At 46.6% G+C, this 66,013-nt stretch overlaps 4 protein-coding genes across 4 annotated transcripts; 2 read left to right on the top strand and 2 right to left on the bottom strand.

Moving 5' to 3' along the window:
* Positions 1–6,300: 6,300 nt before the first annotated feature.
* On the top strand, positions 6,301–7,314 carry LOC123141494 (uncharacterized). The gene is made up of 2 exons (XM_044560618.1): positions 6,301–6,801; positions 6,898–7,314. The coding sequence occupies exons 1-2, from the start codon at positions 6,439–6,441 to the stop codon at positions 7,093–7,095; spliced, it is 561 nt and encodes a 186-aa protein (XP_044416553.1). The 5' UTR covers positions 6,301–6,438; the 3' UTR covers positions 7,096–7,314.
* A 3,597-nt stretch (positions 7,315–10,911) lies between these two features.
* On the top strand, positions 10,912–26,058 carry LOC123144691 (uncharacterized). Its single transcript, XM_044563901.1, has 4 exons — positions 10,912–11,139; positions 12,801–12,897; positions 13,295–14,235; positions 25,308–26,058. The coding sequence occupies exons 3-4, from the start codon at positions 13,884–13,886 to the stop codon at positions 25,790–25,792; spliced, it is 837 nt and encodes a 278-aa protein (XP_044419836.1). The 5' UTR covers positions 10,912–11,139; positions 12,801–12,897; positions 13,295–13,883; the 3' UTR covers positions 25,793–26,058.
* A 63-nt stretch (positions 26,059–26,121) lies between these two features.
* Positions 26,122–27,444, bottom strand: LOC123144692 (uncharacterized). The gene has a single exon (XM_044563902.1). It carries the CDS (start codon positions 26,694–26,696, stop codon positions 26,235–26,237), a length of 462 nt encoding a protein of 153 aa, XP_044419837.1. The 5' UTR covers positions 26,697–27,444; the 3' UTR covers positions 26,122–26,234.
* Positions 27,445–29,172: 1,728 nt separating this feature from the next.
* Positions 29,173–31,602, bottom strand: LOC123141493 (putative serine/threonine-protein kinase). Its single transcript, XM_044560617.1, has 7 exons — positions 31,524–31,602; positions 31,412–31,435; positions 30,838–31,305; positions 30,639–30,754; positions 30,257–30,517; positions 29,889–30,086; positions 29,173–29,563 (listed from the first exon to the last, which is right to left on the bottom strand). Exons 1-7 carry the CDS (start codon positions 31,600–31,602, stop codon positions 29,495–29,497), a joined length of 1,215 nt encoding a protein of 404 aa, XP_044416552.1. The 3' UTR covers positions 29,173–29,494.
* Positions 31,603–66,013: the final 34,411 nt, after the last annotated feature.

Below are 66,013 nucleotides of genomic sequence, written 5' to 3'. Positions count from 1 at the left end.
GCCCGAGTCCTCGACGCCCGTGCCCGCGACCGCCGCCTCCGGCGACCGCGCCCCTCCCTCCGGCCTCCTCCATCGAAGATCCGGCGACCCCGCGCCCGGATCCAGCGCTTCCCCTCCTCCGGCGAGCTCCCCACGCCTCTCCGGCAAGTCCTCCGGCGAGCTCGCGCCGTGCCTCGACGTCCGTGCCCCGAACCCTAGATCTGTTTCGGGAGGTGATATTTCTGCCAAGTCCCGTAATTATCACATTATGTTGCTATGTTCATCACATTGTATCTCATTGCATACTACTTTGTTTCATGCACATGATATATCGTAATGTTCGTCATGATATGCTCTTCATTTTGTTCCATTGTGCCATGCTTGTTTAAGACCATCTTGATGCCCAAATCTCTGGTGCAAGAGTGCTATATGATGTTTACTGCTGTTACTTATCAGAACTTGATGTTTTGTTATTTTTGTTGCATTTGATGTGTGCATCTTATGTGCATGAGCTCTACAGATGTTTTGATCTATGCCATGCCATCTTTACAGAGGTGTATGCCATATATTTTTGTGATCTATGTGGTGACTAGCACAAGCATACAAACTAGGCTTCGTGATGTTTCTGTTTTCAGAGACTAGGTTTTTGCAGTCTTTTACCTACTGTTATTTTGTTGCCATGTATCCATGTGTCTACGGTGAGATCCATGCTTCTTTTGAGTATGTTCAGTAAGGATGTTTTGTAGATATGGTTATGCTCTATCCATCCATGCCTCTTTTTACAATTATGGAGTACCCTAGCATGTCTCAATCTTTCTCTACTTTTGCTATAAATATTCCTGACAGATTGTTAACATGATATTCAATTTTGCCAAGGTTGTTGTAATTGATCCATACATGCTATGAACTTGTTCTTACCATGGTTAGCTTCATGAACATGCCATCTTGCTGTAGGTATGCTTGTTTTGTCATAAATTGCTCTGTGATGAGTGAATCGAGCTCACAAAGATGCCTTCATAATTCTGTTAATGCCATGCTCTGTTTTCTGGTAAGTCTGAAACCTGTTAACGAAACTTGCTATGTTTACATGGGTGCCATCATATCTTCTGTGCCTTTTTGGCTCATGATCATTAAGGGACTTTTGTTCTATGCATTTATTAGATTCATGACGTGCCTTGTTTTTCTATGTTAAGTTCCTGTAGCATGTGTTTGTCTTGCTCTGAACATTGCTACCTGATGCTGTTTCAGCCATGTTCAGTATTTTCACCAAGTCTGTGAAACTGATATCTTTTGCACTTTTGCCATGCTTGTTTGAACCTGTTATGGTGTGATCTAGCCGTAGCTCAGTGTTCATCTTTTGTCAAGCATCTCCTGTAGATCACTGCCATATGATTTGTTGCTATGTTGGGGTGCTGTAGCATAGTTACTTGATGTATTCTAAGTGCTATCATGCTGTTAATCACAGAATCGTGTCATTCTTATTTTGCTTGCCATTTGCAAACCGTGCATCCGTTTCCGGTGATCTTTATATCGATTTCGACCAAAATCATCTCATCTTTCCAGTGGCATATTTGGTTTGCCAAGTTGCTACCTTGTTCATCCTTTTTCTTCCGGAGCACGCATACGCATCGCATATCATATCTCCCATATCATGCATGTAGTGCATCATGTTGCTTGTGCATTTCCCGTGATTGATTGTGGTTCCTTTGCTTGTGTTCCTGCTGTGGGTAGAGCCGGGAGACGAGTTCGTGAACGAGGAACCTGTTGAGTACGCTTACGAGGATCAAGCTTTCGACAACTCTGAGAACCTTGCAGGCAAGATGACCATACCCTCGAAATCACTTCTATCTTTGCTTTGCTAGTTGTTCGTTCTATTGCTATGCTGCGCTACCTACCACTTGCTATATTATACCTCCCATGTTGCCATGTCAAGCCTCTAACCATCCTTTCCTAGCAAACCGTTGTTTGGCTAAGTTACCGCTTTTGCTCAGCCCTTCTTATAGCGTTGCTAGTTGCAGGTGAAGTTGAAGTTGGTTCCATGTTGGAACATGGATTTTTTGGCATATCACAATATCTCTTATTCAATTAATGCATCTATATATTTGGTAAAGGGTGGAAGGCTCGGCCTTATGCCTGGTGTTTTGTTCCACTCTTGCCGCCCTAGTTTCCGTCATACCGGTGTTATGTTCCTTGATTTTGCGTTCCTTACGCGGTTGGGTGATTTATGGGACCCCCTTCACAGTTCGCCTTGAATAAAACTCCTCTGGCAAGGCCCAACCTTGGTTTTACATTTGCCTACCTAAGCCTTTTTCCCTTGGGTTTTCGCAAGCCCGAGGCTCATCTTTATTTTAAACCCCCGGACCAGTGCTCCTTCGAGTGCTGGCCCAAACCGAGCGATGTCCGGCGCCCCCTGGGCAACCAGGGTCTATGCCAACCCGATGTCTGGCTCATCCGGTGTGCCCCTGAGAACGAGATATGTGCAGCTCCTATCGGGATTTGTCGGCACATTCGGGCGGCTTTGCTGGTCTTGTTTTTACCATTGTCGAAATGTCTTGTAAACCGGGATTCCGAGACTGATCGGGTCTTTCCGGAAGAAGGTTTATCCTTCGTTGACCGTGAGAGCTTATAATGGGCTAAGTTGGGACACCCCTGCAGAGTATTATCTTTCGAAAGCCGTGCCCGCGGTTATGAGGCAGATGGGAATTTGTTAATGTCCGGTTGTAGAGAACTTGACACTTGACTTAATTAAAATACATCAACCGTGTGTGTAGCCGTGATGGTCTCTTTTCGGCGGAGTCCGGGAAGTGAACACGGTTGGAGTTATGCATGAACGTAAGTAGTTTCAGGATCACTTCTTGATCATTTCTAGCTTCGCGACCGTTGCGTTGCTTCTCTTCTTGCTCTCTTTTGCGTATGTTAGCCACAATATATGCTTAGTGCTTGCTGCAGCTCCACCTCATTACACCATCCTTTCCTATAAGCTTAAATAGTCTTGATCTTGCGGGTGTGAGATTGCTGAGTCCTCGTGACTCACAGATTCTACCAAAACAGTTGCAGGTACTGACGATACCAGTGCAGATGACGCAACCGAGCTCAAGTGGGAGTTCGACGAGAAACGTGGTCGTTACTATGTTTCGTTTCCTGATGATCAGTAGTGGAGCCCAGTTGGGACGATCGGGGATCTAGAATTTGGGGTTATCTTATTTTTCATTTGGATTTGACCGTAGTCGGTCTATGTGTGGATTTTGGATGATGTATGAATTAATTTATGTATTGTGTGAAGTGGTGATTGTAAGCCAACTCTCGTTATCCCATTCTTGTTCATTACATGGGATTGTGTGAAGATGACCCTTCTTGCGACAATACCTACAATGCGGTTATGCCTCTAAGTCGTGCCTCGACACGTGGGAGATATAGCCGCATCGTGGGCATTACACCAAGCCTCTGCCTTCAGGCGCTCCGATTCAGCATTAACCTGAGCCTGCAACGTGGCCATCCGGGCACGTTCAACATTGATATCCTCCCGGGCCTTGGTCATCTACTCCCGAAGTTTCGCAATTTCCGCATTACGCTCCGCTTGGTTTTCCGCCGTGACCTCAGTCCCCATTAAGGTTGTCAAAGCATCCATAAACTCAAATAAGACTTGAGCCGGAGGCCTGACTAAGACGAACCCTGAGGGGCCAGTTGCTGCTGTTGCTCCGGCCGTCATGTTGTTGAGAGCCGGTGTCGTGCCTGCCATGAAGATGGCGGCTCGGCACAGCGGCTCGCAGGGGTCCGGAATACTGTCACCATTGGAACAGCCCCCAAGCCCGCCGTTTGAAGCTGGTAGATTGATTCCGTCTCTCCGGTCGAGGACTCATCACCTGAGTAGATGAGAGTCTCTCCTCCAGATGCGGAATTTTCCGTAAGTTCCACACCTTGCGTGAAGCCCACGAAGATGTGTTTCCGACCGGCTTGGATCCGGGCGGGTTGCATGCGCCGAGCCGGCTCGACGAGTTCGGTGCAGATGTCTGCCTCAGGCTCAGATCCGCCGATCTTGCCGATGAAGACGTGGATTCCGCCAAAGGGGACCCGGTACCCGTACTCGATTGAGTCGGCCTCGGGGCCCCAACCAGCGTTGTCGATGTAGAGCTTGCCGCGGCGACTCTTAGCCAACCTGCCAATGGTGTATCCCTCGATCCCTGGGAAAGAGCCCTTCAAGAACTCGAAACCATCATGCACTGGCCCCACGGTAGGCGCCAACTGTCGTGGTTTTGTCACGGCAGATGTCCTAATCCGAGGACTTGGACGTGAGGCCATCGCAAACGGCGATTAGCTTGCTGGGGTTGAGCTGGTCGAAGGAGAGGAGTTTACCCAGGTTTGCCCCCTCACGGTGGAGATAAAAGCCTACTCCTGCTTTTCTGCTTATTGCTCGAGTATCGATTACAAGGGAGCAGATTCGCTTGACCTAGCTATCGATTGATTGTCACCTGCCCTATTCTGTGCCGGGGAGTTGCCTTTATATACAGGTCGAGGCCTCTAGCTTACAAGAGTCCGGGTCGGGTCATGACCCGTGACCGAGCCTAACTCTAAGTCGCCTTGCCTTTTATGACAAGACACCGTATGGCGGCTTACACCACCGGGCCGCCTGCCGCCTTCTGGCTCCGGGCCCTAAGTCGGCCCATCTTGTGAGCCGCCCTTCTGATCCTGCGTCTGGGTCGTTCTGGCCCATCCAAAGTCTAGCTCCAAGAGTCGCCAGCAATTTAACCCGGCCTTCACAGGGCGGGTTATACCGTGGGGTTATATCCCCAACACACACCGTCCATCGAAGCACGCTAGTGACCCCGCACCACTGCCAAATCCACCAACAAAGAGACTGAGGGGCCTCCACCAACTCTCGACGTCACACCCCACCCCTGCACCAAATCTGCCCGGATTTGGCCAAAACCGACGCAAACACCGCCGCTCCATCTCCAGCAGTCGCTAGCCACCGGGGCACAGGCGACAGCGAGCAGCACCGAGCATCCATGCCCGAGCCCCCAGCCACCAAGGCCACCCACGCCGTCCCGCTCACGTCAAATCTAAAGGGGATTGACACCTCGCCAAACATGCCATCCGCCTTGTCCCGCGCCACCCAACAACTCTCCACGCTGCCTCCACCAGCCCCATCGTCGTTGAAGCCGTTGCCGGCGCCACACCTTGCAAAGCGCCACACATCCACCCAAGTTCGCTACCCCGCGCTACCCAGTTCCGAGGAAAGGGAGAACATGGCCCCGCTGCCGCTTGCACCGACCGGGCTTGGCTCGACGACGATGAGGGGGGGTGAAGGCAAGGATGGAGAAGGTGGGGACGCAAGAGGGTACCCTGGGAGCGAGAGCGGACCGGGTGAGGTGTTTTTCTTTTCCATGTGTCTCCTGGCAGCCAGGGTGCTTCGTACTTATGGTAAACTTTTTATAATAAATCCCGGTCTTTCTTTGAAAAAGGAAAAAGAAAACAAAATAATTGGACAACGCTCACGCCCACACGTGTGGTGGGAACCAAACCCTCCCACACGCCCTATAGCACACAGACTACGCCATGTCACCACATGCATGCATGTGGAAATCTTTTTGGATTTTTTGTTTTTAAAATGTTTTATCTCTTGAATGAAAAATCCGATCGAAGATCCGTTTTCACCATGAAATCCCTCACGACGAGATCTTCGAAACTAGATCTCATATCAATATATTTCGACGAATTTTTTTGGGTTAAAAGTTGCCATGTCTATTGCACATGAATTGCCATGATGTTTACACTGAAGTTGCCATGATATGTTTCAGCTATTTTCTTCTACATTTAGAAGTAAATTTTGACATATTATAAAACAGGGAATTAAGAAACTAGACTTGCCATGCATCATAAATTAAAATTGCCATGATACATTCACTTGAAATTGCCATTGTTCATACAAAAAAATATTTTCATAGTCAAAGTACTTGAATTGCCATCATCGAAAAACTAAAATTGTCATGATCTACAAACTAAAATTGCCACATGGCAACTTTAGTTTAAGCACTATAGCAACTACAGTGTAAACAACATGGCAACTTTTGGGTAAAAAAAATTTGTCGAAACATATCAACATAGGGTCTAGTTTTGAAGATCTCGTCGAGACGAATTTAATGGTGAAAATGGATTTTTAATTCGCTTTTTTAATTAGGAGATAAAATATTTTTAAGCCAAAAATTAAAAATATTTCTGCTGATGTTATCTGTCCATACGTAGCAAAATGAGCGGTGATGGAGACGTGTGGGCGATGTGCAAACTGACGAAAAAAAAGGGGCTCACGATCTCTCGGCCGCCGCATTTTCGAATTGCCGCTCGGCAAGCCCCAATTTTCGAAATTCCAAGCCCCAAGCCCAGACCCCGCTCCTCACCCCGCATCTACGCACCACCACCGGATCCCCTCCTCGCGCTGCCGCGCCCATAGCGCCCCAGCCGATGGCGGCCACCTCCGTCGGCGGCGAGTGGGAGATCGAATACGATGAAGGCTTCGTCTTCAAGCGCCCCCGCGTCCTCTACCCGGATGGCGCCGAAGATACCGGCACGGCGGCGCCCTCTACGCCGGCCCCGGACCTCGAGTCCGCCCGCCTCCAGCGCCGCCGCCGCGCGCTCCTCCACCTCCGCGCCAAATACCAACCGGAGCTCTCCCGCTGGGAGTCCCTCTCCTCCGACATCCTCGCTCCGCCCACCGCCCCCACCGCAGCTACCTCTGGAGCTTCGTCCGCTTCCCCTCTTCCCCTCACCCCCTCGGGCGCCACAATCTCCTCGGACCACACTATCCTCGATGACTATCTTGCGGAGGTAAGATCCTAAACCACCTGCTTCGCTCCATCGGCTCACATAGTCCTCTCCCCGCTGCCTAGCTGCTAATGCGTTCTTTTGGGGGTGGTTGTGCAGGTGGAGGCGCAGGAGGAAATGCTCAAAAGAGCATCGCAGATGTGTGATGAGATTGTCGAGTTCTGCAATGAGTACGAGGCAGCCGTCGTGGATGCCGTTGCCGCGCTGCCGGTATGGGGGGATCCACGCGACCTTGTGAACTCCCTGTGCAGTGGAGATGAGCAGGCTGCCGGGCAGCCTGTCCCTGGTATTAATTAGGCACTGTGCAATTTAATTGGGGCCATTTGTATTTAACTAGATAGTTTGCTTTGTTGTGTTTGGTGAATTGCAGTTCGATTGGAGGCAGAAACTAGGCTCAATAGTTGTAGGATTGGCAGAGATTTCCTCCTGATGTACCTGAGGGGGTTGTGGACATTGCAACTGTGTAACTAATTTAGGGTATGTTGGGCTAAAATATTTTAGATTTATTTTTTATCAGGTGCTGTCTTAAGTATTGGAGTTGTACTTGTGTATGGAAGTCTTTTTGTGCCTGATTTGCACACGACTTAATATGTTTCTTGCCTTCCAAACCGGATGAATTGTGTTGGAGTTAAGCACATTTTGGCATAATTTTCGTTATTACTTTCTTATTTTGTACTTCTGAAGTACGACTTCGCTTTTTATGCCAAAATGTGTCTACTTGTAACAAACTGAACTTGTATTAAGAGGGTATTGAGCATTGACATAGGCACTGAGTGATGTCTCAGTTTGATGTATCTATGGTCTCTTTGCTTATGTACTGTATTAATGGCAGACCTGTATAGCAGCTTAAAACAGAGCTCATGCGCTCCAGATTACTGGTTGCCCAGAAGACCCTTTACACTGCAACTGCCTCAACTTAGTATTTGTTCCATCAAATCTTCTACTGGTCCTTGGAGAATGTGAAGATCTCAAACTGACCCTTTAACAACATAACACCATTGTATGCTTGGTTATCTTCAATACCAAGGTACGTGTCCTTTTTTAGTATAGTATCGGCCTTCTTTGTAAATGGCGCTCAGTTACTTGTGTTGTAACCAATGATTTTCTTGACTTATAGATAATTTCAACTTGATGACAACATATATTCCAAGCAACCATTTAATGTATGGTTAGCCTGTAATAACTCACGCCTCATGCAAATTTCATGATATCTTTTACTGCAATTTACAGTGACATTTGTGATATAGTTGTGGAATATACACTATCGGCTTAGTTATGTGATATGCCGAACTATGTTTTCTGCGTTATTTAAGAATGTTTGGTAGTGAAAGAGCATGAATTGTTTAGGTTGTCATATTGACAATTTTGAGAATGTTCTTTTTTGTGTAGTTGGAGCTTATAGGTGACAGCAATTTTGTTCATCTTAAATCACATAATTACATTACTGCGAAAAAGTTTTTATCGGTTGTAGTTGAAAAAGCATCCTTCCACCTTTTATTTCCCTAGACGATTCCTTGCCCAGAAAGGAAAAGTAGAAGGCAAAAATTGGATGCAAAAGAGGGCACGATAGTCAAAAATGAAAACTAATGACAGTTCAAAGGAAAAAAATGCTGGCAGAAAAATGGCGCAAAAAGTCAAAGGGAAACAGTGACAAAAGTGAGAAGTGACGAATTGGATTGAGTGCTCCTCGCTGTCCAATTTCTGGTGATGAAAATGATAGCCGCAGAGTCATTGCTTTTGGTGGTTGCGACTTGCTACATGCAAAGAAGGTGGAACTTTATTTGTCACACAACTATGATTTGCAATACTGGATTTCAACCAGATCAGAGCTACACTTACATAATGACATACCATGCTTTAATATGTGCAGTTGTGGTGTTTATTACGTACTAGATAATATATTTCACTGTCTTGCATCTCAAATTGTTAACTGATTTGTCATCATAGTCCCTTACAGTGATGGATCTCAAAGAGAGCAACGACACCATATTTAAGTTTGTGTTGAATAGGGCAATCAATATAAGTACATGAATTATGGCAAGCTATGACATTTGCCATACCTTAATCTAGCCACACATCATAGATGGAGTTTAGTCTGATAATCCTGATTCACCGGACATTGCTGTAACTGGATGCTTGTTAGTAAACAACGGAGTGTATTCCTTGTTACTACTTTTTTGGTCTATGGTGCTGACTTTGGCATACCAAAATTTCAATCCGTAGGCTGCCACTGCATGAATCATATTCGGCATTTGCTAGATGTTGGCCTGTGTATCAGGAAAGGTTTTAAGACTTGTGGTGTGCCAGAGTATTCATGTTCCCAAAGAAAGTCTATTCCCCATCTGTTTATGGACTGTACTATACCTTAACATTGCTCGTACTATTTTGTTGCATGTGCACTGCTGCTGATGAATTTGTTATCTCATGATTTTATCTTCATTTTTGTTGACATGTTTTTCCATGGTCAGTTTATTTGTTTATACTCTGTTTCATCAGTGAACTACATAGATGTTGTTTGGTCTCGATAGTACAAATTACTCATAAACTATTATTGTTGCTAAGCTAAGCACATCCCAATGATACCGGTTCTTGTAAATCAATTTCTGTAATAAATCTGCCATGCTAAGTGTATCTTCATATGTATGCCCAAATTGAGAGCCGTTATACACAGTGGCGCGTAATTCCCCTGCTGCTTTCATTATATTTCTTCTCTGTTTCCCAATGAAGAATCATAGTGTACCAATTTCTAAGTTGATACTTATTTCACTTCCTTTGCACCGAACATGCCTTTAATTCACCGTAGTCAGATGTTTCAGTTGCTATAAGCAAATATATGGTGCCAGCAGTTAAATGTTGAACTTGCTCTAGTCATATTTTTGCTCACTACAGTTAGATGTTTGGTTCTACCGACGGTCCCAACACAATCCAGTTTGCTCATGGATCAGTTCACCGCAAGTCCGAACCATGCTTCGCCAAGAGTGCACTCCGGAATAGATCAGGGGTGGTGGGTTTCTGCTACCAAACTCACACGGATGATAGTATTAACATAATGCCCGTGAAATGTAATTGAGGAAACATAGAATAGATTCCGCAATTCTAGCCCCGTCGATACATCATTTCTGGTACACAAGCAAGTACTTACAGAGGGAGCAGCAAACAACACACAGGCTGCTATGCTTGTTTGGAAACCACTGACATTCATTCAGGCATCCTCTGAAACGTACATGCCAAGTTAGATAGTCACTCGCTGATACCCCAGGGTCCGATTTGACCGTCCCCATCCTGGTCACGCTCTTGTAAAACACCACAATTGCCGCATGGTAACAGTAGAACTATTTTCCATTCTTCTTTCTAAGGAAATATTTTCCATTCTTATTGTCCTGGTCACGCTGTTGCCGCATGGTACGGTACACCAATATCAGCTCTCCGTCATTGTCCACCAGGTGCGCAGTGGACGACATCCGGCGGAAGAACGGTGGCTCCTTCTCAGTTCTCACTAGTCTCCGCCACCATGAGACCCCTTTTTTTTTTGCGGAGAGAGACCCTTGTTGTTAGTGCAATAGAAGCGGCCGACATAGACATATATATAGCTGGCCAGAGTGAATAAGTACCAACTCCGTCCGAAAATACTTGTCATCAAAATGAATAAAAAGAGATGTATCTAAAACTAAAATATGTCTAGATACATCTCTTTTATCCATTTTGATGACAAAAATTTCCGGACGGAGAGAGTATTCATTATCGACCAGCGTCCTAACCCTTGTCGAGGTGTATTTCATCTATAGTGTGTTAAAAACAAACACTCGTCGGCAGGCTGCCCCAGAATATGGAACCCGTAGAAAAAGAAAAGGACGGCAAATGTGGAGTCACCCGGAGCATAATTCATTTGCGTGCGTGGAAGCTGCGGTCCATTTTTCCTTTGTGATTTTGCTTCCCGGCGCCGGCTCTTGTCTCGTGCCCATCAACTGCAAAGGAGGCCCCACGTATGAAAAATATCGAATGTGGTGGGCTGGGCATCCAGTCCAGCTCAATTTCCTCAGCAGCCCGCTCCGGCGCGAGCCCCCCCCCCCCCCCCCCCCCCCTCCGATTTACGTGGTTGCCGCCCCTCTCCAGACCCGCTCGCCGTCGCTGACATCCAACCCATGCCTGCCTGGCGAGGGCACGCTACCACAGCACGTCCGACGCCTTCAAGCTGTTCGACAAAATGCCGCAACCGTACGACAATCTGCCAAGTGCTTGTTGTCCGCTACTACCGGTGAGCTGTTGTACCGAGCGAGCCCATGGATCACGGTGCTTGCTCGAGAAAAGGGGCGCGTCTGCAAGGCGAGCTGGTGATCCACGGTACAGTACACATGTCTCACGCCTCGTGCTACTTCGGCATTGATAATTGCTGAATTGACATGACATGCTGTTTCCGTTTCTAGCCATTCCACAAGCATTGTTTATACGGTCCAACTGTATTGCCAAGTTTAGTAACAAAATATCATGTTAACTCCCAAATAATCACGTTTTACAATCACAACACACAACTAGACGATCAATAGGCGTAGGTGAGTCGATCATCAACGCTCAAGAACCTGCAGCCAAGTTTGGTAAAGGAATAGCCTTTGGTACTTCGTTCGTGGTCTTGTAGCAACTTCTATGGAAAGCGAATAATTTCTAGGCAGAGATATTATAAATCGCTCCCCCTGTAACTCTACTCTCTGTAATAACTTTGATTTTGGCAATATAAGTTCAGGCCGGCGTAAGCCCCCCGTTGACGCGTCAAAAAAATAAATACTATAAATTGCTTATTAGCAGTACAAATTATGGGGCCTAAGGAGCAAGTTCTTTGCTTGGCACAACTCGTTATTGTTTATGGGCCTGTCCTTTCTGTCCATTCAAATATGTATTAACTGACCAATATTGTAAGTCTTTTTGTTTGTGCACAATAGATACAAGCTCTACGATTTCATTCTATCAGTGTTAGCCTTATTCACCGTTATTAAAAATATTGCTTTGAATGCCATTTTTTGCCATCTAAGTTTTCTCTCTAATTAGTCGCCATGCAGCTGATGCATAGGAATGTTCCTTTTTGCATATCTAGCTGAGGGTCCACGACTGTTGACATGGGAAAATGAAAACTGTTCCCCCAAATTTCCAAATTAAGTTCTTGTTACTTGCATTTTTGTATGGCAAACTTCTGTGCAATTCTAGAGAGTACTAATTCTCTTAGAAGACTATATGGGGTAATGGCATTCATTTTGGCCTCGCTTACATGTCTAAAAAGTCCGAGGAGTCAAGAATGTTTAAGTATTTCTTAAACTTTAACTGAAAGGAAATGCTTGATTTTTTGCAACAATATAAGAAGAATGGTATACATTAGTATGTAAAATAATATTCCATTATTATTATCTTTCGATATGGATTTCATGCATAGTTACACAAGCTTTATGCTTGTATGGAAAGTTAGGACATGCCCTATCAGAGTTACATAGATTCCTAGATGAGGGTTTATATCCAAAATATCGCATAATTCTATTCAAATGGTCCTGACGAGAACACAATATATTCCTTTGGCTTTGAAGGCAGGGATTAGAATTGATTTACGCAATTTCTAAATTAGGAAGCAAACACACTAGGATTTTACTCTATTATAATTTTTCTCAAGTCGAATCTGTTCACCAAATTTCTAAATTAGAAAGCAAACTTACTATGCTTGTACTCCTTTATGAAAATTTTAAAGTCTATCATCTTTACCTACTTATCACTTGAATTCCGGTTCCAACCCAAGATCAAGGAAACCGGTTGCGCAAATTTTGAATAGAACAATAAAGCCATCAGACGGCCAAACATCTAAACCTTGCCACTTGTTCCCCGGTCTTCCTTCCTCCAATTCCCACACCTCAGGTCAGATCCCTTAGATCCAGTTTGAAATCAAGCGAAGAAACTGCAAGAACTTGGCAAAAACAAAAAACTCCCTGAGATTCACTCATGCAACCTTGGCACTTGTCTGGTGACAGATCCCTCAAGCCCAGTTCCAGGTGCCTCATTGCTGTCTGGTGAAATCCCTCAGTCTTTCCGCCTTTAGCATTGTCCGCTTTGCCATGGCGTCATCAGGTACTTTTTTCTTCCTTCGCATATTCTTGTTGACACTAAATGCAAAAATTCTCGTCGTACGAAAAAAAAATGGTGCATCCATAGTTGTGCTTGGAGCAACTTTATCGTTTTATTCATATTGTCCTTGTATGGAAAATCAGGCATGTTCTTTGGAAAGAATAGTGTGTCTGTGTGAACTCTGCCCTTGATTAGGTGCTAGCCTGCTAGTCATATCAATATTTTGAATCTATTTCTTTGAGCTGATATGGGGAATTCTATCTGGAAAACATGTTTTCTTCAGAGAGAGTTGGAATTTTTTTGTGCTGGGGTGGATACCTATTGTGTTTATGCAGTCTTTGTTTTTGATAGAAACATGGTGTGGTAGCTGCTCTTAATCACCATTCATGTGTATCAGCAGCTTTTAAAAAAAGGCAGAGACCTGAAGCCAGCCTTGAAGCTGCATTTGATATGCAAAAGAGCGAGCTAATGGTCCGAGAAATGGAGGTTGAAAGGCTTGCTGATAATACAGTGAAGAAGGAACTGCTGCAAGTGTGTCAGCGTCCAACATGCAGAGGGCGAGAGGCAGTGAAACAGCTGCCATGGCAGCGAAAGGCAAAGGCACTGCCATGGCAGCCGATCGGGCCATGCTGGCAGACAAGTGGATGAATCAAGGCGAAGGACGCGTCATCGCCAGGCCAACAAGGATTCGCCACACCAACCGCAGGTTCGTGGGCCCGGAGGAGGGGCATCCGGGCTTGGATCACGGTAATGGCAACGGCAACGGCACGACACTTACTTTCTTCTTCCTTTTTCTTTTGGCAAGTTGTATCCAGAGAGTGAATCACTGCCCTCCTGTGGCTGTAATCGAATTGCGGGAGAAACTAGAATGGGTACCTAACATCGTGGTATCAGCTAGCCACCTACCACCCTTCCCCGCTGCCACCGCCCAGATCGCCGTCCTAGAAACCCGCCGCTAGAAGCAAGCGCGTGATCACCTCATCGCCACCATGGATCCCGCGCTCAAAGCTTACCTCGACAAGATGAGCGACGAGGCCACCGCCCGCGCCAACAAGCAAGACGGCGACAACAATGCCATCCTCCAGGCCTTGGCGACGCAAACGGCACGGATCGACTCTCTTGTCACCTGGAAGCCGGAGTTGGAGGCGCGGTTCGCGCAATTGGAGCTCTCGGTTGCGGCTCTCCAAGCCGCATCGTCTTCAACTGCACCATCCATCGGATCGCCGCCGCTTGCGACCCCTACCATGGTCGCGCGCGAGATCCAAGGGCAATCAGGCCACGGCGTTCCTGGGGGATCCTTGTCGGTGACCCCCGAGTCACCGTCGACTTCCCCGGTCACGGGTATGACCCTGATTCCTTCCCCGATCTCGTCGCCACTGTCATCTCAAGTTCTTTCTGCTCTGGGCCAAACTCCGCCGCCGATGACGTTTCCCGTCTTCGCCGGCGAGAACCCACAGCTCTGGAAAACGCTCTCAGAACAATACTTCCAGATGTTCACGGTGCACGAATCCTACCGGGCTCCAATGGCGATCCTGAATTTCTCAGGACCAGCCGTGATTTGGTTGCAGTCAGTGCAGCGTAAAATTGCGGGGCTCAACTGGGAGTCATTCACAGCCTTGTTGTGCACCAGATTTGGTCGAGATAAACATCAGCTATTAATTCGCCAGTTCTATGCTATCCGTCAGACCAATTCTGTCGCAGATTTTATTGAGCGATTTGAAACTCTGATGAACCATATGATCTCATACTCTGAACTGACCCATCCTTATTTTTTCCTGACGCGGTTCATCGAGGGACTGCATGCTGACATTCGAGCATTGGTTCTCATCTAGCGACCGCCTGACTTAGACACAGCCTGCTCCTTGGCCCTGTTGCAAGAAGAAGTGGCAGATGGCGAGGCCGTCCTACGTGCCACCGTTCCTCGACCACCAGCGTCACGCTTCGCATCGACCAGTACAACGCCAGCGCCAGTGGCATTCCCTCGACCCACTGCTCCTACTCTGACAGCTGAAGATAGGAGAGGCACTGACTCAACCAGAGCAGCGCCTGATAACAGCAAAATTGCAGCTCTCAGAACATTCCGCAGAGCTCGAGGTCTCTGTTTTAAGTGCGGTGAGCAATGGGGTAAAGAACATACTTGTCCCCCTAGAGTTCAGATGCATGTGGTTGAGGAACTGCTTGCCCTGTTCAGTACAGATGCAGATGTACTTGGTGATCGACAGGTCAGTTAACTGAACCTGAAGACGACAACCTCTGTTTTATATCCGTGCACGCAGTGGCAGGTTCAGAAGGTCCTGGTGTTATGCAGTTGCATGCCTGGGTTCAAGGCCGAGAGGTTCTTTTGCTGGTAGATTCTGGGAGTACATCATCCTTTGTGGACCAACGTCTAGCTGAGCAACTGAAGGGTGTCTCACCATTAACCAGTCCCTTCTAGGTCAAAGTAGCTGATGGTGCTCTGTTGTTGTGTAATAGTTACATTCCACAGTGCCAATGGATGTGTCAGGGTCAAGAATTCATCACCGATTTCAAAGTCATATCTCTGGGAGTGTATGATGCAATACTAGGTATGGACTGGCTCAAGAAACATAGCCTCATGTACATTGATTGGGAAGCACGTCACCTATCAGTCACAATAGGTACTGGTGTTGTTGAATTACAGGCCGTCACTCAAGATCTGCAACAATGTGCCACTATATCACCCCAGGAACTTCTGCATTCCTGCAAGCAACGGCCGTGGCTTATGTTGTTCACCTCAATACTGTAGCAGATCAAGGGATTGTCGACAACACCATACCCACTTAAATTCTCAGAGTTCTCGAGCAGTACACAGATGTATTTGAGGAACCACACACCCTACCACCTCGGCGTGCTTGTGACCACCGTATACCACTGATGGAAGATGTTCAACCAGTCAATTTGCGTCCATATCTCCACAAACTTGAACTGAAGACTGAAATTGAAAGACAAGTGAAGTAACTATTGGATGCTGGCATTATTCAGAAGAGCACCAGCCCCTTTTCCTCTCTTGCCCTGCTAGTGAAGAAGAAAAACGGTACCTGGCGCATCTGCGTGGACTACAGGCACCTGAATGCTATGACTATCGTCAGCAAATACCTAGTGCCGATCATCGATGATCTTTTAGATGAATTGGTGGGTGCCCGTTGGTTTTCCAAGCTGGATTTGCGTGCAGGGTACCATCAGATCTGTATGGTTGAAGGTGAAAAAAATAAGACAACATTCACCACACATTCAGGCCATTGGGTATTCCTAGTTATGTCCTTTGGACTAGCAGGCGGATCGGCCACTTTTAATGGAGCCATGACAACCACATTGCATCCATTGCTGCGTGTTTGTGTGCTGGTCCTTTTCGATGACATTTTGGTCTTCAGCAAGACACTGTTGGATCATGTATCTCACCTCAAGCAAGTGTTACAGCTCCTACGCAAAGATGGCTGGCAAGTGAAACAGTCCAAATGCTCTTTTGGTCAACAGCAAATTGCTTATTTAGGGCATGTGATCAATGCTGATGGGGTGTCGACTGATCGAAGTAAAATTGATTCCATTAGAAACTGGTCGGTGCCAACATCTGCCAAAGAAGTGCGCAGCTTCTTGGGTCTTGCGGGATATTACCGGAAATTTGTCAAGCACTTCGGCGAGGCCACTGTTCAATCTGCTGAAGAAACACCAACCTTTTGTTTGGACGGAGGACACGCCGAAAGCTTTCACTCTGTTACAGCAAGGTCTCATTTCAGCACCTGTCTTGCAACTGCCGGATTTCTTCAAACAATTTGTGATTGACACCGATGCTTGTGACTATGGAGTGGGCGCTGTGCTACAACAAGGGGGGCATCCCATTTGGGGCCAAAGCATAGGGGTCTCTCCACTTACGAGAAAGAGTGTCTGGCTATACTGATGACCGTAGAGCAATGGCGCCCCTATCTCCATCATGACGAGTTCCTGATTCTCACGGATCAACGCAGTCTCATCCATCTCGATGATTAACGGCTGTCCACAGTGTGGCAACAGAAAGCTTTCACTAAGTTGATGGGTCTGCGATACAAAATCAGTTATCGCCAAGACACTGCCAACAGCACCGCTGACGCGCTCTTCGGCCGCTTACACACTTCAAACCAAGCCATGGCCATGTCAGTGTGCCAACCTACTTGGGTGGAGGACATCCGTGCCAGCTATGCAGAGAATGACCAAGCTAAGAAACAACTCACCGAATTTCCCAAGCGACCCGATGCAAAATAGAGGTTTTCTGTCTCAGACGGCTTGCTGTACTAACGCCACAGATTATGGCTCGGTGGGTCGCCAGCACTACAGCAGCGTATTCTGCGCGCCTTCCATGATAGCACCATGGGTGGGCACTCCGGATTTCCGGTCACCTATCATCGCATCCGCCGCCTTTTTGCCTGGCCCAAAATGAAGGACACTATTCGCCAGTATGTGCGCACTTGTGCTGTCTGTCAGCAAGTCAAGCTGGAGCGAGTCAAATACCCTGGTCTGTTAGAACCAATTCCATTTCCGGAAGGAGTTTGGGAGGTTGTTACTATGGACTTCATTGATGGCCTCCCGCAATCCAACAGGGCCAACCGTATCCTCGTCGTTGTGGACAAGTTCACACGGTATGCTCATTTTCTGCCACTGATTCATCCTTTCACAGCAGCTAAGGTCGCTCGAGCTTATTTGGACAATGTTTACAAGCTGCACGGTCTCCCTAGGGCAATTATCTCGGATCGAGACCCGACGTTTATCAGCAGATTCTGGCAGGAATTGTTCAAAATCATTGGGACAGAGTTGAACATGAGCACATCGTATCATCAGCAGACGGACGGCCAGACAGAATGTGTCAATAAATGCTTGGAGATCTATCTTCGCTGCTTCATCCATGCCTGTCCAAATTACTGGAGTCAGTTTCTGCCGCTGGCTGAGTTCTGGTATAATTCGAGTTACCACTCTGCCCTAGACATGTCACCATTCCATGCTCTGTGTAGCCATGAGCCGAGGCACTTGGGCATTGAGGTTGCATCTGCTTGTAAGATCCTGCTCTTGGAATGGCTGGTGGAAAGAACCATGCAGCAAGTCCTTAAGCAGCACCTACATCGAGCTCGCCACTGTTAGAGTTATAATATAGGTCATGTACCCCTTTGTATTTATCCCGTTGTATAAGGGGTTTCCTGCATATGTTCCACACCTATACATGTATATATATCGGCCTATGGCCTCATGGGAATACAAGTTGCTTATTCCTAACATGGTATTAGAGCTTTAGGTCTCTTTTTTCGCACGCGCAACTCGTGCTACGATCCCATCCCGCCGCCGCCGTGTTTTCTCTTCGCCTCGGCGTCGCTGCTGCGTCTCTTCCTCCCCTCCCGCCAGGCGCCCCTCCAGCCAGGCGCCGCTCCCGCCGTCCGCCAGGCGCCGCTCCCGCCGTCCGCCCCTCCCGCCAGGCTCGCGGTCGCGCAGCCGCGCCTCCTGCTCTCAGGCGCCGTTGCTGCTACCCGTGAGCCCCAGCTCCACTTCCCGCGGCCGCCGTTCGTGGAACCGCCGTGCGACTCCTTCTCGTCTCCGCTTTCCCTCGCGTAAAAAAAAATGTCTGCTGCATCGGGCTATGTTGCTGTCCCTCGCTGTCCGGTGATTTTCGATGGTACTAACTACACCGAGTTCGCTGGCTTCATGCGCATTCACATGCGTGGCATCCGTCTCTGGGGTGTTCTTTCTGGCGAGGTCTGCTGTCCGCCACGTCCGGTTCCTCCGGTGGCCCCTACTCCGCCGACTCCACTGGTTCTTCCTGCGGATGCTAATCAGGCCGCCAAGGATGCGGCTAAGATTGCTGATGAGGCTGCTGATCGTGCCTGTGATGAGAGGGTTTTGGCTTATGAGGAGGCTCTTCAGACGTATCATGGTGCTTTGTCTGTTTACACCCAGTGGCTTGATGATGATGCTCGTGCTGCAGCTGTTCTCACTGCTAGTGTTCTGCCTCAGTTTGCTTCTGAGTTTCTGGGTCTTCCTACTGTCTTCCAGATGTGGACCTGTCTTCGTCAGTGCTATGAGCCCTCTGGTGATGCCTTATACCTTTCTGTGGTTCGTCAGGAGCATGCTCTTCAGCAGGGTGACTCTACTGTTGATGACTTTTATGCACAGAGTTCTGCTATCTGGCGCCAGCTTGATTCTCTCCGCAGTGCTGGTTGTCATACTTGCCCCTGCTGCCAGGCTGTCCAGGCCAATTTGGAGTTTCATCGCGTCTACGAGTTCCTGTCTCGGCTCCGTAAGGAGTTTGAGCCCCGGCGTGCTCAGTTGTTTGCTCGTGGCCGTATTTCTCTCATGGAGGCGCTTTCAGAGATTCGTGCTGAGGAGACTCGCCTACGTGGTGCTGGTTTGCTGGAGGTTCCCTCTGTGCTCGCTACTTGGGCTTCTTCCACTCCACCTGCTGCACCGCCCCATTCTCGCTCGAGTGCTCTGCCGCTCTTGCCCACTCCTTCTGGAGGCTCAGGTCGCCCCCGTTCACATTGTGACTACTGCAACAATGATGGTCATATTGAGTCCCAATGCTACACAAAGCGGAAACACCTGCGCAAGGCGCGATCATCCTCCTCAGGGACTTCGTCATCTCCCTCGCCAGCTTCAGCCATTGCTTTGACTGAGCAGGATATTCTGAGACTTAAGCGTCTGCTCGCGGCTTCAGGTTCTTCCTCGACGGGTACTGCTGGTTCTGTGACTGATGCTTCCCGCACTGAGCACCCGCCCTCTACACAGTCAGGTACATCCCCATGGGTTCTGGACTCTGGAGCTTCTTTTCATATGTCTTCTCATTCTTCCGCTTTGTCCTCTCTTCGATCGCTGGATTCTCCTGTTCATGTCTTCACTGCTGATGGTACTCCACTTTCTGTTGCTAGTAGAGGCCATCTTTCCACTCCTTCTTATTCTGTTCCTGATGTTGCTCATGTTCCTCGACTTACCATGAATCTGTTTTCTGCCGGTCAACTTACTGATTCTGGTTGTCGTGTCATCCTTGACGTTGACTCTTGTTCTGTTCAGGATCGTCGCACGCACACTCTGGTTGGGGCTGGCCCTCGCCGCCGTGATTCTCAGGGTCTTTGGGAGTTGGACTGGCTTCATGTTCCTTCCGCTGCCACCACCATCGCCAGTCCCTCCGCTGCTGTCGCCTCTGTTACTGGTTCCTTCAAGCAGTGGCATCATCGACTTGGTCATCTGTGTGGTTCTCGGTTATCGTCTTTAGTTCGTCGAGGTCTTCTGGGGTCTGTCTCAGGAGATGTCTCTTTAGAGTGTCAGGGTTGTCGTCTTGGCAAGCAGATTCAGTTACCATATTCACATAGTGAGTCAGTGTCTAAGCGTCCTTTTGATTTAGTCCATTCTGATGTATGGGGTCTGGCTCCTTTCGCTTCGAAAGGTGGTCATAAATACTATATTATTTTCATCGATGATTTTTCTCGTTACACATGGCTTTATTTCATGACTTCACGTAGTGAGGTGTTGTCTATTTATAAGCGTTTTGCTGCCATGGTTCATACTCAGTTCTCTTCACCCATTCGTGTTTTTCGTGCTGACTCCGCTGGTGAGTATATCTCTAAGATGTTGCGTGGTGTCCTTGCTGAGCAGGGTACTCTTGCCCAGTTCTCTTGTCTTGGTGCTCATGCTCAGAATGGCGTGTCTGAGCGCAAGCATCGTCACCTTCTTGAGACGGCTCGTGCTATGATGATCGCCGCCTCTCTTCCGCCTCATTTTTGGGCCGAGGCTATCTCCACTTCCGCCTATCTCATCAACCTTCAGCCGTCCGCTGCTTTGCAGGGTGGTGTTCCTTTTGAGCGTCTTTTTGATCGTTCTCCCGATTATTCGATGCTTCGCTTGTTTGGTTGTGTTTGCTATGTTCTTCTTGCCCCTCGCGAACGCACCAAACTGACCGCTCAGTCTGTTGAGTGTGTCTTCTTAGGCTACAGTGATGAGCATAAGGGCTATCGTTGTTGGGATCCTATCGGTCGTCGGATGCGTATCTCTCGAGACGTGACTTTTGATGAGTCTCGTCCTTTCTACCCACGCCCATCTTCCTCGTTTTTTTCAGTGGAGGATATCTCTTTCCTCACTTTTCCTGACTCACCTATCACCCCGTCGCGCCTGTGCCTATTCGTTCCACTCCCTCTGCTTCTCCACCCCTCGTCGATTCGCCGCCACCATCTTCCCCGGTCTCCTCACCTAGCATGTCACCGGATTCTACACCTTCATCTCCGGTGACTTCTTCGTCGCCACCCCCCGATTCTACCTTGGCGATTCCTCCTTCTCTTGTTCCATCTTTTCCTCAGCATTACACTCGTCGTACACGACCTGTGGATGCTTCCTTGGATGAGTCGTCCTCTTCCTCTCAGCCTACTTATGGCTTGCGTTCTCGTCCTCGTCCGCCTATTGATCGCTTTGGATTTCCCACCGCTGGTGCTGCTGTTCTTGAGCCGACTTCTTACCGTCAGGCTGTTGTTCATCCTGAATGGCAGTTTGCGATGGCAGAGGAGATTGCTGCTCTTGAACGCACTGGTACCTGGGATCTTGTTTCTCTTCCTCCCGGAGTCCGTCCCATCACTTGTAAGTGGGTCTACAAGGTTAAGACTCGCTCCGATGGTTCTCTTGAGCGTCACAAAGCTCGTCTCGTGGCTCGTGGTTTTCAGCAGGAGCATGGTCGTGATTATAACGAGACTTTTGCTCCTGTGGCCCATATGACCACTATTCGTACACTTCTTGCTGTTGCCTCTGCACGCCACTGGTCTATATCTCAGCTTGATGTTAAGAATGCCTTTCTTAATGGTGAGCTGCGTGAGGAGGTGTACATGCAGCCACCACCTGGGTATTCTGTTCCTGATGGCATGGTGTGTCGTCTTCGTCGCTCTCTCTATGGCCTTAAGCAAGCCCCTCGCGCCTGGTTTGAGCGTTTTGCTTCTGTGGTCACTACTGCTGGTTTTTCAGCAAGTGCTCATGATCCAGCATTGTTTATTCACCTTTCTCCTCGTGGCCGGACTCTTCTTCTTCTCTATGTTGATGATATGGTCATCACTGGGGATGACCCCGAGTATATTGCCTTTGTAAAGGCCCGTCTTAGTGAGCAGTTTCTTATGTCTGATCTTGGACCTCTTCGCTACTTTCTTGGGATTGAAGTCTCTTCTACCTCTGATGGCTTTTTTATATCCCAGGAAAAGTATATCCAGGATCTTCTTGCTCGTGCTGCTCTTTCTGACGAGCGCATTGTTGAGACTCCTATGGAGCTCAATGTTCACCTCCGTGCTACTGATGGTGATCCTCTCCCTGACCCGACGCGTTATCGTCATCTCGTTGGCAGTCTCGTCTATCTAGCTGTCACTCGTCCGGACATCTCTTATCCGGTTCATATTCTGAGTCAGTTTGTCTCTGCTCCCACATCGGTTCACTACAGTCATCTCCTTCGTGTTCTCCGATATCTTCGGGGCACGATCTCTCACCGTCTATTCTTTCCTAGCTCCAGTTCTTTACAGCTTCAGGCCTATGCGGATGCTACGTGGGCTAGTGATCCTTCTGATCGCCGTTCACTTTCTGCTTACTGTGTTTTTCTTGGCGGTTCTCTCATTGCCTGGAAGACGAAGAAACAGATTGCAGTTTCCCGTTCGAGTGCTGAGGCTGAGTTGCGAGCCATGGCTCTTTTGACGGCAGAGGTGACTTGGTTACGGTGGTTACTTCAGGATTTTGGTGTTTCTGTCACTACACCGACTCTGCTCTTATCTGACAGTACAGGTGCTATTAGCATTGCGCGCGATCCTGTGAAGCATGAGCTCACCAAGCATATTGGTGTTGATGCTTTCTATGTGCGCGCTGCTGTGCAGGATTAGGTTATTGCTCTTCAGTATGTGCCTTCCGAGTTACAGTTGGCGGATTTCCTGACGAAGGCCCAGACTAGAGCACAACATGGCTTTTATCTCTCCAAACTCAGTGTTGTTCCTCCACCATGAGTTTGAGGGGGGGTGTTAGAGTTATAATATAGGTCATGTACCCCTTTGTATTTATCCCGTTGTATAAGGGGTTTCCTGCATATGTTCCACACCTGTACATGTATATATATCGGCCTATGGCCTCATGGGAATACAAGTTGCTTATTCCTAACAGCCACATCATGAAGGTGCAAGTAGATAAGAAACACACTGACCGATCATTTCAACCTGGTGACGAGGTTTACATCAAGCTCCAGCCGTATGTACAGTCTTCAGTCCACCACAAAGCCAACCACAAGCTGTCCTTTAAATACTTTGGACCATTCCAAGTATTGCGAGCCATCAACCCGGTCGCTTATGAGCTCGCACTACCACCAGGCTCGCAAGTTCACCCCGTTTTTCATGTCTCTCAGCTACAACAAGCTCTGTCTCCAGGTACAACAGCTTCTTCGACTCTGCCGGTACCGCCTAAGGCTGATCTCATTCCGGTAGAGATCTTGCAAACAAGATGGCGCCAAACACCTTCAGGGTGCCGAGAGCAGGTCCTGGTACGTTGGTCAAACTCCGAGGAGGTGGACGCTACTTGGGAGGATGCCATTGCCTTACAGTCTCGTTTCCTCATCTGCCGGCTTGGGGGCAAGCCGCAAGTCAAGGAGGAGGGGATGTCACCATCCAACATGCAGAGGGTGAGACGGGCAGCGAAACAGCTGCCATAGCAGCGAAAGGCAAAGGCACTGCCACGGCAGCTGATCGGGCCACGCTGGCAGACAAGTGGACGAATCAAGGCGAAGGACGCGTCATCGCCAGGCCAACAAGGATTCGCCACACCAACCGCTGGTTCGTGGGCCCGGACTGGGACAGCACTACTTAAGCGCAGAATATCGGAGGAGGGGCATCCGGGCTTGGATCACGGCAGCGGCAACGGCACGACACTTACTTTCTTCTTCCTTTTTCTTTCGGCAAGTTGTATCCAGAGAGTGAATCACTGCCCTCCTGTGGCTGTACTCGAATTGTGAGAGAAACTAGATCGGGTACCTAACAAAGTGCATCTTGAGGTTGAGAAACTCCGTGCTGAAAACCAGGAATTAACTATTAAATTACAGAAGCTGACTGAACAAGTTAAAGCAGACAAAAGGTCTGAAGTCAACCAAAGCTTTCCTGAACTGCGTGCTGAGCTAGAGGAGTTGCAGAAAGAGTATCGGTACATACGGTTTGTGATCTCACACTCCCTCACTTCGTTGCTTCCCATACCAACTTTATTTGTAGCATATGGGGTTGTTGCTAACTCGATATCTGTTTTATTTCTGCAAAAGATCTGAATTTGAGCATAATCGGGACATAAATACCAAGCAAGCTGAGCAGATGAAAACAATGGAAATGAGCCTCATAGCCATGACCGAACAGGTTGAGAAGTTACGTGCGGAGATGCAAAATGCTGACATGAGAGCACAAGGTATTTTTCCCTGCTCAGTTTAAGGTTTGGATTGTTAGAGAAATAGCAGCCTGTATCTCCATGAGGTCATAGGCCATTATATATACATGTACATACATGGTACAATATGCTGAAAACCCCTCATACAACACCCCTCCCCCTCCCCTCTCAAACTCATGGTGAATCAACAACACTGAGTTTGGAGAGGTAAAAGCCCTGATGTGCTCTAGTCTGGGCCTTTGTGAAGAAATCCAGCAACTATAACTCGGAAGGCACATACTGAAGAGCAATCATCCGATCCTGCACACGGGAGTGCACAAAGGAAGCATCTGCACCGATATGTTTGGTGAGCTCATGCTTTATAGGGTCACGTGCATTACAGATAGCGCATGTGCTGTGTGACAAGAAAGGAGTAGATGTAGTCACATAACAGGAATCAATGCAATGATTCCTTGATTAAGCCTTTCAACATCCAACTCTACTTTGTGAAATTTGTCAAAAAGCTTTTTCAAGTCTTGTTTCATAACCTCCCACAAATCTTGATAAAAACTCAACAGGGAAACCATTGGGCCTTGCTAAATTAATAAACGACAAGTCCTGGTACATACTTCTCTTCTTTGGACATGGTCAGCATACTTTTACTTTTACAACCCCCCTAATATTCTGGAGGTAGATGCCGATGAATGCACCATGTCAGTCCCTTTTTTGACACATGTCACACATAGTGCTGTGCCATTGTTATTGTGCCCTAATGGGATGTTTAGGTACTGCTATTGCTCATGTAGTCATGGCATTCCATAGACCAACTTTTAGCAAGAAATGCAGTTCCTTGGGGAAATTCTGAGGAAGTATGTATGATGAGTAAAAATGAATTAGTAGAAATGCCTATTGTTAATATTGGCAATTGATTCAGTGAGCGCCTCTTGTGAGCAGTTCCCCTTTTCATCTGTTATTCTCAGCAGCATGATTCTTGTTATTATGAGTGTGTACCTAATTCTTGAAACAAACTGCTGCAGGACTGGTGCAAGTAGCAGCAGGTCAATCTGGGACGGCACAAGCTCAAGTTGCATATGGAAGTGCATTTAACAATCTCCCTGCTCAAACAACTCAAGCTTATGGCATGCCTTACGCATACACTAATCCCATGGCGGGCTATCAAGATGTGCAAGCTAGTGGACATGCTGGCTACCCAGTTGCCAGTTATGATCAGAATGCCATCCCCTACTATACAATCTATCCTGGCTACCCTGCAGGTTATGATCAGAATGGCCTCCCCTACTATACTGGCTACCCAGCAGGTGATGATCAGAATGCCATGCACTTCTATCTTGTCGCCTATGCTGCAACTGCGGTGGGCGTCCCAGCAACTGATGCTGCCAACATGGACGGCAATGCTGGATCTCCTGCCGGCGCCGGGCAGGCCGAATCGACGGGCCACATCACACTTGCATCAGATGCTCCTCCCGTCGCTGCAATCGGCTCTCCGCTACTGGAGAAGTGAGAACCTGAGGTTTGCAATGCAAATGAGGTGTCGGCACCTCGTACCAAATTTCCTTTCATTTACCGGCAAGACATTTGTTATGCCATTGCTGTGGTGTTATTAGGACGTAGGGTGCGATCACCCAAGTTACCTGGATTCTGGACTTCATTTTCTTTTGTTTGTCGTTGTTCCTGACTGGATTGATGGACCGCAGACACATCACTCACTGTTATCGTCCTTGAACTCTGATTGGCGATGTGATTCTGGATTATATGCTTTGTTCGCTATATATGTATTTCTATCTGACTGTGTTTTCTCTACCTAAATGCATGGAAGTACAGTAGCTGTGGTTGACAATACAGATAGCTCTGTACTAAGTTGCATAGACGCTGCCAAGTTTTTCAGGCAAGGAAGGACTAGAGAGAGAAACAGGAAGGTAGAGAGGAGAACACTAGCTAGCTAGCTAGCTGCTTGAATCCTCGAACCTCCTGGACGAGGACCGGCGGAACAGGCTCCTGAGGCTACGCCTGCTCTCCCTCGCCCGCTTCCCTCCTCCGCCGCGCGTGGCGTCTTCGTTGGTGAAGGCACGCCTTGGTGGCCTGGCCGTGGCCTCGTCCACGATGGCGAGGCTGGACTCGATCTTCTGCGCCACGGTCACCAGCTCGTAGGTGTCCCACAGCGACTGCGTGAAGTCCCACGGCCTGCTGTTCGGCGGCTTGGCCGCCGCCGCCGCCGCCGCCGCGGCCTCCAGCTTGAACCGCGACGGCCTGTAGCGCGGGGCGCCCACGCGGCGCGCGCCCAGACCGGCGCCATCGTCGTCGTCCGCCGGCGCGCGGGACGGCCGCGGGTTGCCCGAGTGCGCGTACCACGCCTGCGCCACCGCCTTGACCAGCTCGATGTCCACGTTGTCCGCCGAGCTCTTCATGCGGATGCCGACGCCGACGCCGGCGCGGTGCGTGCGTGGGGTGGGTGGGGTTTTGTGTTCGGCATTCGGCGGCGCACGGGTGGACGTGAGCGGCTGAGTTTGAGCCCGTCGGTTTGGCGGCTACGGCGTGTCCGGGTATCAGCCTCACGTTCACAAGTGGCGCAAGAGAGAATCCAACGGTAGCCGCATTCGATTTGAAACATGCACTCGAAAGTTTTGCAAGTGAAATAGGATTATGCGTGTGGGCGGCGGGCCATGTAATTTTTGTGGTGTATGCAGCACTTGGAGTTGGGTTGACGAGATGAAAGCTACTCCAGACCAGTGGCGGAGCTTCAACGAATGGGCGGGCAAGATAAGACAAAAGCATAAATTGTTAGGCATTACTGACTACACCATACCTTTTGTTTTCATTGGTTAATAAACAATTTTTTTTGCAGGAGGTTAATAAACAAGTTACTACCTCCATTTCAAAATACAAGACGTTTTAGTAGGCTAGTTTATATTGTACTCCCTCTGCAAACTATTATAAGAGCGCTAAACGCTCTTATATTAGTTTACAGAGGGAGTATTTAGAATGGAGGTAGTACATGCAAGATGATCTTCATACACAGAATGACTTTTGATTCCTCGATAAATATATATTTAGACATCTCCTATTTCTAACAAAATGCATTAATTTACACTCAGTTCAACCAATGGGTTAAGAAAAAAACAACGCTCCTCCGAAGATAATCATAACTTACCCGGTGAATCGGGAGGTGAACATCGAGCTTGAAGAGACATGGGGACGGCGCCACGACGATCTCTGGAGACGGGTGGGAGCCATGGAGCAGGCAACCATAAGCAAGCGAGTCCGGGAGGGCGCCCGAGCCATTGTTTAATAGGCCGCTGTAGTCCTCGCATTCGCTACAATCCTCTTTCGATTCCTCTCTTGCCCGCCTCGCCCCAATCAACCAGACAACTGCGGGCAAGCCATGGCGCAGCAGGATGAGCCGCCCCTAGTCTTCCACTTTGCTGAGGAAGACAACGAGCCAGAGGAGCTGCATGAACATAAGGAGCTCTGGGAGAATTTTGGCAGGCCCAAGTCTCCGCGGCTGTCCTTGCCCCGTGCCAGCTCCCAGCCCTGTAGCTTTGATGGGTTGGGCGCTGCACATCATCGCCTAACTTAAAGCCGTGGGAATCCACGAGGTCCTTGCTGGCGTGCACATGTCAGTGCCAACACCCGCACTAGTGCTCGCGCCCGTGCACGTGACAACGCATGCACTCGTGCAACACGCGGCAGCGGCCGCCGCAATTAATTAGTTTTTTTGTTTACATACTGTAGTTTGATCGTATGAATGTAAAGTCAAAGTGTGACTGAATGAAATCTATGCATGGTTTGATCAATTGAGTATTCTGCTAGAATGAAGAAGAGGAGTGGTGTTGCCACAAGAGTGAAACTAAGGGCTATAGTCATCACAGACAATTGTCTCTCTGAAACCATGGGTCCTATGTTGCCATGTCGCATACAGTTTTCTTTCCTCGGTCATGTGTGATGGCCCTCTGATTGCACGCATTTATTTTTTGGACAAACGGTTTTATATTTGTACCGTCTGCAATGTTGACATTGCACACAGTGATTCCCATCGTGTGCAATTATGGGGGCTTAATAGTCCGCTCGTGTACTAGTATCATGTTTCAGCCAACTATCCAAAAGTCTGAACTGATGAAGAGAGGTGGCAATATATTCCAAGACTCCCCTCACGTCTATACTTATTTAGTTCTTAGACATGGAATTGATGTAGGCTGCAATTTTTTTCTTTTTTAATACTGCGTTGAGAGGGTCTTAAATTCAAGACCTCTTGGTTCTGATACCATATTGAATACATTCGCAAGCCAATTACTCTAAATATCCAAACTAATGAAGAAAGGTGAGCAATATATTTTTAACAGTAACAACTATTACACATATACCCTAATTTAGCATATATGTAGGATTGTACATTCCCGTATAACAAATTCACGGGACAATAGAGCATTGATGCCTCTTTATGTGTGAAAGTGTTTCTCAGCTCGAGCTCATATGAGTTCAGATGAACAATAAAATCCAAAAATAATTAAAATTTTGCAAAATTCTGAATTATTTTTGTGATAAATTTTGACAAATTCAATTCTTGCAAAGTTTCATCATGAAGAAATTCGTGGAAGTCATGGCAAAAAAAACTGATGCTCCAAAATGCTTTTGGAAACATTTTTTTAGCATCAATTTTGTTTTTTTGCCACAACTACCATGAATGTATTCTATGACGAAACTTGGCAAACATTGAAAACATTTGTCAAAGTTTGACACAAAGAAAATTCAGAATTTTTTGATTTATTTTCAATCGTTTCAGTTTTACTGTTCACACGAGCTCAGTTAATCTGCGGCCCTTTATGTGCTTCTGTCGATGGTATTTCCATTGTGTTTGCAGAGTAGCATTCTGAACATGAACAGAAACGCAATCTTTTGTATTGGGCCTGGAAGGTACACTTTAGGACAGTTTGACAGAAACCACCCTATCATGCTGTGTGCCTGTGTTAGGTTTCGCCAAGTGGTGAATTACATAACTGAACTTCTACTCGGAAGTTGCCGTTTCATGCTCTTTGTACTGTGCATATACAACTAAGTACGTAGGAAACCTAGAGGGAATATCGCAGTTCGAAGTGCAATACTCCTTTTGCGTAGCTTTGGCATATTAAGCATCTTCTACAGTTCATGTGAAAAGTGTGCTCTTGCATATTCCACACTATTGTTCTTCTTTGTTTGGACAAAATGTGAACTACACATCTATCACTTTTGCATACTGCACTGTATTTGACGAATTTATCTCCTTCCTTGACCTAGTAGCCTGCGAAAGTATAACAGTAGTATTTTTAGAAACAATGGACAGTGAGTTCAGAAAATACTCCCTCGGATCAAAATACATGACATTATTACTTTACATGACCTTCAGTATGCAACTTTGAGCGTTTTTTTATGAATATGCAAGTAAAATATTATAACAGATCATATTGAAGAACTACTTTTAGTGACAAATATAGTTGCAACATTTTTATCTAACCAACCTAAATATTTTTTATTGAAATTTGGTCAAAGGTGAGAAATTTGGTTGCGCTAACAAAGGTAGCATAATGTAGTGTGTGTGATGCAAGAATGGTGTCAATGATTCAAACCTTTGTGTTTGTATTTCTCCATGCTTTGTCCATCTCCTCGTACACATCTTTTATTGTTGGACGCCCTACGCTAGAGTGTGCCACACAGAGGACTCCAATCTTTAATATCAATACAAAATCTTCGATATTAACTTCATCTCGAACGCGCGAGTCTATGAATTCGTCCAGTGGTTTTTTCCCAGTTACAACATCTTTGGCCTTGAGACAAGAACGGAGATCAAATTAGGTGCATCAAAAACTTCAGTTCCTTGACTGTAAGTCAAGATAATAAGAACAACCAATGGTGAGAATAACTTCTGAAATTGACTTGCCGAGTTCCTTCTCAGTGTAACAGGGATATGATGCTGAAAAGATATGCCTGAACTTACCTTCTTGGTGAGCGAATCGCGCGCAACAATGTCAAGCTCTATGACCTTTCTTCCTGACAGAAGCTGCAGCACAACCACACCAAAGCTGTAGATATCACTTGCGCAAGTAAGCTTGGAGTGCGTTATGTACTCAGGGTCCATGTAACCGATGGTTCCCCTCACATCTGTAAAAACCTTGGTCTCCTCCATTTGCAGCATTTTTGCCAGCCCAAAATCAGACAACTTAGGCTCCATGTCCTCTGTCAGCAAGATGTTGGTAAGCTGTAAAAATGAATTCAGCACACAAAAGATAAGATGGCTTTGCAAATTTTGCGCGCCCTTTCCCCTCCGGAAAGGAGCGGATGCTTATGTCGAGGGATCAAAAATGCAAGGATATGCTCACCTTAATGTCTCTATGTACAATGCATCCATCCGAGTGTGTGTGAAGAAACCTGAGGACAGATGCACAGTCCCTGAGGATCTTCACCCTTGTTGGCCATGAGAGCACAGAGTCACTTCCTACCAATCAAGAGCAAATCTTATAATAATTCAACACTCTAGCTAGCTACAGAGCTTAAGTAAACATGATGGATCCTTCTTACTAAGCAGATTCTGGGCAAGGTTGCCATTGGCGCAGTACTCGTAGACGAGGTACTGGTCGCTGCCGTCGTCGCAGTAGCCGAAGAGGCAGACGAGGTTGGGGTGCCTGACCTTGGACAGCCCGTCCGCCTCCCTGGTGAAGGAGCCGGACATGGCCGTCCGGTGGATGTGCTTGATGGCCACGAGCTGGCCGCTGGGCAGCACCCCCTGGTACACCTGCCCCGCGCTGCCGGAGCCCAGGTAGATCCGGCTGTTGGCGTAGTCCAGCGCCCGCTCGATCTCGGCCTTGGTGAACCTGTACAGCCCCGACCACCGGTTGATCACCTCCCCGCCGTGCACCTTCATCTCGTCATCGGACGAGCCAATGGTATCATCGTCTGATCTTCCCCTGGGCGTCAGGTACTTGACGATGGCGAGGGCGAGGGCCAGCATCATGACGGGGAACACTATCAGGATCGCCAGCAAGCTACCTGGAAATGTGTTAGGCTGGATTAATTCATTGACTATTATTAATCCTTTATTAGTTAGGGAGCTCTGTCCAAGTATATATGCATGTATACAAGCTAGAAGGCGTACGTTTGATCCTGACGTAGTCACCTTCTGCAATTTCAAAAATGAAGGATAGTGTTAATTAGTACTTGAGAGAGAGAGAAAACCTCTCGTGATTGACGCTTCTGAGAGATCAAACCTGTGACAATATCTGGATCACCCTTGCAGCCAAGTGAGGCCACCAAGATCAAGAGTAGGCAGAGCACCGCTTTCTCCATCTTCAGTTAGTAGTTCCCTGCAATCATACGGGGACGAACTTTGCGAGTACTCACATGGAGCCCCATTTATAGGCAGTCTGACCCTAGTTACCATCGTTGGTAACAGCTAGGTGTATGTGGCGGAGCTGGATATTCTTCTTGCAGGGTCCGGTACTCGACTAGTTTAAGGACCTCTCGCCTTCTCGTATGCATTGGTCTTGGCGCACCTAGCTACGTATGCACCGTTGTTCGCTGTTTACCCTTTGTTTGGGCGGGGAATCTTGGGCGAATCAGTGTCTTGTACTAGGTTGCTTTCAGTTTCAGGGCATAGTTCGGACTTTGGACCAATCGTTCGTGGGTCTCTGCTTGTATTGCGCACTCAAGAGAAATGCAGTGCACTAGTGCAGGAGCGAGGTCCAGTCTTGGCTGAGTTGGACTTATAGATTGTAAACCCCAATGAACACACCAATAACAACACTGTTCATCCATATACAATTAAAAACATGCAGTACGATTGTAAGTTAATGCATCAAGAGAGATATGAGCTATTGCAACAAATCACATACAGGCTAAAACAGTAGCAAGGAAAATTAGCCAACTTATTCAGCATTTTCTGAGTTTCCTTTAGGCAGGATTAAGCTACGGATTTCCATATGCTTCCTCGCTCAACCTTTTCAAGAAGAGGCATCCTGACCTGACCATAGAGAAAACTAGCACTCATCACTTGGAGGACAAGGAAAGAGAAAAAGCAAGAGTTGTAATCTATTAGAACATAGAGAACACAAGCAAGAGTAGGGTATTACTCCCTCCGTTCCTAAATATAAGTCTTTGTAGAGATTCCACTAGGTGGACTACATACGGAGCAAAATGAATGAATCTACACTTAAAATGCATCTATATACATCCGTATGTAGTTCATAGTGGAAGCTCTACAAAGACTTATATTTAGGAACGGAGGGAGTACATCACAACAGTAATCTGAACCTGGGTAAAATAAAAAACCACATCTTTGTGCATCTAATCTAGGAAGAAACATGCAGTGGTTTGGCCTCTGATCCATTGAAACTAAATCCCATGTTAATAGATTTTGGTGAACATTTTTTCACAAAAATTGAATACCGAAAAAACCAAAAACCTTCAAAAACAAAATCCGGTCAAAAAATGAAAATTGGAAAAAACAGGCAACCAAAAAAAGAAATAATGAAAAAAGCGGAAGAAAAAACCGGAGCCTAAAAGCACGGTTGCGATTTTTCAATTTTCCTTTACCTTTTTGAGAAGCATGAGTTTTTTTCCCGAGAAGCATAGTATGGGACATTTTTTTTTACCTTTTTTGGGAAAACCAATCAAAAAACCCAAAAGCCAACAAAACCCATCTAATATTTGGAAACGCGTACAGAAAAATAAAAATAAAGCAAAATCCAGAGGTAGCATCCAGCACGCGACACTTGACGACGGTTGGGCCCACCACTTGACGTGCTCACATGCCAAGAGGGGGAGCCCCACAAGGGATAATCCTTAGATAGTTGCTCGAAATAACTAATTAAGAAGCACTCTTTGCAAAGATCACTCCCAGTTTCTCAGATTGCAACAACACGTGAGTTTTCCTTTTTTTTCGCAGATCCGTTTATTCAAAACAATTTATCTCTTAACCCGTGTGTCCATTTGAAGCATTTTCACCGTTGAATTCCTTGCGTCGAGATCTTGAAAATTAGGTCCCATGTTGACAGGTTTTGACGAACTATTTTTTCAGGAAAAAAATCGTACGAAATAACTAAACCCTGAGCATGTCTTTTTTTCCTTTTCGAAAGAGGCTCGACTGTGCCTCTCGTGGAAGCAAATCTGTGCCTTCACAAGAAGTAAACCCGTGCCTCTCACGGACGGGAAAAAACGTGTTTTTCCCGTTTTTGAGAGGCACGACCGTGCCTCTCGTGGAAGCAAAACCATACCTCTCACGGAATGAAAAAAAGGAAACACGTTTTTTTTCGTTTTCGAGAGGCACGTCCATGCTCTCGCCGAAGCAAAACCGTGCCTCTTGTGAAAAAAAGAAAATGTGTTTTCTTTTCATTTTTGAGAAGCACGACCATGACTCTCGCGGAAGCAAATTTGGGCCTCCTATGGACGGAGAAAAAGATTTTTTTTCGTTTCCGAGAGGCACGAACGAAACAAAACCGTGCCTCTTGCTGAAGGAAAAAAGAAAATGCATTTTTTCGTTTCCAAGAGGCCGCGCCTTTCACGGAAGGAAAAAAAATACATTTTTCTGTAGAAAAAATTCAAATTATTTTTTCAGAAATTAAGAAAGACCGGTGAAAAACTGAAAAGCAAAAAAAACCATTTAAAAAGCGGAAAACATGTGCAGAAAAATAAAACAAAAAACAAAATTTGGAGGGAGCGTCCAAAGCGTAACACGTAGCCTAAGTGACCCTTGTGAAGGCTCCCGAACGAGCGCTCCTTCGTTAGTTGCTCGCATAGTTGCTCCCAAAATTGAGTGATATATAATGATGCACAAAAGCAGCACCGAGCCCATCACGTGGCCCAAGCCCGGGTTACAGATCAAATTGTGAGAGCCCGCAGCCGGGGTGTCACAGTTTAATCTTGTGGTATAACTCAAGAGAGCAACTAGTTAACAAGCGCTTTTTCGGGAGCCTCGCAACGATCAACGTCACTTGCCGCGCTCTCAGCCATTCGTCACGTGTCGCGCTTTGGGTGTTCTCTCCGGATTTTTTTTCCGCACGCGTTTTCAGCTTTCTAAACAGGTTTTTTCGACGTTCTGGTTTTCCACCGGTCTGCCTTAGCTTTTCGACAAAAAAATTGCGCGAAAAAACGCGTTGTCTTTTTTTCCTTTCGCAAGAGTGACGGCCGTGCCTCCTGGAAACAAAAAAAAAACGCATTTTTTGTTTTTTTTCTTTTCGCGAGATTCACGGTTTTGCTTTCGCGAGAGGCACGGTGTGCTTTCGCGAGAGTCAAGGCCGTGCCTCTCGGAAACGAAAAAAAAAACGTATTTTTTTCTTTTCGCGAGATTCACGGTTTTGCTTTCATGAGAATCACGGTTTTGCTTTCGCGAGAGGCACGATTGTGCTTTAGCGAGAGTCACGGCCGTGCCTCTCGGAAACGAAAAAAAGAGTCAATTACACCGATGGTGCTAGAACTTGACGCAGACGGTCAATTTAGTGCTAAAACTTGTGACATACATTAAAGTGGTGCAAAAACTTGATTTGGACGTGCAAATACGGTTCAAATCTTTGTATACGCCGGCGAAGATGATGAGGCATGACAGCGTGGCATAGGGCCCGCTGTCATTGACCATATGGTGAAGACTGGGCGTGGGGTGTTCTCTTTTCACAAAAAAAAAACAAAACCTCACATTTTATTTTCTTTTTTTTCTCACGTAAAGGCCCCTGTCAGGTGTACACAGTAACTGCATCTGTGGGATTGGGTGGAAAGAAAAATAGGAGTCTGGCAAGGATTCAAACCATTGACCTATTGTCAGCAGAGAGCACGGCTAGCCAACACACCAAATAACAGTTGATATCATATAAGGATACCCAGCCTTTATATCTTTGTTAAATAACGTAAACTACAACCGCAAAAAAAAAACATAAACTAAGAATTCTAATTTTAAGAAAAGATACAGCCGTGGGTTTTCGTACCAGCGACCTTTACCATGAGGAGGACCTAGGAAATACCTGCCTTAATTTTCTATTTTTTAGGAAAAATACTTGCCTTAATAGGATTGTTAACCTTTGTACAACAGTTATTGCGGCCCATTTTAAACATGTTAGTTTTTTCCTTTACTTCTTTTTAGCCCCAAAAAATGTAAACTATAAGTGTACATATAATGGTAAATACGTTTTCATTTGAGAATCGGAAGTCCGAGACACACTAGGCTAATCTTTTGCACATATATTTATATTAATTTAAAAATACATATCTATTTTTTAGAAAATACACAAATTTTATTAAAACCACATGAAAACATTAAAGCTTGCACAATTTTAAACTGATATGATATTTTTTAAATACACATATTTTCTATAATTACTTTCGTATTTTATTTAATATGATTTTTTTTAATTATACAATTAGTTCATAATTTAGTTTCATGGATTTTTAAAAATTAATAGATGAGCATTTTTTAGTCTAATATATTTTATTTATATGATATTATTTGTAATTACAATTTACATTTCTTTACAAGTTTCAAAAAGTGAAACAATAACATAAATTGTAGCCCAAGAGCATGTTCTGTTATAGACATAAACTGTAAAGATTATATTTACACATGAGAGTACATAGTTGGTGTGGCCGTGTGGCACGCCCTCCTAATTGTTTTAGGAGGGTAGCTGACTTGAAAACCCATGGGCGTAACCCTTTTAACGATTAAAATTCTTTAATTATGTTACTTCTCAAATATATAAAACGTGTTTATGCTTCTACGTTGTTATGTGAGCTCTTGGCTGATGGTTAGCTGCGCACGCTGTTTAGACCCGAGGTCACTGATAAGAATCCCACGGCTGCATATTTTTCATTCTAATATAAATTTTGTGAGGTTTCACTAACAAGTGGGACCCACCGGATGCCACACACCTGGCAGCGGCCTTTTCGTGAGAAAAATAAATAAAAAAGTGAGGTTTTTATTTGCACTCACTGACGAGGGCCCTATGCCACGCTGTCATGCCTTGTTAGCGTCGCAGCCGTATGCAAACGAGATTTGACCGTATTTGCACGTCCAAATCAAGTTTTTGCACACTTTAATGTATGCCACAAGATCTAGCACTAAAGTGACCGTTTGCGTCAAGTTCTAACATCATGGGTGTAATTGACTAAAAAAACACATTTTCTGTTTTTTTTTTCTTTCGCGAGAGTCACGGTTGTGCTTTCGCGACAGTCATGTCCATGCCTTTCGGAAACGAAAAAAATACGTTTTCTGTTTTTCTTTCTTTCGCGAGAGTCACGTTTTGCTTTCGCGAGAGTCACGGCCGTGCCTCCTCGAAAACGAAAAAAACGCGTTTTATATATTTTTTCTTCCGCGACGGTTGTGATTTCGTGAGAGGCACGAGCGTGCCTCTTTCGGAAAAGGAAAATACCCGTGTTCCCGGTTCGGTTTTTTCGTCCGTATTTTTTCGTGAAAAAAAGTTCGTCAAAACCTATCAACATGGGATCTACTCCCTCCGTTCCTAAATATTTGTCTTTCTAGGCATTTCAAATGGGCACAACATACGGATGTATGTAGACATATTTTAGAGTGTAGATTCACTCATTTTGCTCCGTATGTAGTCACTTGTTGAAATCTCTAGAAAGACAAATATTTAGGAACGGAGGGAGTAGTTTTGAATATCTCGATGCGAGGAATCCAACGGTGAAAGCAGTTTGAGATTTGGACGCACGGTTTGAGAGATAAAACGTTTTAAATAAACGGATCTATGAAAAAAAGAAAAAACACCCAGGTTACGACATGCGCGTCACTTGTCGCAATCAGGGAAGTTGGATTGACTTTGCAACAAGTACTCCTTAACTAGTGATTTCGATATGTCAAATCTGATCAAGGTCACACCTCATTGATAGTGGCTGTGCAAAAAAGTTTCGGTGCAATTCACCAACTAGCTAGCACCCAGGTTGGTTGGTTTGATGATTGATGCCCGGCGGGTACATGCATATGCAGCAATATGGCGTAGCGACCAGGTAGTGACCGGGTCGAACAGCCAAATGCGTGATTCATCGGACGACCAAGTTCTGTATCGCCCTTTTGGCACCACGTAGCGTACCGTACCGGGCGTGCCGTGCCGCGTCAGGAACTGGACGCCCTTAATTACTGCGATGCAGTTGTGAATCAAGTCTCTGCGCTATCACGGCCCTTGCTATTTAAGGCGATTGACTCACTGCATCAAGTCTCTGCCCTATCACGGCCCTTGCTATTTAAGGCGATGGACTCGACAGTCAGTTAAATATCAGATCGGAACGTAGCTAAGCGCTCGCTCACTGTACGCCCATGTGGTTAGGTTTAGGTAGGAGGACTTAGCCGAGAACTGGAATTTGAAAAATGCATGCATGCATATACAGGGACTTTGGGGTATATAAAAAAGTGCTGGCTCCATGTGACCGGCCAGTCCGGGGGTACATGTCCATGTGCGGAGAACGGCTCCTTGAAATTTGGTCCTTGATCACTGCAGGCGACAGCACCGAACTCGTCCCAATCACCACACGGAAAAAGAAAGTGATCGTGCATGCATGTACCCTTGCGTGCCATACGGCGTGCATGCGAGCGCTTGTCCTTCCACCGATTTACGGTAGTCACGTACAGTACGTACCAGTCAAACATGGGAGTTGTAGATAATCGGCAACGCGGCGCGGGCGCGGCCGGCGGGAATTGATCGTGCGCGTGGACGTACGGTATGGTGGCTTCACTCCGATGCATATCCCCGGCCTAGCCTTGGCGCCATGCCATGGTGTGTGTTTTGTTGACCTGACAAGGATGTAAAAGAAGACGAAGAATGCTTCCACAGGACACAGGTGTCCAAACGTCTGACTACATGCGGACTCTCTCGGCCCACAAGTGATATGCTTTCAAGGTTCAGTCAACCAATTCTGCCGATATTTCCTTTGTAAATGCTAGAGTCTGACGACGTTTCCTTTTTTATTTCTGAGTGGTCTGACGACGTTTCCGGTTGGTCGGCGATCGCGTATCCCTGCCTTACAAGTTACCGCGTGTTTAGCCGGAGAAACTCGGGTTTTCCCCCACCTTTTTGTGACGCCATGTTTCAACATGTTATTTAGTATGTCGCCAATTTCAGAAAAAGAAAACTTCAATTTTATGCGCTAGGTAGGGTGGATTAATGAGCTGCTCGGCTCGTTAAGCTCGGGCTCGTTAAACCCGTGCTTGTTAAGGCTTGGCTTGTTAAGCTTGTTAAGATAAACGAGCAGAAAACCCTGCTCTGTTCAGTTCGTTTGCTCGCTAGCAGATTTTGATGTGTTATGGTCTACATGATAAATGTGTAGATGTGGTTTTTAAGAAGGAAAGATGGTGACTACGAAAGAAAATGTACTTGTTTGTTGCCTCCTATATAGATTAGATTGATTAATGTGTTGAGGTGCTACGAAAGTTTTGTCACGTAATATGAAAATATGTGTTGTGTTGTTACTAACGAACTACTCGTAAAACTCGTTAGCTCGTTTGTAAAGTTTGTTAAGCTTAACAAGCTGAAATCAACGATTGGCTCTGTTCATTAGAAAGCAAACCACGAGTTAACGAGCTACTCGTAAAACTTATTAACTCGAGCTGAAATTAACAATTGATACGGTTCACTAAAAAGCAAGCCATGAGCTTAACAAATCGAATTATTGAATGCTCATTAAAGTCGCAACCTACGAGTTTTTGGTCCAGCCGAACCAGGTTTGGACGCTGCCGGGGTGAGCTTTTGGGTGTCAGGCTCGTATTACTCATGCAACCTGAACACTTTTGCCGGAGTGCGCTTTTAGCTCCGGTCGTGGCTCATCGTAATGGTACTACCTCTTTTGCGGAAACCTGTTGTGAGTTTACACCCCTAGATGGAATAACTGAGCTTTTGTTGTCTCCCCTGTTTCAACATACCCGGTGGGTGTACTAACTAAGAGCATCTTTAGTTTTGCCAACCCGCATAAGTGTTTTGCAGTTCGCGGAAAAGTGTATATGCAGGCCGGCGCGGGCGAGGTCAGACTTAGACCCCGCAAAATGGACCCTAAAAAAGATATTCGGTGAATATGCTCTTTTACGGGTCGGCTACGCGGGGTCTGCTCGGGCACCGCTGCGTCGACCCGCAAACCGAAGACACCCAATTATCGAATTTGGCATCGGTTCCGACAAGTAAGTTCAAATTCAAACAATAGAACACAGTTCACGCGCAAATATCAACTTAAGTTTTGTAGGACAAACGCAAAAGAGAGTCTTGCAAAAGTGACGACCACGTCCGGCATCATCTTGGTCGATCTTCACTCTGCGCCATCGAGTCCATGGAGTTCATCGGAACCACCGAATCCACCTTTAGCGCTTGTCCAACTCCCGCACCGAAATCATCGACATTGGTTCCAAACCCCGCTGAGAAAACATCTCCGGCACTGTAACACGCACTGGCCGACGCAACCATTCTCCTCTTTAAAATTTATCTTCTTGCCGTATCATGCCATTCTTTGGTGAGGTCGTCCATGTAATTGTGGTTCATTGTTATGATCTTGTTCTCTTCGGCGAGCAACTTGGACATGGCTTTGTTTTCAGCGGCACGTGCTCTTCTCTCCTCAATGGCCGCTTTGCGCAGCCCCTCTTCCTTGAGCAATTGCCAGTTTTCTTGCTTCTCCCTTGCCTTCTTCTTGGCCAACTCTTTCTTGATCTCCAACGACTTCAATAACATCAACTCATTTGATTGCACCATGACATCAATCTTCACCTTAGTCTTCTTGTCGCCATCGGTTTTGTTCAAGTTTCTTGGGCCATCATCATCCTCATCTTCATCCATGTTTGTAAGTGAACCTCTCTTCGGTGGGGATTCTTTGTCAATCAACTTCCACTTCTCGCACTCTTTGAGCAAGTCCCAACAATGCTCTAGTTTGAAGAATTTGCCTTCCGAAGCTTCCATGTCTTTGTATCTATGTTGGGCAATTTTGTCCTACACAATTTGAACAAAGTCAAATGATGCAACCATTTCATATGAAGCAATATGATGTGCACAACTTGAACAAAGTCAAAACAAACTCACATAGTCGGATTCCACGGTTCCACTTGGAGGTGCATTGCGTACTTGCTCCAAGCAAGCTTCCCAATGGCTGCAAATAGGCTTGATCACATCCCAATGCCCTTGAAGCGACCGAAAGGTGCGTGGAGTCCTATTGTGATACTTTGCCATCATGCGGAAGTATTGATTTTCGATCCTTTGCCAATACCTCTTGGTGGTTTGAGAAGTACTCGTGCATGCATCAAGAGACACCACCCTCCATGCCCTGATAAAGGTTTGATCTTCCAAGATCGTGTAGTTCTTCGATCTCTGGAATTTTCCACTTTTTGTTTGCGATTGCTCATACGCTCCCTCATCGATCTCCTCCACTTCTTCCTCACCACCATGATCATCCACGCCGCCCTCCGTTTCATCGTAATCGAATGCGACAAACGGGGCTTGATCAATGTCAACGGTGTTGGTGTCCAACAAGCTCACGAACTTGGCAGTTGCATTGTTCGAACCACCGCTATAGTGAACGACAACAAGTCAAGATCTATCGCAAATGGCGAAAAGCAAAGGAAATTGCCATGACCGAAGACGCATACCTTCCAGCCATTTCGTCAAACACCTCGCCTGCGGTGGGAGCAGCACCGTTGAGCGGCATCGCCGGGGAACCTCTTTCCGGGGCGGAGGGAGTGGATGAAGGAGCCGGAATCCTCTTCCACATTACGCCGGAGGCCTTGGCGACCTTCTCCGCCGCCGGCCGGGATCGCGCAGCGGTGTTGGCGCCCGGAGCGCGGGCCTTCGCGGCGGGGGCAGTCGGATTCCCACCCTGCACGACCACGTTGCCCTGCCGGGCAGACGCAGTGGTGCCTTAGGCGACGGCAGGGCCAACATGGTCGGCGACGAGATCCGCCCGAGGGGATTGAGCATGCGCGACCTCGACGGTGACGTGGGACAACAGGGAGTCATCCATGGCAGCGAAGGACTGCCAGGGAAGATGCACCGGAGCGGGAGGTGGCGGGGCAATGGTGGCGGAGGGTGTAAGGAGCGGGAACGGCCGTGCGGAAATGTCCCTCCCGCCAAATCTCGCTGCGGATAGGGGCCGAGCTCGGGTCGTCCTCCCACCCCATGAATCTAGAGGTCGGGGGAGATCTTTTGCCGCGCCCCGCAAAAATTTTTACGGGTCGGCCGCGAATGCGGTGTCTGATCGGGCAGGTTTTCCCGCGCTGGCCCGTATTTTGGTGGTTATTTTGCGGATCGGGGCGGGATGCGGGGTCTGCTAGAGATGCTCTAAGAGCATCTACATAGGAGGCAAAATGTGTGGCAAACTTCCATGGGATTCGTGCCATAACAACAAACTATGTTAATGCCCACTCCCATAGGGCATCTAGTAAAACATGTGGATGAATCAGACCTCTTATGGGATTTGTTAAATTGAATGTCGATGCTTCCTTTAATCACAATCTGCTTAAAGGCATGGCTGGAGCTGTTCTCAGAGATGACAAAAGAAAATTTATTGTTGGTGGAAACTGAAAAATTGATTGGTGTACGGATGTTTTGATAGCAGAAGTGTTGGCCTTGGATTACTCCTTGCACAAAGGGTGGGATGCAATCGTCTTATTATTAACTCTGATAATATGGAAGTAATCAACACAATGAAGAATGGAGGATAATCGGCGGGAGCGACGGCGACAGTCTTTGATGATTGCTATTTTTTGGCTTGTGATTTTCCTCTTACTAAGTTTGAACATTGTAATAGGGAAGCAAATAAGGTGGCTCATGAACTTGCTAGGTTAGCGAAATTTTCTACGACTAGGGACAGTTTTGAGGAGCCCTTGGATGGAATTGTAACTTTTCTTATTGACGATGTAACTGTTATTTCTAATTAATAAAGTTAACAGTTTATTTAAAAAACTAAGAGCATGTACGGTCGGACTTGGCAAATCCGGTCCCTCAAATACCCACGGACGCGCCCGTGCACGCCCGTGGGCACATCCGGACGGACCCTCATATTTCGTTTCGGGTATCCACACATCTCAAATCTGGACTCTTAAATTCATGCAAATACATGCACGTCGATCATGCAACACAATGTCACACGTAAATAGTTGTTGTCGGTATCAAGCATACATAGCGCTTACATAAAATTTATTTGAAGTGTCAAACTCAAGCATTGCCTCCTTGGTTGCCATTGTGGATCCACATGTGCTCCACAAGATCATTGAGTAGCTACGTGTGCACCTACTGATCTCGAAGATTCTGATGCATCTGCAGAAAGTTCATAAGCTGAGCCGCATCTTAATCTTCTGGGATTTCAACTTGTTCTCCGAGTGCTTCGAAATCATGGGTTTGGGCTACACCATCACCCTCATCCTCGACAATCATATTATGCAGAATAACACAACATGTCATCAGCTGCCACAAAGTTTCTGATTCCCACATCATTGCAGCGCTCCGCACAATTCCCCAACGGGCCTGAAGCACACCAAATGCCCTCTCCACGTCCTTCCTAGCTACTTCCTGCATTGTTGCAAAGTGGCTCTGTTTGTTGCCACGCGGCTCAGATATGGTCTTCACAAACGCCGTCTACTAAGGATAGATACCATCGGCAAGATAGTACCCCATGTTGTAGTCCCGGACGTTGATGGTGTAGTTGCATGGCGGTGATTCCCCATTGCAAAGCCTCCTAAACACCGGAGATCGTTGAATCACGTTGATGTCGTTATGAGAACCGGGCATTCCAAAGAAAGCATGCCAAATCCATAAGTCATGTGATGCCACTGCTTCTAGTATGATGGTGGCCTCTCTGGTGTGACCTTGATACATTCCCGCAGACCTTTGGGGTAGTTTTTCCATTGACAATGCATGCAATCAATTGATCCGAGCATTCCTGGAAACCCCCTTGCCTCTCCAATAGCCAACAACTTCTCCGTGTCCTGGGCATTTTGTTCTCTGAGATACTCCGATCCAAACACCTCAACCACGACGCGGGCAAATTTGACAGTAGTCTTCAGGCACGTGCTCTCCCCCATCCTGGCCATCTCACCAACGGCATCTGCAGCAGTACCAAGTGCAAGCATCCTCATAGCAGCCGTGCACTTCTGCTTGGCCGAGAAAGAGAGTTGGCCGCAGCAATCCCTTCTCAGCTTGAAGTAGTCGTTGTGTGCCTCCACTCCCTCCACAATGCACAAAAACAATAGTTTCCGCATGCGAAAACGGCGACGAAACCATGGATCATCCAGGAAAAGCAGGTTTGGGAGCAAAGTAGTCATTGTGCAGTAGCTTTACTCCGGACACCCTGTCTCGGTTGATCACTCATCTCCCTTTGATTGAGCCCTTGAAGTTGAGAATATGCTCCACTTGCCGGTCCATTTCCTCTTGCATGCTCATGAGCATGATCATGTCCACTTCTTCGTCCGAATTCGATGAATCGAAGAACTCATCTTGAATCATTTGGTCAAGCTCCGTTGGTCCATACTCCTCGTCCGGCGAAGCATCAAAATCCATCATTTACCTCACAAAAATCACAATAATTCCGGCCGGTCAATGTGTCGAACACATCAAGCGCAAGGCGGAGCCGGAGAGTTGTCGCACGTACCACGGTGGCGTCCGAGCCAACAACGACGTCCCCCGTGGCGAGGACGGGAGTGCTCTTCAGGAGCTAGCGCCAGAGAGCCTTGGAACGGCCGCGGAGCGGCGGAGCTACGAGCCGAACGGCGCGGAGGAGGAAGAAGAGAGGAGAGAGCAAATGGATCCGGTAGCTCGGGTGGATTTGGTGCAATTTGGGGTGGGGTTTGAAGGAAATATGCCCTAGAGGCAATAATAAAGTTATTATTTATTTCCTTATTTCATGATAAATGTTTATTATTCATGCTAGAATTGTATTAACCGGAAACTTAGTACATGTGTGAATACATAGACAAAACATAAGTGTCCCTAGTATGCCTCTACTTGACTAGCTCGTTTATCAAAGATAGTTGTGTTTCCTAACCATAGACATGTGTTGTCATTTGATGAATGGGATCACATCATTAGGAGAATGATGTGATGGACAAGACCCATTCGTTAGCTTAACATTATGATCGTTTAGTTTTATTGATATTGCTTTCATCATGACTTATACATGTTCCTCTGACTATGAGATTATGCAACTCCCGAATACCGGAGGAACACTTAGTGTGCTATAAAATGTCACAACGTAACTGGGTGATTATAAACATGCTTTACAGGTGTCTCCAATGGTGTTTGTTGAGTTGGCATATATCGAGATTAGGATTTGTCACTCCGATTGTCGGAGAGGTATCTCTGGGCCCTCTCGGTAATGCACATCACAATAAGCCTTGCAAGCAATGTGACTAATGAGTTAGTTGCGGGATGATGCATTACGGAATGAGTAAAGAGACTTTCCGGTAATGAGATTGAACTAGGTATAGTGATACCGACGATCGAATCTCGGGCAAGTAACATACCGATGACAAAGGAAACAACGCATGTTGTTATGCGGTTTGACCGATAAAGATCTTCGTAGAATATGTGGGAGCCAATATGAGCATCCAGGTTCCGCTATTGGTTATTGATCGGAGATGAGTCTCGGTCATGTCTACATAGTTCTCAAACCCATAGGGTCCGCACGCTTAACGTTCGATGACGATCAGTATTATGAGTTTATGTGTTTTGATGTACCGAAGGTAGTTTGGAGTCCCGGATGAGATCACGGACATGACGAGGAGTCTCAAAATGGCTGAGACATGAAGATTGATAAATTGGAAGACTATATTCGGACACCGGAATTGTTCCGAGGTGTATCGGGTATTTTTCGGAGTACCGGGGGGTTACCGGAACCCCCCGGGGGATTATTGGGCCTCATGGGCCTATTGGTGGAAGAGAGGAGGCAGACCAAGGTGGGGCGCCCCCTAGTCCAAACCGAATTGGACTAGGGGGGCCGGGCCCCCTTTCCTTCTCTCCTCCCTCTCCTTCCCCCTTCTCCTTGTTGGAATAGGAAAGGGGGGGGGGCGAATCCTACTTGGAGTAGGATTGCCCCTCCCATGGCGCGCCTCCTCCTCTTGGCTGGCCTCCTCCTCCCTCCCCCTTTATATACGTGGGAGGGGGGCACCCCAAAGGCACACCAAAGTTTCTCTTAGCCGTGTGCGGTGCCCCCTCCACAGAAACACACCTCGGTCATATCGTTGAAGTGCTTAGGCGAAGCCTTGCACCGGTAACTTCATCATCACCGTCACCACGCCATCGTGCTAATGGAACTCTCCCTCGGCCTCAACTGGATCTAGAGTTCGAGGGACGTCATCGAGTTGAACGTGTGCAGATCGCGGAGGTGCCATACGTTCGGTACTTGATCGGTTGGATCGCGAAGACGTTCGACTACATCAACCGCGTTACTTAACGCTTCCGCTTTTGGTCTACGAGGGTACGTGGACACACTCTCGCCGCTCGTTGCTATGCTTCTTCTAGATAGATCTTGCGTGATCGTAGGAAATTTTTGAAATATTACGTTCCACAACAGTGGTATTAGAGCCAGGTCTATGCGCAGATGTGATATGCACGAGTAGAACACAAAGAGTTGTGGGCGATAATAGTCATACTGCTTACCAGCATGTCATAATTTGATTCGGCAGTATTGTTGGATGAAGCGGCCCAGACTGACATTACATGACCGCGCTCATGAGACTGGTTCTACCGCCGTGCTTCGCACACAGGTGGCTAGTGGGTGTCTGTTTCTCCAGCTTTAGTTGAATCGAGTATGACTACGCCCGGTCCTTGTTGAAGGTTAAAACAACACACTTGACGAAAAATCGTTGTGGTTTTGATGCGTAGGTAAGAACGGTTCTTGCTAAGCCGGTAGCAGCCACGTAAAACTTGAAAACAACAAAGTAGAGGACGTCTAACTTGTTTTTGCAGGGCTTGCTGTGATGTGATATGGTCAAGACGTGATGAGATATAAATTGTTATATGAGATGATCATGTTTTGTAAAGTTATCGGCAACTGGCAGGAGCCTTATGGTTGTCTCTTTATTGCATAAGATGCAAGAGCCATGTAATTGCTTTACTTTATCGCTATGCGATAGCAATAGTTGCAAAAGGAAATAGTTGGCGAGACGACCACGTGACGACACGTTGATAGAGATCAAGATGATGGAGATCATGGTGTCATGCCGGTGACGATGAAGATCATGACGGTACTTTGTAGATGGAGATCAAAGGCACAAGATGATGATGGCCATATCATGTCACATATTTTGATTGCATGTGACGTTTATCTTTTATACATCTTATTTTGCTTAGTTTGGCGGTAGCTTTATAAGATGATCCCTTACTAAAATTTCAAGGTATAAGTGTTCTCCCTGAGTATGCACCGTTGCGACAGTTCATTGTGCTGAGACACCACGTGATGATCGGGTGTGATAAGCTCTACGTTCACATACAACGGGTGCAAGCCAGTTTTGCACACGCAGAATACTCGGGTTAAACTTGACGAGCCTAGCATATGCAGATATGGCCTCGGAACACTGAGATCGAAAGATCAAACGTGAATCATATAGTAGATATGATCAACATAGTGATGTTCACCATTGAAAACTACTCCATCTCAGGTGATGATCGGACATGGTTTAGTTGATATGGATCACGTGATCATTTAGATGACTCAAGGGATGTCTATCTAAGTGGGAGTTCTTAAGTAATATGATTAATTGAACTTAAATTTATCATGAACTTAGTCCTACTAGTATTTGCATATCTATATTGTAGATCAATAGCTCGCGTATAGCTTCCCTGTTTTATTTTTGATATGTTCCTAGAGAAAAATAAGTTGAAAGATGATAGTACCAATGATGCGGACTTGGTCCGTGATCTGAGGATTATCCTCATTACTGCACAGAAGAAATATGTCCTTGATGCACCGCTTGTTGGACATATGCCCTAGAGGCAATAATAAATGGTTATTATTATATTTCTTTGTTCATGATAATTGTCTATTGTTCATGCTATAATTGTGTTATCCGGAAATCGTAATACATGTGTGAATACATAGACCACAACGTGTCCCTAGTAAGCCTCTAGTTGACTAGCTCGTTGATCAACAGATAGTCATGGTTTCCTAACTATGGACATTGGATGTCATTGATAACGGGATCACATCATTAGGAGAATGATGTGATGGACAAGACCCAATCCTAAGCATAGCATAAAAGATCGTGTAGTTTCGTTTGCTAGAGCTTTTCCAATGTCAAGTATCTATTCCTTAGACCATGAGATCGTGCAACTCCCGGATACCGTAGGAGTGCTTTGGGTGTGCCAAACGTCACAACGTAACTGGGTGACCATAAAGGTACACTACGGTATCTCCGAAAGTGTCTGTTGGGTTGGCACGGATCGAGACTGGGATTTGTCACTCCGTATGACGGAGAGGTATCTCTGGGCCCACTCGGTAATGCATCATCATAATGAGCTCAATGTGACTAAGGAGTTAGCCACGGGATCATGCATTACGGTACGAGTAAAGAGACTTGCCGGTAACGAGATTGAACAAGGTATTGGGATACCGACGATCGAATCTCGGGCAAGTAACATACCGATTGACAAAGGGAATTGTATACGGGATTGATTGAATCCTCGACATCGTGGTTCATCTGATGAGATCATCGTGGAACATGTGGGAGCCAACATGGGTATCCAGATCCCGCTGTTGGTTATTGACCGGAGAGGCGTCTCGGTCATGTCTGCATGTCTCCCGAACCCGTAGGGTCTACACACTTAAGGTTCGGTGACGCTAGGGTTGTAGAGATATGAGTATGCGGAAACCCGAAAGTTGTTCGGAGTCCCGGATGAGATCCCGGACGTCACGAGGAGTTCCGGAATGGTCCGGAGGTGAAGAATTATATATAGGAAGTCCAGTTTCGGCCACCGGGAAAGTTTCGGGGGTTATCGGTATTGTACCGGGACCACCGGAAGGGTCCCGGGGGTCCACCGGGTGGGGCCACCTATCCCGGAGGGCCCCGTGGGCTGAAGTGGGAAGGTAAGCAGCCCTTAGTGGGCTGGGGCGCCCCCCATGGGCCTCCCCCCTATGCCTACGGTTGGAAACCCTAGGGTGGGGGGCGCCCCACTTGGCTTGGGGGGGAAGCCACCCCCTTCCCCCTTGGCCGCCGCCCCCCATGTAGATGGGTCTTGGCCGGCGCCCCCCCTTCCCAGGGGGCCTATATAAAGGGGGGAGGGAGGGCAGCAATATCACAGCCTTGGGCACCTCCCTCCTCCCCTGCTACACCTCTCCCTCTCGCAGAAGCTCGGCGAAGCCCTGCCGAGATCCCGCTACATCCACCACCACGCCGTCGTGCTGCTGGATCTCCATCAACCTCTCCTTCCCCCTTGCTGGATCAAGAAGGAGGAGACGTCGCTGCACTGTACGTGTGTTGAACGCGGAGGTGCCGTCCGTTCGGCACTCAGTCATCGGTGATTTGGATCACGGCGAGTACGAATCCATCAACCACGTTCATTGGAACGCTTCCGCTTGCGATCTACAAGGGTATGTAGATGCACTCCTTTCCCCTCGTTGCTAGTATACTCCATAGATGGATCTTGGTGAGCGTAGGAAAATTTTAAAATTCTGCTACGATCCCCAACAGTGGCATCATGAGCCAGGCCTATGCGTAGTTACTATGCACGAGTAGAACACAAAGCAGTTGTGGGCGTTGATGTTGCCAATTCTTCTTGCCGCTACTAGTCTTATCTTGTTTCGGCGGTATTGTGGGATGAAGTGGCCCGGACCGACCTTACACGTACGCTTACGTGAGACAGGTTCCACCGACTGACATGCACTAGTTGCATAAGGTGGCTAGCGGGTGTCTGTCTCTCCTACTTTAGTCGGAACGGATTCGATGAAAAGGGTCCTTATGAAGGGTAAATAGAAATTGGCAAATCACGTTGTGGTTTTACGTAGGTAAGAAACGTTCTTGCTAGAAACCTATACAAGCCACGTAAAAACTTGCAACAACAATTAGAGGACGTCTAACTTGTTTTTGCAGCATGTGCTATGTGATGTGATATGGCCAGAAGATGTGATGAATGATATATGTGATGTATGAGATTGATCATATTCTTGTAATAGGAATCACGACTTGCATGTCGATGAGTATGACAACCGGCAGGAGCCATAGGAGTTGTCTTTATTTTTTGTATGACCTGCGTGTCATTGAATAACGCCATGTAAATTACTTTACTTTGTTGCTAAACGCGTTAGCCATAGAAGTAGAAGTAATCATTGGCGTGACAACTTCATGAAGACACAATGATGGAGATCATGATGATGGAGATCATGGTGTCATGCCGGTGACGAAGATGATCATGGTGCCCCGAAGATGGAGATCAAAGGAGCAAAATGATATTGGCCATATCATGTCACTATTTGATTGCATGTGATGTTTATCATGTTTTGCATCTTATTTGCTTAGAACGACGGTAGTAAGTAAGATGATCCCTTATAATAATTTCAAGAAAGTGTTCCCCCTAACTGTGCACCGTTGCAAAGGTTCGTTGTTTCGAAGCACCACGTGATGATCGGGTGTGATAGATTCTAACGTTCGCATACAACGGGTGTTGACGAGCCTAGCATGTACAGACATGGCCTCGGAACACACGCAATACACTTAGGTTGACTTGACGAGCCTAGCATGTACAGACATGGCCTCGGAACACGGAGGACCGAAAGGTCGAGCATGAGTCGTATAGAAGATACGATCAACATGGAGATGTTCACCGATCTTGACTAGTCCGTCTCACGTGATGATCGGACACGGCCTAGTTAACTCGGATCATGTTTCACTTAGATGACTAGAGGGATGTCTATCTGAGTGGGAGTTCATTGAATAATTTGATTAGATGAACTTAATTATCATGAACTTAGTCTAAAATCTTTACAATATGTCTTGTAGATCAAATGGCCCATGTTGTCCTCAACTTCAACGCGTTCCTAGAGAAAACCAAGCTGAAAGATGATGGCAGTAACTATACGGACTGGGTCCGGAACCTGATTATCATCCTCATAGCTGCCAAGAAAGATTATGTCCTAGAAGCACCGCTAGGTGAAGCACCAATCCCAGAGAACCAAGACGTTATGAACGCTTGGCAGCAGCGTGCTGATGATTACTCCCTCGTTCAGTGTGGCATGCTTTATAGCTTAGAACCAGGTCTCCAAAAGCATTTTGAGAAACATGGAGCATATGAGATGTTCGAAGAGCTGAAAATGGTTTTCCAAGCTCATGCCCGGGTCGAGAGATATGAAGTCTCCAACAAGTTCTTCAGCTGTAAAATGGAGGAAAATGGTTCTGTCAGTGAGCACATACTCAGAATGTCTGGGTTACACAACCGCTTGTCTCAGCTGGGAGTCAATCTCCCGGATGACGCGGTCATTGACAGAATCCTCCAGTCGCTTCCACCAAGCTACAAGAGCTTTGTGATGAACTTCAATATGCAGGGGATGGAAAAGACCATTCCTGAGGTATATTCGATGCTGAAATCAGCGGAGGTGGAAATCAGAAAGGAACATCAAGTGTTGATGGTAAATAAAACCACTAAGTTCAAGAAGGGCAAGGGTAAGAAGAACTTCAAGAAGTACGGCAAGGGAGTTGCCGCGCCCGGTAAGCCAGTTGCCGGGAAGAAGTCAAAGAATGGACCCAAGCCTGAGACTGAGTGCTTTTATTGCAAGGGAAGTGGTCACTGGAAGCGGAACTGCCCCAAATACTTAGCGGACAAGAAGGCCGGCAACACCAAAGGTATATGTGATATACATGTAATTGATGTGTACCTTACCAGTACTCGTAGTAGCTCCTGGGTATTTGATACCGGTGCGGTTGCTCATATTTGTAACTCAAAACAGGAACTGCGGAATAAACGGAGACTGGCAAAGGACGAGGTGACGATGCGCGTCGGGAATGGTTCCAAGGTCGATGTGATCGCCGTCGGCACGCTACCTCTGCATCTACCTACGGGATTAGTTTTAAACCTCAATAATTGTTATTTAGTGCCAGCTTTGAGCATGAACATTGTATCTGGATCTCGTTTAATTCGAGATGGCTACTCATTTAAATCCGAGAATAATGGTTGATCTATTTATTTGAGAGATATGTTTTATGGTCATGCCCCGCTGGTCAATGGTTTATTCTTGATGAATCTCGAACGTGATGTTACACATATTTATAGTGTGAATACCAAAAGATGTAAAGTTGATAACGATAGTCCCACATACTTGTGGCACTGCTGCCTTGGTCACATTGGTGTCAAGCGCATGAAGAAGCTCCATGTAGATGGACTTTTGGAGTCTCTTGATTACGAATCATTTGACACGTGTGAACCATGCCTCATGGGTAAGATGACCAAGACTCCGTTCTCCGGAACAATGGAGCGATCAACCAACTTATTGGAAATCATACATACCGATGTGTGCGGTCCAATGAGTGTTGAGGCTCGCGGAGGATATCGTTATGTTCTCACTCTCACTGATGACTTAAGTAGATATGGGTATGTCTACCTAATGAAACACAAGTTTGAAACCTTTGAAAAGTTCAAGGAATTTCAGAGTGAGGTTGAGAATCAACGTGACAGAAAAATAAAATTCTTACGATCAGATCGTGGTGGAGAATATTTAAGTCACGAATTTGGTGCGCACTTAAGGAAATGTGGAATCGTTTCACAACTCACGCCGCCTGGAACACCTCAGCGAAACGGTGTGTCCGAACGTCGTAATCGCACTCTATTGGATATGGTGCGATCTATGATGTCTCTTACCGATTTACCGCTCTCATTTTGGGGCTATGCTTTAGAGACTGCCGCATTCACTTTAAATAGGGCTCCGTCGAAATCCGTTGAGACGACACCGTATGAATTATGGTTTGGGAAGAAACCTAAGCTGTCGTTTCTAAAAGTTTGGGGATGCGATGCTTATGTCAAGAAACTTCAACCTGAAAAGCTCGAACCCAAATCGGAAAAATGCGTCTTCATAGGATACCCTAAGGAAACTATTGGGTATACCTTCTACCTCAGATCCGAAGGCAAGATCTTCGTTGCCAAGAACGGGTCCTTTCTGGAGAAAGAGTTTCTCTCGAAGGAATTGAGTGGGAGGAAAGTGGAACTTGATGAGGTGATAGTCACCCCTTCCGAACCGGAAAGTAGCGCAGCGCGGGAAGCTGTTCCTGTGGTGCCTACACCGACTGGGGAGGAAGTTAATGATGATGATCATGAAGCTTCCGATCAAGTTACTGCTGAACTTCGAAGGTCCACAAGGACACGTTCCGCACCAGAGTGGTACGGCAACCCTGTCCTGGAAATCATGTTGTTGGACAACGGTGAACCTTCGAACTATGAAGAAGCGATGGCGGGCCCGGATTCCGACAAATGGCTAGAAGCCATGAAATCCGAGATAGGATCCATGTATGAAAACGAAGTATGGACTTTGACTGACTTGCCCGATGATCGGCGAGCCATAGAAAACAAATGGATCTTTAAGAAGAAGACAGACGCGGATGGTAATGTGACCATCTATAAGGCTCGACTTGTCGCTAAGGGTTATCGACAAGTTCAAGGGGTTGACTACGATGAGACTTTCTCACCCGTAGCGAAGCTGAAGTCCGTCCGAATCATGTTAGCAATTGCCGCATACTATGATTATGAGATATGGCAGATGGACGTCAAAACGGCATTCCTTAACGGCTTCCTTAAGGAAGAATTGTATATGATGCAGCCGGAAGGTTTTGTCGATCCTAAGAATGCTAACAAAGTATGCAAGCTCCAGCGCTCAACCTATGGGCTGGTGCAAGCATCTCGGAGTTGGAACATTCGCTTTGATGAGATGATCAAAGCGTTTGGGTTTACACAGACTTATGGAGAAGCCTGTGTTTACAAGAAAGTGAGTGGGAGCTCTGTAGCATTTCTCATATTATATGTGGATGCCATACTATTGATGGGAAATGATATAGAATTCTTGGAAAGTATAAAGGCCAATTTGAATAAGTGTTTTTCAATGAAGGACCTTGGAGAAGCTGCTTATATATTAGGCATCAAGATCTATAGAGATAGATCAAGACGCCTCATTGGTCTTTCACAGAGTACGTACCTTGACAAGATATTGAAGAAGTTCAATATGGATCAGTCCAAGAAGGGGTTCTTTCCTGTATTGCAAGGTGTGCAATTGAGCACGGCTCAATGCCCGACCACGGAAGAAGATATAGAAAAGATGAGTGTCATCCCCTATGCCTCGGCCATAGGGTCTATTATGTATGCCATGCTGTGTACCAGACCTGATGTAAACCTTGCCGTGAGTTTGGTAGGAAGGTACCAAAGTAATCCCGGCATGGAACACTGGACAGCGGTCAAGAATATCCTGAAGTACCTGAAGAGGACTAAGGATATGTTTCTCGTTTATGGAGGTGACGAAGAGCTCGTCGTAAAGGGTTACGTCGACGCTAGCTTCGACACAGATCTGGATGACTCGAAGTCACAAACCGGATACGTGTATATTTTGAATGGAGGAGCAGTAAGCTGGTGCAGTTGCAAGCAAAGCGTCATGGCGGGATCTACATGTGAAGAAGAGTACATGGCGGCCTCAGAGGCAGCACAGGAAGCAGTCTGGATAAAGGAGTTCATTACCGACCTAGGGGTGATTCCCAATGCGTCGGGCCCGATGACTCTCTTCTGTGACAACACTGGAGCTATTGCCCTTGCGAAGGAGCCCAGATTTCACAGGAAGACCAGGCATATCAAGCGTCGCTTCAACTCCATTTGTGAAAGTGTTCAAAATGGAGACATAGATATTTGTAAAGTACATACGGACCTGAATGTAGCAGATCCGTTGACTAAACCTCTCCCTAGAGCAAAACATGATCAACACCAGGACGCAATGGGTGTTCGATTCATCACAATGTAACTAGATTATTGACTCTAGTGCAAGTGGGAGACTGTTGGAAATATGCCCTAGAGGCAATAATAAATGGTTATTATTATATTTCTTTGTTCATGATAATTGTCTATTGTTCATGCTATAATTGTGTTATCCGGAAATCGTAATACATGTGTGAATACATAGACCACAATGTGTCCCTAGTAAGCCTCTAGTTGACTAGCTCGTTGATCAACAGATAGTCATGGTTTCCTGACTATGGACATTGGATGTCATTGATAACGGGATCACATCATTAGGAGAATGATGTGATGGACAAGACCCAATCCTAAGCATAGCGCAAAGATCGTGTAGTTCGTTTGCTAGAGCTTTTCCAATGTCAAGTATCTTTTCCTTAGACCATGAGGTCGTGTAACTCCCGGATGCCGTAGGAGTGCTTTGGGTGTACCAAACGTCACAACGTAACTGGGTGACTATAAAGGTACACTACAGGTATCTCTGAAAGTGTCTGTTGGGTTGACACGGATCGAGACTGGGATTTGTCACTCCGTATGACGGAGAGGTATCTCTGGGCCCACTCGGTAATGCATCATCATAATGAGCTCAATGTGACTAAGGAGTTAGCCACGGGATCATGCATTACGGTACGAGTAAAGAGACTTGCCGGTAACGAGATTGAACAAGGTATTGGGATACCGACGATCGAATCTCGGGCAAGTAACATACCGATTGACAAAGGGAATTGTATACGGGATTGATTGAATCCTCGACATTGTGGTTCATCCGATGAGATCATCGTGGAACATGTGGGAGCCAACATGGGTATCCAGATCCCGCTGTTGGTTATTGACCGGAGAGGCGTCTCGGTCATGTCTGCATGTCTCCCGAACCCGTAGGGTCTACACACTTAAGGTTCGGTGACGCTAGGGTTGTAGAGATATGAGTATGCGGAAACCCGAAAGTTGTTCGGAGTCCCGGATGAGATCCCGGACGTCACGAGGAGTTCCGGAATGGTCTGGAGGTGAAGAATTATATATAGGAAGTCCAGTTTCGGCCACCGGGAAAGTTTCGGGGGTTATCGGTATTGTACCGGGACCACCGGAAGGGTCCCGGGGGTCCACCGGGTGGGGCCACCTATCCCGGAGGGCCCCGTGGGCTGAAGTGGGAAGGGAACCAGCCCTTAGTGGGCTGGGGCGCCCCCCATGGGCCTCCCCCCTGCGCTTAGGGTTGGAAACCCTAGGGTGGGGGGCGCCCCACTTGGCTTGGGGGGGAAGCCACCCTCCCTTCCCCCTTGGCCGCCGCCCCCCCATGTAGATGGGTCTTGGCCGGCGCCCCCCCTTCCCAGGGGGCCTATATAAAGGGGGGGAGGGAGGGCAGCAATATCACAGCCTTGGGCGCCTCCGTCCTCCCCTGCTACACCTCTCCCTCTCGCAGAAGCTCGGCGAAGCCCTGCCGAGATCCCGCTACATCCACCACCACGCCGTCGTGCTGCTGGATCTCCATCAACCTCTCCTTCCCCCTTGCTGGATCAAGAAGGAGGAGACATCGCTGCACCGTACGTGTGTTGAACGCAGAGGTGCCGTCCGTTCGGCACTCGGTCATCGGTGATTTGGATCACGGCGAGTACGACTCCATCAACCACGTTCATTGGAACGCTTCCGCTTGCGATCTACAAGGGTATGTAGATGCACTCCTTTCCCCTCGTTGCTAGTATACTCCATAGATGGATCTTGGTGAGCGTAGGAAAATTTTAAAATTCTGCTACGATCCCCAACACCGCTAGGTGACGGACCTATTGCAGGAGCAGATGCAAACGTTATGAAAGTTTGACAAAGCTCGGTATGATGACTACTTGATAGTTTAGTGCACCATGCTTTACGGCTTAGAACCGGGACTTCAAAAATGTTTTGAACGCCACAGAGCATATGAGATGCTCCAAGAGTTGAAATTAGTATTTCAGACTCATGCCCGAGTCGAGAGGTATGAGACCTTTGACAAGTACTTTGCCTACAAGATGGAGGAGAATAGCTCAACTAGTGAGCATGTGCTCAGAATGTCTGAGTACTACAATCGCTTGAATCAAGTGGGAGTTAATCCTCCTGATAAGATAGTGATTGACAAAGTTCTCTAGTCACTGTCACCAAGTTACTGGAACTTCGAGATGAACTATAATATGCAAGGGATGACGAAAATGATTCTCGAGCTCTTCGTGATGCTGAAATCAGCGAAGGTAGAAATCAAGAAAAGCATCAAGTGTTGATGGTTGACAAGACCACTAGTTTCAAGTAAAAGGGCAAGGGAAAGAAAGGGAACTTCAAGAAGAATGGCAAGTAAGTTGCCACTCCCATGAAGAAGCCCAAAGCTAGACCCAAGCCTAAAACTGAGTGCTTCTACTGCAAAGGAAATGGTCACTGGAAGTGGAACTGCCCTAGATACTTGGCGGATAAGAAGGATGGCAAAGTGAACAAAGGTATATTTGATATACATATTATTGATGTGTACTTTACTAGTGTTTATAGCAACCCCTCGGTATTTGATACTGGTTCAGTTGCTAAGAGTAGTAACTCGAAACGGGAGTTGCAAAATAAACAGAGACTAGTTAAGGGCGAGGTGATGATGTGTGCTGGAAGTGATTCCAAGGTTGATAAGATCACCATCACACACTCCCTTTTCCTTCGGGATTAGTATTGGAACTAAATAAATGTTATTTGGTGTTTGCGTTGAGCATAAATATGATTGGATCATGTTTATTGCGATACAGTTATTCATTTAAGTCAGAGAATAATTGTTGTTCTATTTACATGAATAAAACCTTCTATGGTCTTACATCCAATGTAAATGGTTTACTGAATCTCAATCACAGTGATACACATAATATTGATGCCAAAAGATGCAAAGTTAATAATGATAGTGCAACTTATTTGTGGCACTGCCGTTTAGGTCATATTGGTGTAAAGCGCATGAAGAAACTCCATGCTAATGGGCTTTTGGAATCACTTGATTATGAATCACTTGATGCTTGCGAACCATGCCTCATGGGCAAGATGACTAAGACTCCGTTCTCCGGAACAATGGAGCGAGCAACAGACTTGTTGGAAATAATACATACTGATGTGTGCGGTCCAATGAGTGTTGAGGCTGGCGGCGGGTATCGTTATTTTCTGACCTTCACAGATGATTTGAGCAGATATGGGTATATCTACTTGATGAAACATAAGTCTGAAACATTTGAAAAGTTCAAAGAACTTCAGAGTGAAGTGGAAAATCATCGTAACAATAAAATAAAGTTTCTACGATCTGATCGTGGAGACGAATATTTGAGTTACGAGTTTGGTATTCATTTGAAACAATGTGGAATAGTTTCGCAACTCACGCCACCTGGAACACCATAGCGTAATGGTGTGTCCGAACATGATAACCGTACTTTTAGATATGGTGCAATCTATGATGTCTCTTACTGAATTACCACGATTGTTTTGGGGTTATGCATTAGAGACAACTGCATTCACATTAAATAGGGCACCATCTAAATCCGTTGAGACGACACCAAATGAACTGTGGTTTGGCAAGAAACCTAAGCTGTCGTTTCTGAAAGTTTGGGGTTGCGATGCTTATGTGAAAAAGTTTCAGCCTGATAAGCTCAAACCCAAATCGGAGAAATGCGTCTTCATAGGATACCCAAAGGAGACTATTGGGTACACCTTCTATCACAGATCCGAAGGCAAGATATTCGTTGCTAAGAATGGATCCTTTCTAGAGAAGGAGTTTCTCTCGAAAGAAGTGAGTGGGAGGAAAGTAGAACTTGATGAGGTAATTGTACCTTCTCTCGAGTTGGAAAGTAGTTCATCACAGAAATCAGTTCCGGTGATGCCTACACCAATTAGTGAGGAAGCTAATGATGATGATCATGAAACTTCAGATCAAGTTACTACCGAACCTCGTAGGTCAACTAGAGTACGATCCGCACCAGAGTGGTACGGTAGTCCTGTTCTGGAGGTCATGTTACTTGACCATGACGAACCTACGAACTATGAGGAAGCGATGATGAGCCCACTAGATTCCGCAAAATGGCTTGAGGCCATGAAATCTGAGATGGGATCCATGTATGAGAACAATGTGTGGACTTTGGTTGACTGGTGCAAGATCCAGCGATCCATCTATGGACTGGTGCAAGCATCTCGGAGTTGGAATATAAGCTTTGATGAGTTGATCAAAGCATATAGTTTTATACAGACTTGCGGTGAAGCCTGTATTTACAAGAAAGTGAGTGGGAGCACTACAGCCTTTCTGATAAGTATATGTGGAAGACATATTGTTGATCGGAAATGATGTAGAATTTTCTAGAAAGCATAACGGAGTGTTTGAAAGGAGTTTTTCAAAGAAAGACCTCGGTGAAGCTGCTTGCATATTGAGCATCAATATCTATAGAGATAGATCAAGACGCTTGATAAGATTTTTCAATGAATACATACCTTGACAAGATTTTGAAGTAGTTCAAAATAGAACAGTCAAAGAAGGAGTTCTTGCCTGTGTTGCAAGGTGTGAAGTTGACTAAGACTCAAAACCCGACCACGACAGAAAATAGAAAGAGACTGAAAGTCATTCCCTATGCCTCGGTCATAGGTTCTACAAAGTATGCTATACTGTGTACCGGACCTATTGTGTACCTCGCCATGAGTTTGGCAAGAGGGTGCAATAGTGATCCAGGAGTGGATCACTGGTCAACGGTCAAAATTATCCTTAGAAGACTAAGGAGATATTTCTCGGTTATGGCGGTAATAAAGAGTTCGTCGTAAAGAGTTACGCCGATGCAAGCTTTTACACCGATCCGGATGACTCCGAGTCTCAATCTAGATACATATTGAAAGTGGGAGCAATTAGCTAGAGTAGCGCCATGCTGAGCATTGTAGACATAGAAAATTTGCAAAATACATACAGCTCTGAATGTGACAGACCCATTGACTAAGCTTCTCTCACAAGCAAAACATGATCACACCTTAGTACTCTTTGGGTGTTAATCACATAGAGATGTGAACTAGATTATTGACTCTAGTAAAACCCTTTCGGTATTAGTATTAGTCACATGGCGATGTGAACTATCACATGGTGATGTGAACTATTGGTGTTAAATCACATGGCGATGTGAACTAGATTATTGACTCTAGTGCAAGTGGGAGACTGAAGGAAATATGCCCTAGAGGCAATAATAAAGTTATTATTTATTTCCTTATTTCATGATAAATGTTTATTATTCATGCTAGAATTGTATTAACCGGAAACTTAGTACGTGTGTGAATACATAGACAAAACATAAGTGTCCCTAGTATGCCTCTACTTGACTAGCTCGTTTATCAAAGATGGTTGTGTTTCCTAACCATAGACATGTGTTGTCATTTGATGAACGGGATCACATCATTAGGAGAATGATGTGATGGACAAGACCCATTCGTTAGCTTAGCATTATGATCGTTTAGTTTTATTGCTATTGCTTTCATCATGACTTATACATGTTCCTCTGACTATGAGATTATGCAACTCCCGAATACCGGAGGAACACTTAGTGTGCTATCAAACGTCACAACGTAACTGGGTGATTATAAAGATGCTCTACATGTGTCTCCAATGGTGTTTGTTGAGTTGGCATATATTGAGATTAGGATTTGTCACTCCGATTGTCGGAGAGGTATCTCTGGGCCCTCTCGGTAATGCACATTACAATAAGCCTTGCAAGCATGTGAGTAATGAGTCAGTTGCGAGATGATGCATTACGGAACGAGTAAAAAGACTTTCCGGTAACGAGATTGAACTAGGTATAGTGATACCGACGATCGAATCTCGGGCAAGTAACATACCGATGACAAAGGGAACAACGTATGTTGTTATGCAGTTTGACGGATAAAGATCTTCGTAGAATCTGTGGGAGCCAATATGAGCATCCAGGTTCCGCTATTGGTTATTGACCGGAGACGAGTCTCGGTCATGTCTACATAGTTCTCGAACCCGTAGGGTCCGCACGCTTAACGTTCGATGACGATCCGTATTACGAGTTTATGTGTTTTGATGTACCGAAGGTAGTTCGGAGTCCCAGATGAGATCACGGACATGACGAGGAGTCTCAAAATGATCGAGACATGAATATTGACATATTGGAAGACTATATTCGGACACCAGAATAGTTCCGAGGTGTATCGGGTATTTTCCGGAGTACCGGGGGGTTACCGGAACCCCCCGGGGGATTATTGGGCCTCATGGGCCTATTTGTGGAAGAGAGGAGGCAGGCCAAGGTGGGGCGCGCGCCCCCCTAGCCCAAACCGAATTGGACTAGGGGGGCCGACCCCCCTTTCCTTCTCTCCTCCCTCTCCTTCCCCCTTCTCCTTGTTGGAATAGGAAAGGGGGGGGGGGCGAATCCTACTTGGAGTAGGATTGCCCCCCCATGGCGCGCCTCCTCCTCTTGGCCGGCCTCCTCCTCCCTCCCCCCTTTATATACGTGGGAGGGGGGCACCCCAAAGGCACACCAAAGTTTCTCTTAGCCGTGTGCGGTGCCCCCCTCCACAGAAACACACCTCGGTCATATCGTTGTAGTGCTTAGGCGAAGCCCTGCGCCGGTAACTTCATCATCACCGTCACCACGCCGTCGTGCTGATGGAACTCTCTCTCGGCCTCAGCTGGATCTAGAGTTCGAGGGACGTCACCGAGCTGAACGTGTGCAGATCCCGGAGGTGCCGTACGTTCGGTACTTGATCGGTTGGATCGCGAAGACGTTCGACTACATCAACCGCATTACTTAACGCTTCTGCTTTCGGTCTATGAGGGTACGTGGACACACTCTCCCCGCTCGTTGCTATGCTTCTTCTAGATAGATCTTGCGTGATCGTAGGAAATTTTTGAAATACTACGTTCCCCAACAGGGTCAGGCTGTCGGGTCCGACGTGTCGGGCGTGCCCAGGCGCCCCCATATCCGCCCCATATTTGGGCTGGATATGGGGGGTGCCGGTCAGCCCGGGCGTTTGAGGGCCATTTGAGGGGACTGTCTGACTCCAAATTTCGTGACCGGTCAGTGACCGGGCGGCCTGACGGGACGTTTGAGACGAGTTTGAGGGGTCTGGTTGTAGATGCTCTAAATTAAGAGCAACTCCAATGCACTGACTGAAACGGACGCGCGCTTTGTCCACTTTTTGTCCGTTTGAGTCGGCCAGATGGACGTGCGCATCTGCCTTTTGATTCTGGTTGGCTGATGCGTTCAACAAGAGGCATACTCATTTTTGCCCATATGACCGAAATAAACTTAATAAAACATAATTAATCACAATGGTCGGTCAACCACGGGCCAAAATCCCCTTAAATATTAATTAAGCATTAAAAACCCTAATAACGCCCGCACGCTGCCCTAGTCGTTCGCCTTTCCCTTGCCGTCGTGGTCGCCGCCGGTGAGGTCGATGAAGACGGGAGGCGGCCCAGCCCACCTGAACGCGGCTTGACAGGCCACCAGGGTAGCCTCCTCCGGCGTCTACTGCGGCAGCGACATTGCGGCGAGGTGGGTGCGCGCTCCTCCTCGTCCTTCTGGCGGCGCTCCTCCTCCCCGCGCTCCCTCTGCATGCGCCGCTCGCCAGCGGCGCGCTCCTCCGTCAGCGTGTGATGCCTCTAATGTTCGAGGTATGCGGCCTCCTGCGTCGGCGTCGCGCCGAGCCAAATGTGGAGGGGGGCGGGGGCTGACCCACTCGCATAGGGGGGAGGGGTGAATTAACGAGCAGCTCGGCTCGTTAAGCTCGTGCTCGTTAAGGTTGGATCGTTAAGCTTGATATGATTAACGAGCAGAAAACCCTGCTGGCTCGGCTCGTTTGAAGCTCGTCAAGCTCGTGAGCGCTTGTTAACAAATTATAATGTGTTACGGTATCCAGGATGAATGTGTAGGTGTGGTTTTCAAGATGAAATATGGTGACTACAAAAAGAAATGCAGTAGTTTGTTGCCTCATATGTTGATTAGATTGAATAGATGGGCTGGGAAGACACAAAAAGTTTATCACATAAGATAAAAATATGTGTTGTGTCGTTACTAACGAGCTTAACGAGCTACTCGTGAAACTCGTTAGCTCGCTCGTTAAGCTCGTTAAGCTTAACGAGCTAAAATTAATGATTGACTCTGTTCATTAAGAAGCGAGCTACGAGCTTAACGACCCGAACTATCAAGCGATCATTAAGCTCGCGAGCTAAGAGCTTTTGGTCCAGTCGGCAGCTGGCCAGTACAGATGTAGCGGTCGGTCGGCTCGGCCTTAGGCGACCAGGGGTGAGCCTCGGCGGCGACGGCGGCACCACTCAGTCGCCGCTGCAAAGAGGGCGAGGGCCTCCGCCAGCCTCGCCTGGTAGTCCGCCTCCTTCACCTCCGCCTTGCGCCGCTCCTCCTTGATAGAGGTCTGCATGGCCGCCGCCAGCGCCGCCTGGTAGTCAGCCTCCTCCTCCACCGGCTTGACGCATGGGGGAGGTGGGGGGTTGGTGTGTTGGTGCTGGACGCCGCGGCGTAGTTGCTCCTCGTGTTCGAGGGCAAACCAGACCTCCCAATCGGGGGAGTCCGACACATACTCCGGCATGCGACGCTACTTCGGCGTGAGCAGCTCGCACTGGTGCACACCAGCTCTTCGTGCGCCTGCTGCGTCCGTGGCACCGCCGGCATCGGGATCCGCTGCGGATCCAGAAGTCAGTCGTGCGGCAGTCACGTCTGAGTACCGCAGCTGCGACCTGTATTGCTAGTGCCACCGCACTTGGTGCATCGGAATATGCAGCCGCTACCGGCGGCGGAGGAAACACGCGGGAGAAGAAAGTGCCAGGGGTGAAGCTTCCCCTTGTTCTTGCCGGAGCCGCCGAAGAAGCCCATGGCTAGGGTTTGCTGTGTCGCCATCGAGGGAGCACGAGGCTAGAAGTGGACGGGTAGCCGAAGTGGAAGTGGGTGAGCCCCCCTGCACTCGTGGATTAAAAAAGGACGCCCCCTAGCTTCCAGTCGCTGACATGTGGGCCTGCGGTAGGTGGCCGCGTTAAATACGACCGCATGTGGTGGTTGGCAGGCCGACAGGTGAGACCGGGGCGAACACCGAGGAAACGTGTGGCGCGTCCGCACCGATGCATTTCAGGTCTAAATTGCGGCCCGGAAATGCGTCGACACGAACACGAAGTAGGCGTATTTTGGATTTGGGTCAGTGCGTTGGGCCGGCGTTTTTGTCCGCGGTGACCCAAACAGACACGGGAAATGGGTCGCCTAAGCAATACTTCTACCACTGGAAAAATGTTACTACTATCAATCAAACTGTCTAAATTGAGGGCCGGAGTATCAAGTATTCACACTGACAGTTGGGTCCCCGAGCTGCAGTAGCCAATCCTCCCTGAGGGCACAAAATGTGAAAAATGTAATCTTGGCGACGAGGTCGCAATCGAGGCTTGTCACGCAGCGACTTGGCTGCTTGGCGTTGGTGGGAGGAGCACTGCACGGTGCACTGGTGGTGAGCGACGAGCACTCCCGATAATAATGGCCTCTGTCCGTCCAGCGTGCGCTTCGCCCTTCTCTTTTGCCCTTTCGTTCAACCAAGTAATGCAAACAACAACATCAAAATCAAAAAGCACCGTTGACGAGAAGACTGGGAAACAGCACCGGCCACTTGAAGCCCAGTGCTCAATCATATTTCCTCCGTCATTGACCGACTTGTTTGGAGACTCGTTCAATCCTGCAGTGCTATTTGCTATTTCAGTGATAAGATTTTTATCAAGTGAGTTGTACAGACTTGGGCCAATTGGCTCTGCAGCATTAACTTGACCAAATATTATACTTAGCATGTTGGTACTATTGTAGACTAATACTCCCTCAATATAAGTCTTTCTAGAGATTTCAAATGGACTATTACATATGGATGTATATAGACATATTTTAAAATGTAGATTCACTCATTTTGCTTCGTATATAGTCACTTGGTGAAATATCCAGAAAGACAAATATTTAGGAACGAAGTAAGTATTTTTCTCCTGTAAATAAAACAACCAGTTTTGAGCTCCGATAATACTTTATCCCAAAGTATGGTCAGTGACATATGAGCAGAGAAAAAGGCTTACACCAAAGCTGCTTCACATGACTTGATAGAGTATGATTTAGTCACGGTCTTCATCTTTTTTTTTTTCGGGGAACTCACGGTCTTCATCAAAAGAAGCAAAGAGAGGAAAAGGAAATCCAAAAGCGTATCTCTATTCGCTGCACCAGCGTATACGGAGTATCTCCCCAAGATGCCATGTTGAATGTACGATATTGTCACTACATCACACATCCTTGTCACCATCGCCTTGTTCCACCAACATAGGGCGATTACTCTGAGGTGGATGCCAAACATGCCGTTTATCTCTCCAACATGTTTGCCTTGAGCCAAATCCAACTCCGCAAAAAAATGACTAGCCCATATTTTGTTCATGATAAAAAAAATGGTAAGGTTGATTTTGGTCAACCAAACATACCATTCCCCATTGCTAAGGGTTTGGCCATTTTTAATCACTAATAATAAACATAAGTAAGCTACTCAAAAGTTAAATACCTTTGGATTCATCGAGTAGAGCTTCAGAACACAAGTTTCCATGACTTCTAAAAATCAAGAATAGGAAAAAACCATGAGTACAATGTAATGACATACTGAATACTACATGATTTGTATGTTCATTTGACTGTGCACAAAATAAAGTAATATTCTTCACATGCGGTAAAGTTGACAAAAAATTTCGTATGAAATCTATTACGAAGGAAAAATATGGGGATATTTTGATGAATTGCAATCCTACAAATCAAACAACTCGTGTAGGAAAAGTTACTAAAAATCAGAATCCTTCAAAATCCATCTAGATATAGCCTTTGAGTCAAATAGGCACCGAAAGAGAGAGCACTTTGTTGTTATGATATGATTGATGCGTGCCTTTTGATGTATCATGGAATTTCATCTTATTTACCCCGAGATATCCAATTCATTTTTATCAGATGATCTTGATATGTTATCTTAATTTTAGTGGTACCGCTTTTACAAGGCTGATTGAAAACATAAACCATGTTAGCATTCGCATGTGGTGCCAAGGTCTTCAGCAAACACAACAATCGTATTGTGGGAGAGAGACGGTTTATTTTGTAATACGTGTAGAAGGATTTAGGGATATGAATTGTGTTGTACTGGTTTTTTCTATTTATTTTCTCCAATTGTAGTTAAAAGTAAGTCATGTTTGGTAAGTAGATTAAATTCTAAGTCACACCCGGGCGATCGAAATCTTCTTTTGGTCATGTCACCTCCACCACTAGGGCGAAGAGGTCTTGGACATGTGCCCTAGAAGCAATAATATTATATTATTATATTTTTGTGTTTATAATTAAGAGTTTATATTCTATGTTATAACTGTCATGATCCTGGAATGTGCGATTCAGTGTAAAACTCATATGCACGCGTGGAGTGATAAATGGTAAAATCGGATTCCTAGTCTCGCCTCTAAGACTAGCTCAAGTGTTGTTTGTGATCATGTTTCCGGATAGGATATCGTTAAGTATAACAATAGTCCTAAAACAACTTTGAGAATATGACGTTGGAAGAACGGTCATATTGAATCGACCCAAACTTGTTTGTTATACTTTTAGATGCATCTGTCACAAGTTAATTGTTGTAACACAGAGAATTAACGTTTTATTTAATTCCTTAGACCATGAGAGTATCATAGTTACTTCTTACAGTATGATGGACTTTGGGGTTGCTCAAACGTCATTTGTAACACGGTGATCATAACGACAACTTACAGGTTCTTCGAAACATTTGACAAGGGACTAAATAGCTCAAGAGTGAGGTTTGCTCCT

Source organism: Triticum aestivum, chromosome 6D (genome assembly GCF_018294505.1).
Source record: "Triticum aestivum cultivar Chinese Spring chromosome 6D, IWGSC CS RefSeq v2.1, whole genome shotgun sequence".
In the NCBI taxonomy this organism is placed as follows: domain Eukaryota; kingdom Viridiplantae; phylum Streptophyta; class Magnoliopsida; order Poales; family Poaceae; genus Triticum; species Triticum aestivum.
Note: the sequence above shows the minus strand (reverse complement) of the source record. Positions and strands in the feature narration are given on the sequence as shown.

Excerpts from the sequence above, each read along its gene's own strand:
- LOC123141494 (XM_044560618.1), top strand. The coding sequence starts at position 6,439 with ATGGCGGCCACCTCCGTCGGCGGCGAGTGGGAGATCGAATACGATGAA. Across the intron at positions 6,802-6,897 it reads TCGATGACTATCTTGCGGAG|GTGGAGGCGCAGGAGGAAAT; the intron begins GTAAGATCCTAA and ends GTGGTTGTGCAG.
- LOC123141493 (XM_044560617.1), bottom strand. The coding sequence starts at position 31,602 with ATGGAGAAAGCGGTGCTCTGCCTACTCTTGATCTTGGTGGCCTCACTT. Across the intron at positions 30,518-30,638 it reads TTGTACATAGAGACATTAAG|CTTACCAACATCTTGCTGAC; the intron begins GTGAGCATATCC and ends TCATTTTTACAG. Across the intron at positions 30,087-30,256 it reads GCGATTCGCTCACCAAGAAG|GCCAAAGATGTTGTAACTGG; the intron begins GTAAGTTCAGGC and ends TCTTGTCTCAAG.
- LOC123144691 (XM_044563901.1), top strand. The coding sequence starts at position 13,884 with ATGGATCCCGCGCTCAAAGCTTACCTCGACAAGATGAGCGACGAGGCC. Across the intron at positions 14,236-25,307 it reads GTCGACTTCCCCGGTCACGG|GACTGGTGCAAGTAGCAGCA; the intron begins GTATGACCCTGA and ends AAACTGCTGCAG.
- LOC123144692 (XM_044563902.1), bottom strand. The coding sequence starts at position 26,696 with ATGAAGAGCTCGGCGGACAACGTGGACATCGAGCTGGTCAAGGCGGTG.